Source organism: Acomys minous (genome assembly GCF_964271855.1).
Source record: "Acomys minous genome assembly, chromosome: 15".
Classification (NCBI taxonomy): Eukaryota; Metazoa; Chordata; class Mammalia; order Rodentia; family Muridae; genus Acomys; species Acomys minous.
Window position 1 is genome coordinate 46,701,481 of NC_140497.1, and position 65,407 is coordinate 46,766,887.

Sequence of the window (65,407 nt, forward strand, 5' to 3'; positions counted from 1 at the left end):
AAAAAGCCATCACACCTGGGCATGGCAAATGGGAGAGGTGTGGCTAAGGTTCACGGACTTTGGGGAGAGAAACCAGAAGGGAGGAAGAGAGACTGGAGGAGGAAGAGCAGGCAGGAAGGAGGCCATAGGTTAAACGAAGGAGAAGCCCATGGCTGGCGTGGATGGAGACGTGGCCAAGATGATGATAATTAGCAAGAATTTGGGATTACGGATGGGAGGTAGCTTGATAGAAATTATTAGAAGCAGATGGCATGGGATTGGGGCTAGATATGGGAGGTAGTTTAGCGGATTAATATCTGCCCTGCCCCAGGTTAACTATGGCTATTTTAAAATATGACAGGTGCCTGTGCCTTGATTGAGTGTTAGTGGGTTAGAAAAATGCCTCCGTAATAATATTTTAGGGCTAATAATAAACCTTATTAGACCCTACTGCTAAATTAACCACAATACTGATGTGCTTCTGTTTCAGTTTTTTTTTTTTTAAGGAAAAGGTTTTAAAAAAAAAAAAAAAGACATGGCTGTCCTCAATGAGTTTCCCAGCTATTAGAGAAAGATGGCCCTGTAACAGGATTTTAGACACCATGGTAGACCTGCACAGAGTAGTGAGGCAGAGCTGTGCATACCTGTGATCCCAGAGCAGGAGAATAAAAGCTTCAGGCTTTTATTATCTACTCAAAATCCTCAGCTACTTAGCAAATTTCCAGTCCAGAGTAGACGACATGAGACAATATCTCAAGTAGAAAAGGAAAAAGAGGAACACAAGATAAAAAAAACTTAGAAATGGTGAACTAAGGCCAGAAAAGACATTCACACAAAGGCTAAATGACATAAGTGACCTTTGAGATCAACTACTCTAAATGCACCCTTTCTTCCAATTAGTCACTTTTCTGGGCTGCTTCACTGTGCATATTTCTTTTCACCTCATACAGTCGTCTATGGCTTCCTCTTACTCATTTCCAGCCTCCCTACTCATGTGCAAACAATTCCCTCATTATACTACAGGATTTAAAGGCATTCCCTACCAGTTCCTGTCTCAGGCATGCACTCCATGCTGTTGAAAGCGTATGGCTTCTGTAAGGGTTGTTACACTGTATAGGTTTCCCAACACCACAGCACACAGTCCAGCTGAGCCCAAACTGAAAGCCCCTCCATACAGGGCCACTGTTCAAGATGAACTTTGCTGACCACATAACAGCTGTGTATGACAGGAGCGCCACCATCCGATCCAGGCTCCCTGCACTTACTTGACATGCTTTTCTGAACAAAATGTGGACAGAGAACATGAGAAAAAGAGGACACTTGGAAAGAAAAAAGACCATCCCACACCCTTCCAGTCACACCTAGAAACCAACACAGTACACTGGTGAAGCTATTTCTGGCATTGCCTGCATAGCCAACAACTCTCACATCACACCCGTGATAGCCCATACAAGGAAGACAGTTTCTGATGGTTCAATTATTTGTACTGTGATTTGGATTCAATCTGTTGACATAGAGTCATGCTTCATTCTCTGTCACAGTGTCTATTTCTGAGCCTACACAAACTGACTGGGGAGACATGAACAAAATACAAAAAAAAATTTTTTTAATGACTTTTCAGTAACAAAATTCATGATGGCTATTTTGTCTACAGTATTAAAAGCATCTTTTAAAAAATAATAACATGGGGCTGGAGAGATGGCTCAGTGGCTAAGGGTACTGCCTGCTCTTCCAGAGGTCCTGAGTTCAATTCCCAGCAACCACATAGAGGCTCACAGCCATCTATAATGTGATCTAATTAATGTGTACTGTATACATAATAAATAAATAAATCTTTTTTAAAAAATAAAAAAATAACATATTCCAGTGTTTTGTGTCTTGTCCTATTTTAGCTTAGCAAGCTCTCCCAGAGCAAAATCAAAAACCTCACTCAAATAATGCCGGGCAACAAGACTAGGTCAGATCTTTTATAAATTGATAACACCTTAAATTGTCCTTCCACATGCTTTACAAAACTCTCCTAACTAGCACATTGTGCTTTCTTCTGCTAAAGCAAGTTAAACAGAATAACATACAAATATCTTCTGAGTCATTTTGTTTCATCATTGCGGACACGTCTCTTCTTGGCTCATTCCAGTTGACTATAATCATGGTTTCCTGTAATTTTTCTTGTCACTGTTGACCATATCTACAAAGAAAGCCCCATTTTAGGTTGAAATCCATGCTGGAACAAGCACTACTCTGGAGTTCTTTAAACCAGCCCTTGCTCCCTTAGCCCATGTTACACCAGTGACTTCCCTATGGTTCAGCCTCACCCAGACCATTTCTCTCTCTCTCTCTCTCTCTCTCTCTCTCTCTGAAAGTGTACTGGGCTAACTATGATGCTCAGGGATTCACAGTTATGTCATCATTGTTAGGAGAAAGACAAGGGTGGCAGTTGACCTACTTAAGCTATTTCTAAAATACAAGAGACTTTGAGAATTGTGAGTTCGGTACACTCTCAGTAGAGCCCCTCTTACTCTGCTTTAAGGAAAAAAAAAATCATCTGGTTCAGGTTTCCCTTTCTGTCCTAAGACTAGATTTGACATACGCAGTGCTGTGTAGTTTGTTTCCTTTTTAACATCCTGTGCAACATTAACCCTAGAACCATTAATATTTTATGAGGTCACTTATATTACTAGACTTCTTAATCTTTCTGCTTACTACCAGCAGTTTCTCTACCTAATAGAATTAGGCTGGTTTTGCATTGAGTTACCTTATCCAAAAATTCCTCCTTGGTAGATTCACAATGAGCCCCTGGCAAACAAGTGTTGCTTGCAACCTTGATCAGAAAAGCTTCTTTTCACTGTTAATAAGAATGCACTCAGACTCTTGGCTGCTCAAAGTACTGAGAATAAGTAACTACTGAGTGTTCCTCTCTAAGCAGGACATCTATGCCACCTCCCTCAAGGCTCAGAAAAATATGAAAAATGCTGCCTTCAGAGCAACCAAAAATCCATCGCAACTGGTGCTGGAGACCTATACACTGGGCTTACACAAGACTGAGCATGTCAGCATTTCATTATAAACAAGTGAAGAGCTCCTTATGCCCCTACCCCTCTATGGGATGTATTGGCTATTGATGGATGCTGGGAGAAGGGGAACCACTGGCCTTAGTGGTGAGGCACTGGTAAGTCCCCATGCTCCAGAAGATAGTTCCACAGATATGTGCATATAGATGGCCTTCACTGCACTCAGTGGATCACAAGACAATAGAAAACAAAATGGTGGGGAAATAGAGGGGGATCTGTAAGAAGAAGCCAGAGAGTTGAGTTGACAAGAAATAAGGGGAATAAATGAGGGTAGGGTAAGTATATACTCGTGTGTGTGTGTGTGCACGCGCACGCATGCACAGGTGTGGGTATTATATATGCATTAATATATGAAATTGTCATGGAATAAATTTAATTTTTTAAAGAAGGAAGAGGAATATGTAATGCATGTTTATACTAGGAAAATATTCATCATATGTGCAAAATTATCCACAAGTCATAAATATTCATGCAAATACATGGAAGTGTGCAAGAATAACCTGTTATTTCTTGCATATTCATTTCAAGAACAAGACACTAAATATTTGTAAACTATAAAAATAAGACAAAGCTTAGCTTTAAAAAAAAATTGGAAGCAGAAATAAGATAATCCACCACGTGTGGAAATAGACCTGTGGATTTGAAAAGCAGCCTCTGCCGTTTCAACTCCTGTTAACACATGGTTTCAAAATCAGAAAGAAGCCAAGACTCAAAATTATCATGGGAAAGAAGGACTGAAGGACTGAAAGACTGTGTGTGTGTGTGTGTGTGTGTGTGTGTGTGTGTGTGTGTGTGTGTGAAGAAAGGTTAAACATGGTTAGGACCACTTCTTAGAGGATAGCTTTAACAAGAGGCCTCTTGACAATTAGGGGGTAAAAAGTAAGCTCAATTCCAATGGAACCATCCTCAGAACAACTCCTGCATCTAAGGATCAGGAACATTACAGAAAGATTCTGAAAGCCAGAGGACCAGGGGTTTGCCGTGAGACTGTGTCTCCTGGTAATGCCAGAAGCTCCACCCATAGTCGCGCCAATATGACTGCCTAAACATGTGCTGAACAAGGATGACATCAATGGACGCGCCAAAGTGGACAGGGACAAGGACAGGAGGTATCTCCCCTACCCTACACACACACACACACACACACACACACACACACACACACACACACACACACAAACTACAGGCAACTGAGAAAAGCTAAGAACAGAAAAGATGGTCTTCCCCAGGGAAGAGCAAATCCAATCGGTTATCTGATACTAATACTGTCTTAGTCAGTGTCACATTGCTGTGAGGAGACACCGTGCCCATGGCAACTCTTATAAAGGAAAGCAATTAACTGGGGCTGGCTTACAGTTTCAGAGGCTTAGTCCGTTGTCAACATGGTGGGAGGCATGGTGGCATGCAGGCAGACACGGTGCTGAAGAAGTAGACTGAGAGTTCTGCATCCTGACCCTTAGGCAGCAGGAAGAGAGAGGGGCACTGGACCTGTCCCAAAACCCACCCTCAGGGACACACGTCCTCCCACAAGGACATACCTACTGCAACAAGGCCACACCTCCTAATTCCTGTCAAGTAGCACCACCCCCCAGGAATCAGGCTTTCAAATATGCAAGTCTATGGGGACATTCCTATTCACACCACTACAAATACCAAATCATCAAATAACACTATACTACTGAGAAGATTATAGTTAGGACTATATAAGTATGTGTGTATATATACATATGTATATTATGAAATGATTGATTAATAGATAAATAGACTGACAGATAGAGAGAGAGAGAGAGAGAGAGAGAGAGAGATACATAGATGTGTGCAATGGCAGTTAATGACAAAAAGAGGTCAAGAATTTAAAGAAGCATGGAGAGGGAGGTTTGGGAGGGAGGAATGGGAAGGAATAAATGCTGTAATTATATAATACTGTAAAAAAATAAAATAATATAGAAATTGACGTTGCCGGTGTGACTGAGCAGCACCCAGGCCAGGCACTGAGAAGAGACTCAAAGACTCTTGACAGAGTCTCTTCTGTGTCCCTGGGAAGCCAGAAAGAAAGGAAGAGTGATATGAAAAGAGACACAAAGCTCCCCATCTAAGATGTCAAAGACACAGAGAAAGCAACTGCCATGGAATAAGAGGGAAAGAAATTCAACTGCAATGCACTCTAAGGAAAATTGAAACGAGAAAGCAACCAGAGAACTATAAAATGACCCTATTTAAAATCTAAAATAATAATAATAATAATAATAATAATAATAATAATAATAATAATAATAAATTATTTACTTTTTAAAGATTTGTTGTATTACTCAGGACGCAGAGACAGGTGGATCACTGTGAGTTCAAGGCCAGTCTGGTTTACAAAGCAAGTCCAGGACAGCTAAGTCTACTGTTGTCTTGAAAAACAAACAAAACAAAAAAGATTTGTTTTATTTTATGCATATAAGCATTTCACTCACATGTGTGTATGTGTACCACATGCATGCCTGGTGCCCACAAAAGGTCAGTGGATCCCTGGATAATAGTAATGAGTAGTGGGAGGCTTACTATGTGGATGCTGGGAACTGAACCCAGGTCTGCAAGAGCAACAAGTGTCCTCAGGCTCTGAGCCATCTCTCCAGCCCCAAGTGTCTATCTACTTTTTAAAGTCGAATGATACAGTGAACATGTGAAAGAATCATGAATATGGAAAAGACCCATCAAATCTCCAGAAATAAAAATAAATGCTCTCTCCAAAATTTTTAGCACAGGGAAATGTGAGCAACTAGAAATGATTGAATAAGAAGTTAATGATAATTTAAAAATAGGGCTGCAGAATCTACCATGCACAGACTATATAGTAAGATAAGTAAAATATGAGATTTCCTTAAAGAGAAACGAGTGATAAGTTGAGAAGCTTCAGAATACATAAAATACAAAAAGTCATGCTATGCACAGTGAGCATCCTTCAAATGCAGTACGGACCATAAACTCTCCATCCCTGTTTCCCTGTCTGTAGTGTCTGTTTGTAACATGAGTCAGTGGTCCATATGGTGTCAACCAGCTCAGGCTTGCCTCGATGCTGAAATCTACCCAAAAGCTAACTTCACTACTTGAGACTTTGACCAACAAGGCCACTACCAGTGCAGCCACTGGCCTCCCAAACTCCATTATCAGTGCAGACCATTCATCGTGAGCCCAAACAAACCTCTTTGTCTTACCCAACTTTGGATAGTTTGCTCAGGGTGGTGAAAAAACACTCACAGAGGTGATGAATAGGCCCATTTTGACCTTTGTTTTTAAAATCCACTGGTAATATCATAGCACCACTTCAAACTATTTTTTCTCATGATTAAGGGTGATGCTTCGAACTGAAGCCAGGGCTGCATGCATGCTAGGACAATACTCTGTCACTGAGCTGTCCCTCCAGTGTACTTGTGCTAGGAAAGGGCTCTGTCACTGTGCTATACTGCCAGCACCACCTATGCTAGGTAAGCAGCCTATCACTGGGCTGTACTTTCATGTAAACCTCATTGGTGGCCATTTACAAGCACTGAGCAGGGAGGGGGAAATGTCACTGATGCTAAAAACTATGAGGAAACGGTTCTCTATCATGATTCTCTATAGCAAATCTTCATTTCTTCTTTCAGTCTGAGGCAGATCTCAGTCGATAAATGTTTCTCTGTTGAGGTAGAATTTGGGTTCCATCTGTGTTAACCGAACTTTGGTTGATTCGTCTCCTCCCGCAGGGGCCAAAGCATGTTAATTGTTAGAGACCAGCTCCGGCACACAGTAAACCAAGGCAGCTAGCTGATGGCTGCTGTTTCTCTCTATATCTAATCATTAATCTTAATTAAACTCTGAAGTCTTCAGGCTGGTGGCCTTGCTATTTACTTTTTAACAAATCTTAAAGTTCCAGGCTGGTGGTCATATAAACTTTTACTCTTAAATTTCCAGGCTGGTAGCCTTGTTATTTATACTTTAACTCTTAAGGAAAAGAGAGGTAACAGGAAATTGAAGCCTGGATCTTCAAGGTCTGAAGCCTTCTCAATTAAACTATTCAGGCCTCTGGCTTCTCTGCTGCTACAACAGATCTCTAGCAGAAGGGTTTTAGAAGGAAAGACGTGAGTTCCTTTGTCTTGATGGCTTATCAGTGAACAGTGGCTTGCTGGAAGATAGAGGCCTAATTAAGAAGGCCAATAAAACACTCTAGACTGCTTGTCACTTACTCTTAGAAGCATGCAAAAACCACACACATCTGGCAGACAAAGCAAGCAGATTTTTATGAACCTGACACACACATGTAAACATACAATCAATAGACAACACAAGGGAGCTCCCAAGGACACCATGCATCCACATATATGTAAATATACAGATAGAAATATATATGTATACACATACACACAATATAGACAGACAGTTAAACATATAAACAGACAGACACTTTTTTGATGAAGCAGATGGCTTCAACAAATGTTTAATTCTGTCTTGGGTTTTTATACTATCTAATACAAAAGTTTTCTATATAAGGGAAAAATTACCTCGTTCAAAATAGATATAATCATTACATTAAAAGGGAGTTTATAGAGGGACTATTGATTCTAAGCTCTTTCATTAAAACTGTATCTAACTAGATACTTTTTGTTTATTATAAGTTTAAAGCGGTGGTTTTATCTGTATGCTCATTACGAGTTCAAAGCAGAAGTTTTGACTTTTTCTTATTTCAGATGAGCATTATGTGCTCCAAGCAAGTTTTTTATATCAAGGTTTTTCTAAGAAACAAGTGTCTGTGTTGTCTCGTATACCTAACCACTCATTCTTTGTTTGTATTCATATATGGTCTTTCTTATTGTGGTGTACACCTGGGCTTTATCCTTGGACTAGACCTAGAATGAATGGATTTTCCTTGATTGCTAATTTGTTTTATCTTGTTTTTCCTCTTGGTGTAAATGAAGTGTTTTCACATATGTAGTTTCACAGAGCTCCTAGCAGTTATTTCTATACTCCAGGAGGGATTTTACATTACTTGAATAAAGTCCAGAAATTCTTGAAGATCATCATCGGGGATTATGAAATCACCAACTCATTTAAACAGCACTGTGTCATGAAGGTACATCTTCAATATAAATCTACAGGAAATCTGCCCAACAGAGTGAAACAATAGGGAGTGAAAGTCTCTGCCATACCAGACACATGAGACAAGCATAGAAAGGCAGTATAGCAACAAGAAGCAGTCTTGAGGCAAAATCCTTAGGGCTTTGTCTAAACCAGGGATAGACCCATTCCTCAGCCACGCAAGAATGAGTGGGCTGCCACCAGGAAGCTCACTTGCTTGCTTCTGCCAATCCAGCATGCATTTGCTCCCAGCAGTTAATATAGCCCAGACTATACCTGCACCCTCTCCTTCCCTCCCCCCACCCCCCGCCCCGCCGCAGTGTACTGAACCTCAAAGGGGTGCTATTGGGATCTCTGTTTACCTCCATGGATGTGAGGTGAGTGATTTCCCTCAGCTCCACACTCCTGGCATGGTATCTGCGCTATCTAAAGCCAATGGGTGAGTTTATCATGGGCTAAAACCTAAACTGAGCCACAATAAACCATTCCGTAAGATGCTTATCTCAAATATTTGTTAGGGTAACCAAAAGCAGATCAACATACAGGTGAATCAGAATGGGTCAGAGGTGTTCCAGCTAGGTGCAATCCTGAGATTTTGTGTCTTCATTAGAAGGATCCCAGGAACAATGTCAGCTAGAGTTGATTGGTTGCGGTCAAGGCTTGCTTAAGGTCATTCAACAGTTTTGTTCCTGAAGCTACCTGGTTCTTCTCTTTTATCAGACTTATCTATTACTGGTTCTCCATATATCTCCCAATGGGGCCCCTTTTTGTTCCTGTCATGGATATATCTGAATTAAAGTAAATAATAATAATAATAATAATAATAATAATAATAATAATAATAATAATAATAATAATAATACAATAAGGTTTCCCTTAAATTGAATTTCCTACTTTTCGTTTTATATTACAGAACCAGAAGAGGGAAAGAGGGATCTAGACATGGGCTTTCAGTTTTTCATTTGCTGTGGAGAGCCACTCTTTGCTTTCTTTTCCACTCTCTCCTAGGCCACAGGCTGATCTCTAGGCCTCAACAGCCTCTCCTGCTCTGGCTTCCACACGGACACACTCAGTGGTGACCCTGGGGGGAAAGCCAAGAAAAAGGAGAGTGTGTTTCAGTGTCTCATTTTGCGTTTCCTCACAGCTTCGACCCTAGGTCACAACCCCTGCCAAGCGGTTCTATCGCCACACCCCTTTCTCATTTCAGTAGGTCTCCTGGGGTGCAGTCTGGAGGACTGAGCTACCTTAGGAATTCCCACATACTCAGGTCTTTACGAATACTGCTGCTAATTGCCTGTTTCATCTGCTTTCCACCCCAGAGTCACATCTAAGAGAGCAAAGAGCTTCTAGAGGCAAAAATGAACTTCTGTAGCAGTTGCTACACGATTTCACTAACCTGTGACTGGGTCCAAAAAAGGACACAAGCAGAGATAGACTTTTCAAGAAGTGGTAAGCCCCAGGCAGCTGTGGCTACTTCCTTCTTTGAACCAGTTTCATAGTTTCTGCAGGATAAAGGCCCAAGGTAAGTCTTGGAAACTGCTGAGCATTCATGTCAGGGTAGTGGTGGGATTCTCTCTGTGTTAGAAAGAAGTAAAGGAGGGATGGTGAGGTCCACACTTGACTAGACTAGACTTGAGCATGTGAGAAAGCCCAGGGAGGGCTGCTGTCACGTGCAATGCCACCTCATATGACAGGCACACGTGGTAGGCAGCAATGGATGCCATGTTCTGAAAAAAATGGGTTTGGGCACGTTCCATTCTCCTATTGTTAAATGCTACAAGCAGGTGGAACAGGCAGCAGGTGATGTCATAAACAACAGAAGTAGTTTATGGCCCATTCCAGGTTTTATTGCTTTTCTCTTTTTTTCTTCGTTTTCTTGTTTTAATCTGATGCTCATATCTTTCCTGACACCTCAGGCCATGCACCTGAGCCATTTTCCCTGCTACATAGTCAGAAGGATGTGCCAACTTGTCATTAAGAGTAGCTGCCAAGTCCTCAGGGGTGGGGCAGAGGGGGGGGAGGTTATCAGTGCATAGAGGTGTTCAGAGCATTTTGACAAGAGTCCACAATACACAGTAATTCGCATTTAGTCAGTTTTATTCTAAGTATGTGTCACCCTCTACTCAGATATTTTCAGACATGGATTCCTAGCCTACTGCAGGATGTTTCCAGAGGTTGTGAACAAACGTCTGTTTACTTTAGATGGGTAACCAGTGACAGAGAAAAGAAACTATTCTACCAGTTCGAGGACCTAATGGGTTTATTGGGATTACTTGCAGGAAAATAGGTGAACGTTACTCTCAGAAGGATGAATGGCTCAAAGACAGCTGCATCACCAATTTGCTCATCTGGGCATAAGTGGTGAGTCCCAAAATCTGCATCCATGGAACTCCCAGCCCATGTACAACCCTGTAAGAAAACCTCCTGTTTTCCAGCATTGTTTACTTCCTGAATAACCGTTATGAGTCTTATTACTTTCTGGGCTTCTTGGTCCTAGCATGTATCCTTATTATCTTCCCTCCTTCCTTCAGGAAGGAATATTTTAAATGCCCAGGAAATATGGGATACATATCAAGTAATAAAGAAACAGTGTCCTCAGAGACTAAAGCAGGATGAGGAGCAACATGTAGAATTCCTATGGCAACAAGGCAAAAACATAGTGGGGTATGTTCACTGTAATAACCAACTCTATGTTACTGATAGAGATCACTTCCACTTTGCCCTTTTTAGTACTAGGCCAAGAAGAATGTAGCCTTGTACCAAGGAAGGCACTGGCCAGTTTTCACATCAGAGTAGACTTGGCCGAATCTAACTCTAGAGTGGACAGAGCATGAACCTCTTCAGGTGCTCGTGTCCATCCAATAGACTGAGACACCTAGCCTCTCGGTTATTACATCTATGGCCTGTGTCAATATATGTCACTTCTCTGAGCCCAACCCTCTCCATTTATAACTGTACCTACGTCATGAAATCAAACACATTGAAAGCACTGTGCACTCTGCCTGTCACTACTAAGCACTCCATTAATACCAGCCTGCATTGTCATCACATTATAACGTGTAGCAAGAGCCATAAGCACAAAAGATCAGGCGTACAGGAGTGGATTTCACATGATAGATGCTCCAGAAAACAGTAAGCACCTTGGAAGAATTCTCCATCACTTTAAACTCCTCCCAGAATAAGTGAGGATCATAATATGAACTTTATAAATTCTACTACAAAATTCTCTAGCGAGCCAAAACAGTTCACCTGCTGCAGTAGAGCTGAATATTCCTGTTGAGTATTTTGGACAAGGCAATCATGGCTGCCATAAAAAAAAATAACAGGAAAAGCTGGGACCCAGAGAAATAGTTCTTGGTAAGAATTTCCCCTTAGGTGGAAACGATAAAAAGTGAGCACTGTGTCATCTGCAAAAGTCTGGCTGTCTAGGGTAATGGGGACTGTAATCTGCATGGAGGACTTTCCTTACTGTCAGGCAGATGATTCAGGGGATCACAGTCTGATGGCATACTTTAAAAAAAAAAAGTCCTGGAGCAAATGATCGTTTCCTGAGAGCGACGTAACAATGGCTTACGTCCAGTATGCTCTTCCACTGTGTAACCTCACATTCCCCCATCAAGAGAGGTTTGCTTTTCTACCTCATTGAATCCCAGCATTCCCTGTGATTTCTTTCATTAGCTGAATGCAGAAAAAGGAATTCCGCACCAATGTCAGATGTAACCAACTGGCTTGATGGTGTTAAAATGGCAAAGCCCCAAAGAGAAGCAAGGAGATAGAGATCCCACTCACGGTTCCAGTGGGGTTTCCAGGACACCAGTGAGGCATAGTGGTCCTGAGTAGCTACCAGGTCAAAAGTCCACTCACTCCCTCACCTCCACCTGGCAGCAGCCCAGGCATTTCTTGAGATCAGTCAAGCCATAAAGCCAGGGAAGAACAAACTGTTTTAAACTCTGAGATGGGTCCTTAAACAGTAATAGATAGCTGGAGGAAGTCCATTTGATTCAACACCAATTTGCTTCCCTCCACTCCATCCATCCTCCACCCTCCACTCCGTCTTCCATTCTAACTAAAGCTAGATGCTTTTTTGATTGCTTTCTTCTAAGCATGGTGGAAAGCAACAATTTATTTAAAATAAACTATGGGCTAGAGAGATAGCTCTTTGGTTAAGAGCACAGGCTGTTCTTCCAGAGGACTCAGGTTCGATTCCCAGCACTCACATGGCAACTCACAGCTGTCTGTAACTCCAGTGCCAGGGTATCTGGCACCTTTATATAGATATACATGCAGGCAAAACATCAAAGCACATTAAAATAAAATAAAATAAACTACATGAATGTCTTTTAGCCACAACTGTTATCATTATTAACCAACACATCAGAAATCCAATTTTAAAACTTTAAGTTGAAGGCCAGTGAGTTAAGTCAGCAGGTAGAGGTGCTTGCTCACAGGCCTATGACCTGAGTTTGGTCATTACTCCCACAGGGTCACAGGAGTGACCTGTGCCCTCTGCCCTCCACATTTACTCTATGGCATGTCTGTGCTAGCTCACACTCACACACACACACACACACACACACACACACACACACACACACACACATTCTTTTATTGGAAATGTTGATGTGATTAAAATTTTCCAACAGTGATGAATTGGACTAACAGTAGCAGCTGAACAAGCAAATAATTCCTACCCATATCAAACAAGGAAAGAGACAGCCTAATATAGCAAATCAGGTCTTCCTTGTGTTATTGCCAGCCTTAAAAAATATGCAAAGGCAATTTTTAAAAAAAGAGGCCATAAATTTGAGAGAGAGCTAGGGGGATTACACGGGAGGAGTTAGATGAAGGAAAAAGAATGAGAAACACTAAAAATGTTTATAAACTGTAATAATAACATAAAAATGAGGAATTACAAGTAACCAAAAAGATCCTGGTCTGGTTGATCTTACTTATCAACTTGATTATTAAGCATCCCCAAGTGTCTCAGAGTGTGTCTATGATGACATTTCCAGAAAGGTTTACATGAGCATTGGTGGTCCACCCTGGCTATAGGTGGCACCATCCAAAGTACTGAGGTAGCTGACTGAATAAAAAGGAGAAAGCAAACTGACTTTGCGTGCAATGTGACCTGCCATCTCCTGTCCTTGCTGCCATGACTCCTCCCCATGATGGACCCAAGTGTGGTCAACCTTGTGGCACTGTGACATGATATTGTCATCTGTAAAATGTGCGCTCAAGAACAGCATTAGAAGATGTAGTCCTTATGATCTTTGTGTTAGTGCCAACATCTCACATAAGGTGCAAAAAAAAAAAAATTGTTCACCAATGATTGGGTTTCCCCCATATGAATGTAATGAGAGATCTATGGACCAAGAGAAGTGAGACCACTGGTAAGAAGAGTTGATACTGCACCTGAGAATCATAGAGAATTGATTAAACGGTAGAGAAAATATGGAGTCCCATGGTCTAGATAAGCCTGGAAGTTGGAGACTTTAATTGAAGTTTTAGTTTCTTTGTAAACTCAGTTATGTTACGCAAATATGTTTTTTATTTAATCTGAAGTGTGGGGTTTTAGCTTGGGCTTTAGTATGTCTACATCTGATAATTGCCTCCCTCAGGGCATGTTCTTTGCCTGCTGGGGCAGCATGGGGAAGGGCGTGGTCTAGGACTCTGAAGGAGATAAGTAGGAGAGCACAGAAAGAGAGGGTGTGGCAGGTTGTGATTTGGAGAAATCAGGGACGGATCTTGTGGCTGCTTGGCGATAAACAGAGAGAACGGTTTCAATGTGGCAGCTAGGAGGAAATTGCTGCACTTGCTGTTGACATTGGCACTGCCCCAGTAGAACACAATTGACAATAAACAGCTGGGAGAAGTAAAGGGGTCTACACCCTCTCTTTCCATTAACGTCCTTTCTCTCTTACTCAGGGTTAAGGGAGTTGGTGGAAGGGTAGTAGAAGCTTCAACACCCCCTAATAAAATAAAATATTAAAAAACAAGCATCAACAGGAAGACCTCAAGTGGCTCTGAGCTGCAAGTAAGGAAGCTAGAGAGATTTTAAAAAATTATGAGGAATACTAAATGCTTATTTTGAAGTGTTGGAGATAGAGGAATTCCAAGTGACACTAAAGTTCAAAATATACCTAGAATGAAAGCTAAAAAGAAAGGTGAAAGATTAGAAAAGTGTGCTGGGCAGAGCCAGTCATTGACAATCTCAAGAGTACTGGCTGTTGAAAAAAAGTGTACTAGAAATAATATGAGAGTAGTTTGGGGAATGACTCCAGCACCACATGCCAGTGGTAAGGTGGAGCAGTATTTGAAAGATGACAAGTTTTCATCTGAGAGAACTATAAGGAAGATAATCTCTGCTGTAGGCAGCCAGATTTCAGTTAAGCCAAGGTCTAGTAAGGAGCTTAATGGTCCAAATGCATTCATGATGGCTTGAGATGTCTTCAGAAGCTTGAGTGAGAGAAAAGATGGCTATTTCATCAAAAGAGAATGTGGGGGATCATAAAGATGGCTCAGCAGTTAAGAGGACTGGCTGCTCTTCTGGAAGACCAGGGTTTGGTTCTCAGCTCCCACATGGCAGTTCACAACCGTCTGCAACTCCACTTCCAAGAGATCCAATGCCCTCTTCTGGCCTCTGAGGGTATTGTACATGGTTGATGCATAGAAACACATGCAGGAAAAACACCCATGCACATAAAAGAACTTGATTTTAATTTAAATACTGCATACTCAAAATGTAAGTCTGAGTAGTAGAGAACACAAATAGCCAGAAGATTTTAACCTTGTTTAAGGAAGAATACAAAGTAAGGATGTATGTGTCGTTATTGATTTATGATGGTTAGTACTTCGATGGGCCCTGCACCTCAGTCTGTATCGATCACTTAGAACAGAACCACTTAGAAGCCAAAGAAAAATTCAAGTTCCTCACCTCTGCTACTTTCCTACAGATTAGACATTGGCAAGAGATGTGAGTGAAAAAATTTGGGGGCAATGATGTTTAGCAATATTTTCTAAGCCTATTTGAAACTGCCTGAATGCTTATGCACCCTCCAAATTTACGTGTTGAGATTTAATACTGAGTTATCATGCAATATTGAGAGGTGAGGGACTATTGATCAGGAAAGCAGAGTTTTCATGAATGGAGCCAGAGCCCTTATTTGTAGTTGTGTTGAAAAGAGGCAGGACCTTTAAGATGCAACTGAATCCAAGCCTCTATATCCATGAAGGCATTAACGTAGTTCCCAGGAGAGTGAATTAGCTATTGTTTGCTTGGGTTACCACAAACTACATACCTGGCTCTTCCCTCTACTCTCTTTCACGTTCACCCACTGCTCTGCACACATCTTAGCGTTTGGTACCATCTATTACGTTTTCCATCCTGAGGCCCTCAATAAAAAGGCAGGCAGGGGCTGCTGCCTCGCTCTTAGGTGCCCTACCTCTCCCAGAACTGTAATCAAGAATAAAACTCTTTTACTCTGTAAAGTGATCTCGGATATTCTGTTAAAAAAACAGAAAAACAGACTATGACAATATGCCTTCACTTTGGGACTCTTTTCTCTTTTTTTCAAGGAAACGTTTCATGCACCTAACTTTCTGTGGAGTCACGTGGGAGGTGAGAACTGCCCAGGACTTCCTGTCCCCCAACACAAAGCATTCTAACTTCCACCTAAAGCTAACTGCCCCACCTGGATTTTTTTCGAGCTATGCAAAGAGATCTCATTTCCTTATGTCCCACTCATCTTCAACTCACTCCAATTCTCCTTCTGTACCAAACCCTTCACCAAACATCTAGGTCAAGTTTAGCAATGACTTTACACCTCTGAATTCAGACTTCTCAGTTGTATCTTGGTTGAATACTATATAAATTTAACATTTGGGCTGCTCTTCCCTTCTCTACATTCTTCTACATTCTTTCCCTTTTTAATATTTCTTCCACCTTACTTCCATTGCCTCTGTTTCATTTGCTAGTTTTTTCTACTCTGTATGAGCCTTATAATTTTGGAGCACTTAAATCTCTCTCTCTCTCTCTTTCTGTGTGTGTGTGTGTGTGTGTGTGTGTGTGTGTGTGTGTGTGTGTGTGTGTTTCTCTCTGCCTGTCTCTCTGTCTCTGTCTCTCTGTCTCCCTGTCTGTCTCTCTCTCTCTCTCTCTCTCTCTCTCTCTCTCTCTCTCTCTCTCTCTCTCTCTGTCTCTCTCTCTCTCTCTCTCTCTCTCTCTCTCTCTCTCTCTCTCTCTCTCTCTCTCTCTCTCTGTGGGCGTAGTGTGGGGGTATGTGTGCATGTGTTTCAGCTAATTCTATCACTTCTATTAAATTTAGGCATTCTAAAACATTTAATGAACAATTTGTATGGGTCAGACTCTTCTTGTTTCCAGAATTCAATGACAAAGACAAACTGCTTCATAATTCCAAAGGACATCTTTCTCCTAACATGTCCAAAGCAATGTCACTGTTCAAATATTAGCAAGACAAATGTGGTACCTAACCACATGGGCTTTGTTGTTTTTGCATAAGTATGAATAAAATAATTCCATGAGTAAATTTAAAAGAAATGTAGAGGCTTCAGTCAGGTTCGTTCCGAGGAAATGGCATTAAAGCTGAGTCAAGGCCCCATGACTTAGATGGATGTCAGCCATGGGAAAGAACACATTTTCCAAGGAGAAAACATGATGTGCATAGTAATGAGGTAAGGAGAAACTTGAGGTACTCATAGATCTGTGAGAAAAACAGAGGAAATGGAGGGAAGGAATGGGAAGTCAGCCAGAGCAGGGTTCAGGCCAGCACATGAGAAACTAGGGGCTACTGAACACTTTATTCTGGAGCTTATGATTTTACTCAGGATGCCCATGGAAAATAACTGATATGTTCTCAGTAGCAAAATTCCAACCAATCTGCATTTTCAAATATGTTATTTTCAAATAACATGTAAGGTTATTACAGTGGAAACAGGGAGGCTAAAAGAGAAAGGTGTAAGTGGCTTGGAGGCTAATAGAACTCGGTGAAACATCAATGTTTTCTTTTTCTTTGCACCTGTTACTGTTATTGGGGATTGAACCCAGGGTCTTGCAAATTACAGGCAAGCAATCTACTACTGAGCTGTGTCCCCAGACATTTTTATTTCATTTTGGATTGGGAGTCATCCAACCTTTCTACCTCCTAATAGGTCCCTGACCCTTGACGGGAGGAGTTTGTTAAAAACATCCTACTTGGGACTGGCTGCTCCTAGCCTCTCTTTCTCTGTACACTGTCCAGTTGTAGGTCTCTGTGTTAATCACCATCTACTGTAAAAAGAAATATCTCTGATGAGGGTTGTCTTAGTTAAAATTACTATTGCTGTGCTGAAACACCATGACCAAAATCAACTCAGGCAAGAAATGGTTTATTTCACTCACAGTTCCATATAATAGTTTGTCATCAGAAGCAGCAATGACAGGAACTCAAGCCGGGCAGGAACAGATGCAGAGGCTATGGAAGAGATCTGCTTACTGGCTTGTTACCCATGGCTTGCTCAACCTGCTTTCCTATAGAGCCCAAAACCACCAGCTCATGGATGGCCACCACCCACAGTGGACTGGACTCTCCTCAATCAGTCACTAATTAAGAAAATGCCTTACAGACTTGCCTACAACCTGGTCTTATGGGAACATTTTCTTAATTGAGGTTTCCTTCTCTCAGTTCGCTTAAGGTTGTGTCATCTTGACATAAACTCTCCATCACAAGGGTCGAGCAAGGTACTGATCTATGAGTCCAATAGTGCAGCATTTTGTTGGAGTCATTTTATTGGTATGTTTCTTTAGCAGAATAATAGCAGTAGGTTTTCCCCTAGACTATGACCTATCTATCTAGCGTAGGGTTATTCACTGTTTTAGTGGTATCATGTATGGGTTACATCTCATGGAATGAGCCTTAAATCCAATCCAAAAGTGTTTGGTTATGTCTGTATCATTTGTGTCACTATTGCACCAGTATGTCTTTCAGGTAGTTCGCTGGTGTTGGTTGCGGTGTTTATAACCGGGTGGCATTAGAGATTAATTTTCTTCTGCTGAAGCCTGCAGAGCACCTTCTAGCATTATCAATGCTAGTAAGTGGGGGTAAAAGCTTCTAGTTGGCCACAAGCTTGAATCTCATGATGACATGAAGGAGTCTTGTCTTCAGTATTGGACCTTACCAGCACAGTGGGAAGAGTAACCAAGAGCCTTGACAATAGTCTGTGATGTCTGGGCGTCCATAAGGAACTCCTTGGTCAGTGACTCAACAAGATGTAACCCATTTCTGACAGTATATGTTTGCTTGGTTGCACAAAATGTCTAGTTTGGGCATTGTCTCCCCCGTTATATACTGGCTCAATTTCACACACACACAGACACACACACAGACACACATACACACACACACACACACACACACACACACACACACACACGGAAACTTCTAAAGCATTAAGTTTTCATGTAGTTATACTAAATCAAACTTGTTCAAGTCTTCCATTTTTTATTACATTTATGGATTTATTTTGCAGACGTGGGATTGGAGATGTGCTCGGTACACATGTAGATGTCAGAAGCCAACTTGTGGGAAGTGGTTCTCTTCCCCCACCTTGTGCACCCCAGAATGGACCTCAGCTTGTCAGGCTTGGCAGCAAGTGATGGCTGCCCATTCAGCCATTTTGTCATCCTCTAAGAGCTTTGGTTTGTATTTACGTTTCAGTTGAGAGTATCCATTTTCACAGAAATAAAATGTGGAAATTCAACCACTACTTGTAACTCTGCTCTTATGAGGATAAAATATTAAGTTTCACCCAACATTGTCATATGAACAATTAAACTTTCACTCACAATCTGATATTCTTTCTGCTCACGATGTGTCTGACCATCACTAACACCTCATCATATCATTCAAGCCAAGCCTTCAAGATAAGCATTTACACGTGCTTTTAAAAAATCACACATTACAAATTACATATTGCACGAGCTTCTACACATGGGCTCTGGCCATGCCTTATTGAGCTGCAGTGTGAACTTCAGGAAATGGATTCCACTAAGCACTCAAAGGCGAGAGTATGGGCAAAGAAAGTGATGTCACCCCTTCTCAGACTATATGAGGCCACAAGGCACCATTTCCTTTGTTCTCATTCAATACAGATTTTTCAGTGACAAATGCTTGATGGTAGCTGGGTAGAGAAGTTCATTCCTAGAGATATCCATGGCCAGTTTTCTTCTCTCCTTTCTGTCACTGGACTGTCACTTCTCAAAGCTATCAAGGAGGCTGAGGAAGGTGTGTAGCACTTCCAGCCTCAAGGGATGTATGGAAAGTGCAGACAGGATCTTCCATGAAGAACTACAAGTAGACAAGGTTCCGATCATTGAATGACTAGGGCTGGGTTGTCACTTGACTTGTGGAGACAAACTGCAGGCTGCCTCTCAGCCCTTAAGTCTCGAAATGCACACATGATGTTAAAGCTTTCTATCTGCCATCCTAGGGGTTATAAACAGCAGTAGGACAGGCCAAGCTGTTGTCTTTTTTTTTTCCCTCTTCTGGGTCATTGTTTTATTTGTCTCAGAGTTTGTACCATTTAAAAAGGACAGTATTGATGGTGAGATTCCTCAGTAGATGCTTTGTGCTGTCTTTTGCTTGGTCTCCTTGCTGATTAACCTGACACCTCACTGCTTTAAGGACCCTTTTCCGTGGTTTGGGGCCGAAGTTAGGCAATATAAACATTGTTATTCTCCAATTTATGAAAACCATTACCTTAGGCCTTGAAATCCTAACATGGGGATCATATGCTACTTTAATTGGTTGGGTACACAATGTGTTGCTGGTTATGGAGATGGTCACTGTAAATGCCATGGTCACTTTCTCCATGGCTGCTGCTGCTCCAGGATTTATAGCTACATTGGAAGAAATAGAGGACCTGGGAGTGATGCTTGTATTTTGTTTTGTTTTGTTTTGCTTTGTTTTTCTGGGCTGGAGCATCAGCATCGTGCAGACCTTGTTCTGAAATCTATCCCTTGGTTGCAAGGCTAACAGGTGGACATAAGAGGAAGTCAGCTGAGAAGAATTTGCTGTTGTTGTTGTTTTGTTTTGATAAACACGTGGGTTTCAATAAGTCTTGGGGTGATACATGACTGATTTTCATGTAGCTTTGAGAAGGAAACTGGGTTCCAGTAGAATGGAAGCAGAACTTCGGAGAGTGATTAACACATACGTCCACATTCTTGTAGCATTATATCCAGTGGGTGCTGACTGGATCACAGTATTGACATAATGGTGTATAAGACATATGGAGGGGTTCATACACAAAGTAGGGGCCCAAAGAAAATTGGGGAAGTGGTTAGACAAGCTAGGAATCACATCTGTGGTCCAGTTTCTAAATGTTGAGAAATTCCAGGCTTAATTAGAGTCCTGTGTGGGACAGTCTGAAATGCTGGATCAATTGGGATTGGAAGCTTTCTTTGAAAGTGTCCTGGGAGCTGACTTGTTCTGATGAGGAACAGCAGCAATTGAAGCACTTGTTGCTGGAACATGAAGGATACAGGATGTCAGTGTCCAGCATGCTGAGAGGAATGCATCCTGTCAGGTCTGATCCAATGTCAGTGTCTGGTTCTTTTGTTCTGAAAGCATATAATTTCTCACAAGCATTATACAGGTCTAAAATTATAAGTGTATAAAGTGGGCATGATACACAGAACAATTAAGGTTGCTCTTTGTATGAGCAGGAAAAAAGACATCTGTAAATCTTCATTCATGCCATATGAAGAATAACATCTAATAGTAATTAATAGGGATTCTGTAGCCAACAAGAAGCATTGTCTACGTATAGACAATCATGTCTCAGCCAGTCTCAGAGCTATCCCCAGATAGTGGGATTAGCAATATGTTACCTGCTTATTCTGCAGTTTAAATTCTTCACATCTGATTGTATCTGCCTCCCTCATTCCCTCCTGATCCCTCCTCCTTCCCTCATTCCCACTCCCTCCCTCCCCTAGTCCTCAGAAGAGCCTTGCTCCCCTAACATCTGACGTCAGCCTATCAAGCCTCACCCGTACTACCTGTAACCTCTTCCTCTATAGCCGGGCAATGCAGTCCTGCCATGGGGAAGTGATCTAAGTTCAATGGCCAGAGTACAGGACCAAAGTAGTCCCTACTCTCCATACATGAGATCCACAAAGAGACTGTGCTACTACATCTGAGCAGAAGGTCCACATCATACAAGGTCTTTGGTTGATGTTTCAGTCTTTGTGTTGTAGGGTAGTTACCCTGTATTATGTGGCTAATGTCTGCTTATGAGTGAGTATATACCATACATGTCTTTCTGGGTCTGGGTTACCTCAGTCAGGATGATCTTTTCTAGTTCCATCCATTTGTCTGCAAATTTCAAGATTTCCTAGTTTTTAATAGCTAGATAGTATTCCATTGTATAAAAAAGATGCACCATGGTTTCTTTATCCATTTGTTGACTGAGAGACATCTAGGTTGTTTCCAGATTCTGGCTACTATGAATAAAGCTGCTATTAACATAGTTGAGCAAACATCCTTGTTGTGTGGTGGAGCATCTTCTGGGTATATTCCCAGGAGTGGTATGGCTGAGTCCTGAGGTAGAGTTATTCCCAATTTCTGCAGAAAGCACCAGATTGATTTGCAAAGTGGTTGTACATGTTTGCACTCCCACCAGAAATAGAGGAGTGTTCCTTTTCCTCCACATCCTCTCCAGCATGTGCTGTCACCTGAGTTTTTTTTTTTTTATCTTAGCCATTTGGATAGGTGTAAGATGGAATCTCAGAGTTGTTTTGAGTTGTATTTCCCTGCTAACTAAGGCTGTTGAGCATTTCTTTAAGTGTTTCTCAGTCATTTAGTATTCCTCCATTGAGAATTCTCTTTCATTCTGTACCCTATTTTTTAATTTAATTATTTGGTTTGGTGATGTTTAATTTCTTGAGTTCTTTATATATTTTGATATTATCCCTTTGTCAGATGTAGGGCTGATGAAGATCTTTTCCCAGTATGTAGGCTGTGGTTTTGTTCTGTTGACAGTATCCTTCACCTTACAGAAGCTTTTCAGTTTCATAAGGTCCCATTTATTAATGGTTGATCTTAGGGCCTGAGCTGTTGGTGTTCTGTTCGGGAAGTTGTCTCCTGCACCAATGAGCTCAAGGCTTTTCTCCATATTTTCTTCTAACAGATTTAGTCTGTCTGGTTTTATGTTGAGGTCTTTAATCCATTTGGGCTTCAATTTTGTGCAGAGTGATATATATGAATCTATTTTCATTTTTCTACATGTACCCATCCAGTTAGACCAGCATTATTTGTAGAAGATGTTATCTTTTCTCCATTGTATGGATTTGGCTTCTTTGTCAAAATAAATTGTCCAGAGGTATGTGGGTTTATTTCTGTGCCTTTGATTCTATTCCATTGATCAACCAGCCTATTTCTATGCCAGTACCATGCTGTTTTTATTACCGTTGCTCTATAGTACAGCTTGGGATCTGGGATGGAGAGTACTCCAGATATTTTATTGTACAGGAATGTTTTAGCCATTCTAGGTTTTTTGTTTTTCCATATGAAGCTGAGAACTGATCTTTCAAGGTCGGTAAAGAATCGTGTGGGTATTTTGATGGGAATAGCATTGAATCTGTAGATTGCTTTTGGTAAGATGGCCATTTTTACGATGTTGATTCTCCCAACCCACAAGCATGAGAATCTTTCCATCTTCTGAAATATTCTTCAAATTCTTTCTTCAGAGATTTGAAGTTTCTTTCATACAAATATTTCGCTTTCTTGGTTAGAGTTACACCAAGATACTTTATGTTATCTGTAGCTATTATAAAGGGTGTAGTTTCTCTAACTACTTTCTCAGACTGTTTGTCATTTATACACAGGAGGGCTACTGATTTTTTTTTAGTTGATTTTGTATCCAGCCACTTTGCTGAAGGTGTTTATCAGCTGTAGAAGTTCCTTGATAGAATTTTTGGGGTCACTTATGTATACTATCATATCATCTGCGAGTAGTGATAGCTTAATTTCTTCTTTTCTGATTTGTACTTCCTTGATCTTCTTTACTTGTCTTATTGATGTAACTAGGACTTCAAGTACTATATTGAAGAGATGCAGAGAGAGTAGACAGCCTTGTCTTGTCCCTGATTTCAGGGGAATTGACTTAAGTTTCTTTCCATTTAGTTTGATGCTGGCTATAGGCTTGCTGTATGTTGCCTTTATTATGCTGAGGTATGTACCTTGTATCCCTGTTCTCTCCAGGAGTTTTAACATGAATGCGTCTTGGGTTTTGTCAAATGCTTGTCAGCAGCTAGGGAGATGATCATGTGGTTTTTGTTCTTTCAGTTTGTTTATATGATGAATTACATTGATAGTTTTCCATATATTGAACCACCCCTGCATGCCAGGAATAAAGTGTACTTGGTCATGGTGAATGATAGTTTTGATGTGTTCTTGGATTTGGTTTGTAAGTATTTTTTGAGTATTTTCGAATCAGTGTTCATAAGAGAAAGTGGTCTGAAATTCTCTTTCTTTTTTGAGTCTTCCTGTGGTTTAAGTACTAAGGTGACTGTGGTCTCAAAGTTTGGTAATGTTCCCTCTATTTGTATTTTACAGAATAATTTGAAAAGAAGTGGTATTAGCTCTTCTTTGAAGGTCTGGTAGAATTCTGTACTGAATCTATCTGGTCCTGGGATGCTTGTTCTTGTTGCTGTTGTTGTTGTTGTTGTTGTTGTTGTTGTTGTAGTTGTTGTTGTTGTTGTTGTTTAGAGACTTTTGATAACTGCCTCTATTTCCTTAAGTGTGATAGGAATATTCAATTTGTTTACCTGATCTTGATTCAATTTTGGCAGTTGGTAGTTATCAAGAAAATTGTCCATTTTGTTTAGGTTTTCAAATTTTGTGGCATATAGGCTTTTGAAGTAAGACCTGATGGTTCTTTGGATATCCTCAGTGTCTGTCCTTAGGTCTCCCTTTGCATTTCTGATTTTGTTGATTTAGATATTCTCCCTCTGCCTTTTAGTTAGTTTGGCTAAAGGTTTGTCAATCTTGTTGATTTTCTCGAAGAAATAGCTCTTGATTCCAATGATTCTTTGAATTGTTTTGTTTCCAATTTATTGATTTTAGCCCTGAGTTTGATGATTTCCAGCCATCTTATCCTCTTGGGTGTGTCTGCTTCTTTTTGTTTTAGAACTTTCAGATGTGCTGTTAAGTTGTTAGTATGGGATCTCTCCAGTTTCTTTATACAGGCACTTAGTGCTATGAACTTTCCTCTTAACACTGCTTTCATTGTGTCCCATAAGTTTGGATATGCTGTGCCTTCTGTTTCATTGGATTCTAGGATGTTCTTTATTTCTCTTTTTATTTCATCGCTTACCTAAATGTCACTGAGTAGGGAGTTATTCGGTTTCTATGAGTTTGTAGGCTTTCCTTTGTTTCTTTGGTTGTTGAGTTCCAGCTTTATTCCATGGTGGTCTGATAAGATGCAAGGGATTATTTCAATTTTCTTGTATCTGTTGAGGTTTGATTTGTGACCAAGTATGTGCTCAATTTTGGAGAAGGTTCTGTGAGGTGCTGAAAAGAAGGTGTATTCTTTTGTGTTTGGGTGAAATGTTCTGTAGATATCAGTTAGGTCCATTTGTTTCATGATGTCTATTAGTTTCCTTGTTTCTCTATTTAGTTTTTGTCTTGATGATCTATTGGGGAAAGAGGGGTGTTGAAGTCTCACACTATTAATGTGTGGGGTTCACCGTGTGATTTAAGGTTTAGTAACATCTCTTTTATGAATGTGGGTGTTCCCGCATTTGGGGCATAGGTGCTCAAAATTGAGACATCGTTTTGGCATATTTTTCCTTTGATGAGGATGTAGTGTCCTTCCCCATCTCTTTTGATTAGATTTGGTTGAAAGTCTATTTTATCAGATACTAGAATGGCTACTCCAGCTTGCTTCTTGGGTCCATTTGCTCAGAATACAGTTTTCCAACCCTTTACTCTGAGTTAATGTCTATCTTTATTGCTGAGGTGTGATTCTTGTATTCAGCAGAATGATGGATCCTGTTTTTGCATCCATTCTGTCAGCCCGTGTCTTTTTACTTAGGAGTTGAGGCCATTGATGGTAAAAAACATTAGTGACCAGTGGTTGTTAGTTCCTTTTGTCTTGATGATGGTGGTGGTAGTGTGTGTGTGTGTATGTGTGTGTGTGTGTGTGTGTGTGTGTGTGTGTGTGTGTGTGTGCGTTTCTGTGTTTTGGATTTGTGGATGTGGAGTTATTTATTTCCTGTGTTTTTGCTGCGTGTAGTTAGCCTTCCTGAGTTAGAGTTTTCCTTTTAATACCTTCTATAGGGCTGCATTTGTGGTTACTGAATAAACTTGGTTTTGTCATGGAACATCTTGTTTTCTCCATCTATGGTGACTGAAAGTTTTGTAGCTATATTAGTCTTGGTTGTCCTCTGTGGTCTCTTAATGTTTGCATGACTTCTGTCCAGGCCCTTTTAGCTTTCCTAGTCTCTGTTAAGAAGTCTGGTATAAAGAAGAAGAAGAAGAAGAAGAAGAAGAAGAAGAAGAAGAAGAAGAAGAAGAAAAAGAAGAAGAACAAGAACAAGAAGAACAAGAACAAGAAGAACAAGAACAAGAAGAACAAGAACAAGAAGAACAAGAACAAGAAAAACAAAAAAAAAGAAGAAGAAATCTGGTGTGATTCTGATGGGTTTGGCTTTATATGTAACTTGACCTTTTTCTTTTGCAGCTTTTAATATTCTTTCTTTGTTCTACACGTTTAATGTTTTGATTATTATGTGACAGGAGGATTTTCTTTTCTGGTCAAGTCTATTTGGAGTTCTGTAGACTTCTATGTTTATGGACATTTCTTTCTTTAGGTTGGGGAAGTTTTCTTCTATGATTTTGTTGAAAACATTTTCTGGACCTTAGAGCTTGGAATCTTCTCCTATTCCTTTTATTCTTAGATTTGGTCTTTTTACAGTGTCCCAGATTTATTGGGTGTTTTTTTAATCAAGAAATTTTTAGTTTTAACATCTTCTTTGATCGATGTATCAATAATTTCTGTTGTATCTTCCACACTTGAAATTCTATCTTCCATTTCTTGTATTCAGTTGGTGTGGCTTGTATTCATCATTCCTGTTCTCTTCCCTATGTTTTCCAACTCTACAATTGCTTCAGCTTGTATTTTCTTTGTTGCTTCTAATTCTCTCTTTAGGTCTTGAATAGTTTTATTCATTTCTTTCTCTTGTTTGATTGAATTTTCCTGTAATTCTTTATAGGATTTATTCAATTCCTTCATCTATTTGAATGTATTTTCCTGTGTTTCTTTGAGTGATTTATTTCCCTCTTTCAACGTTTCTATCATTTTCATTACCTCAGCCTTAAAATCTTTTCCTCACACTTTGTGGGTGTTCATATCTCCAGGGCTTGTTGTGTTAGGATCACTGGTTTCCGGTGTTGTTATATAGCTCTGAGTTTTGTTGCTAGTCTTCTTGTGCTGTCCTGTAGGTATCTGCTTGCCTCTGGTGTTAACAGGCCTAGAAATTCCTCCAATGTGGTGGCTGTCTATGTCCTACTTTGGCCAGGAAGGTTGGGATTAAGTAGAGAGCTAAAAGTCTAAGGTTTTTTTTTCAGGGCTGCTCAGAGGTCTCCTTGGGATATTGGATAGTGGGTGTTGGAGCCTGCACCCAGCTCAGCTCAGCTGGGTTCCCTGACTGTATCCCAGTTGGGTCAGTCAGGAGAGAGGTGGACTGATAGATTTCCAAGCCCAAAGTTGGTCAGATGCCCTACAGTCTTTTTTGAGATGGCAGGGCTCTATCTACCTGCTGTGTTCCAGATAGGCTAGGTCAGTAAGCAGCTGGGTGGCTGTGAGAGATTCAAGCTTGCAGTTGCTTGGGTGCCCCATAGACCTTTTTGAAAAAGCAGGAAATGTGAGTCTTGGTCTGTGACAGAGTCAGCTCTGTCTATCTGATCTGTATCCCAGATGGGTCAGGCTGGTAAGCAGCTGAAGGAGCTGAGGAGGACCAGATCCCAAAGCAGCTAGTGTATTCTACAGGCCTTCTTGATATGACATGGCTCTGCTGCTCTGTGCCCTGTTTAAGCTGGGCTGATAAGCCACTGGTCTTCAGAGAGAGATTAGAGCTCAAAGTTGTTCAAGAAACAGCAGCTAATGTGGGGTGTGATCCACATAGGTCTCTGCTGTGACCTAGATGGATCAGGCCAATAGGCTGTAGATGGGCAGGGTGAGATCAGAGCCAGAAGCTGTTAGTAGGATAGCAGTTAATGAAGATTGTGGCCCAAGCAGGTCTCTGCTCAGCCTTTTTGCTTTGTGTCTTAGCTGTATCTGGGCAGTATCCTTTAGGCAGAAGGGCAGAAATCAACCCAGACCTGAAGTTGCTCACAGGATAGCAGCTAATGTGGATTGTGGCCCACACCAGTCTCTTCTCAGCCTGTTTCCTTTGTATCTTAGCTGTTTCTGAGTTGTCTGCTTCAGATGGGTGAACAGGGACTGACCAAGGCCCAAAGTTGCTCATAGGTGACTAATGTGGATTGTGGCTGGCACCTGGATTCAGCTCTGCCCTCCATAGGGCTGTGATTATCTGCTCTGTGACCCCAGCTAGGCTAGGCTGGCATGCAGCTGGGGGAGCTGAGAGAGATCAGAGCTCAAAGGTACTTGGGTGTCCCACACTCTTTCTCAGCAGACAGCTAATGTAGATTGTGTCCCATGGCAGGACTCAGCTCTGTCTATCTGCAGTTCCCTGTCCCAGATATGGCAAGCAGTAGAGAGTCAGTGAGAGTCCTAAGCTGCATGAATATCCCACAATCCTTCCATCCCAGATGTGGCAAGCAAGATGAGGGGTGAGAGCCTGAAGCTGCATGGATAATCCACAATCCTTGCCAAGATGGCGGCTAATGTGGGCTGTCCCACAGGATTTTTCTGTGGGTTATTTGGGTGGCCAGGGGTCAGACCTACCCATGCCCCACACAAATATGGATCCCTTTCACCTGGGAATCAGCAGCACTGGTGTTTTGTAGCTCTCAGTTTGGTCTTTAGGTCTCTATGCCGTCTTGGTTTTTCTACTAATGCAGTGTATGATCCATGCTGCCATCTTTCATCCCCCTTCCTTTATCTTTCTTTATTAGGTTTGGAGATAGAGGTCGAAAAAGAAAGAAGGGGGAATATAGAACTACATAGGGATTCTAGGGCAAAAAGTAGATTATTGAATCTACTCCTCAAATTAAGGCCTTAATTGTTACTCACAAATAAGGTTCTGTTTAATTCATTGGTATAGAATTTTGTATATTGATGCAAAATAAGTTTAACCTTGATACCTTGGTATAGAATTAAATTTTAAGCTTATTCTTCACACACATTATACATATTTCTACTCTAATATGATGTATTATACTCAATACAACTCAATTATAATACACGGTTTACTTTCAATATGTTGACTGTGCTATAACAGGCTGTTGAGGGTAATTAAGTAATACAAGCTAATTGTTAGTGGATCAAATCATGGTCATGTCAATTACTAGTCTATTTTCATCACAAGAATATACATCCTAGGTTTAACAGATAGATATGATTTATAGATAGATAAGGTAAAATAGTTAGATAAGGTCTTCAAAAGCCTCAAAGACCTACAGAATACGGCATTTGAAGATGTTTCTATTATTTTAAAGCTTCCTTGACAATAAGATGGCTTACTTCCTGGTAACACCCAGCCTACCTGATGATGAGCATCAGAGAACCTCCTTATGGAGATGGCTTCAATTATAGCAAACCAGCCACTGGGCAAAATGTCCTTGTTTCTGCCATAGACAGAATTCTGCCTAAGCTCTGCAAAGACAGAGTAAGCAAGCCCTCAATAGTTCCTGATTCAAATATGTCTATCCAATATACTGGGCCAGAAGGCTGAAGATAATGTTCCAACATTATAGAGAGTTTTGGGTGACTGTTCAGGCAGCAAACTGTCTCTGTCATTTTTTTTTTTCATTTTGGATGCTTCTATCGTGCACTTTCTGTTTACTCAGGTAATTGATTTTTATTCCTTCTCAAGTCTCTTATGGGGTCAAAGACCAGATAGTTTAGTTTACAGTTTAGTTGTTTAGGGATTAAGATGTTCTGAAATAGATATTTTAAGTTGATGAAGATGAGATATGATATTGATTTATATTCAGAATTTTAGACTCACCAAGATAGGAAACATGTTTTCTCCAAGGCTGCCAAATGTAAATATCTAAAACACTATGAATGTAACATTTATTTAATTCCTGACTGCTTCGTGGTTCTTCATGCTGTAGGTAGTTTATTGTATATATGTGTAATAATATAAATCTATATGTAAAAAAGAAAAATAATAATAAATAGAATAAACTAGAAAAATCTTTCTTTGTCCTCTAAGTTTTAAGAGAAATTTGCAGAAAATGACATTTAGGCTTTGTGTGACTTTGTTTGATTTTATACTGCAATCATGACAGAGAGATCACAAAATAAATATATGTTTCCAATCCAGCTGGGAACATCTGTATATTAAAAATCATGACCCCTTCCTTCTCCTTTCTTGAGCTTGTGAGTCCACCTCTGCCAGAGATGATGAAATTGCTCCTCTCTCCTGCTCCTGGAGCGCAATGAACTGTCTCCACCATCCTTTAAAATTCATGACACTTCTCTGCAAAGAGAAAGCATTCAATAAATGTTTGGATAAAGATCTGGTCCCCTCAGTTCTATCTTCCAGCAATCTTAAACTAAGTATTTAAAGAATCAACCAAAAGACTTAAGCTTTGTTCATTCATCTTGCCCCCTCCAGAGAATTGCTCCTGCTGCTCTTGACAAAGCCAAAATCTTGCCTCTCTTACAGTCCATTTTTACCTTCAACTTGTGGCGGCTTCAGATTGACCACTGAGCTCTTCTCCACTTAACCCTTGAGAGTCTGTGGTGGTCTGAGTGTGAACTCTCACATGTTTGAGTAGCAGCCAGTGAGGCTATCTGAGAAGGGTCCTAAAACCTTTCGATGAGGAGCCTTGCTGGAGGAAGTGGCTCACTAGAGGCCACTGGCGCTTTACAGCCTGGTCCCAGTTTTCTCTGTAGGCTTTCTGCTTCCAACTGTAGGGGTCTTGTGACCAGACACTCTCCTGCCTCTGAGATTCTCTACCAATATGACATCTCTCTTTAAACTATGAGCCAAAATAATGCTATTGTGCCTCAAGTTTGTTTTCTCACGGGTATGTGGTTACAGCAACAAGGAAAAAAAAAAACAACTAACACACAGCCCTTTTTCATGGGCTGTGGCTATATTCTGCCTTGCATTTCTATAACCACAGCCCCCAACACTCCACGCATTAACTGCTCTGATGGGCCACTTTGCTTCCCTGCCTGGCCAAAGCATCATTCGGCTTATAACCACTAAGCATCTCAATTATTTTGCCCATCTAATTCTAGGATGCTGTATCTGGGGTAGGAATGGTCTCTGTGGGCTTATGTATTTGAATACTTGGTCCACGGTGGACAGAACTGTTTAGGAAGAATTTGGAGGTGGGGCCTCGTTGAAGGAGGTGCATCACTAGGGAGCATGCTTTGGGGTTTCAAAACCCCACTTCACTCCCAGTTAGTTCTCCCTGCTTCTTTCCTCTTCTTCAAAATGTAAACTCTCAGGCACAGCTTCAGTTCTAAGCCTACACGGCCTGCCTGCTGCCATGTTCCCTCTCATGATGGGCAAGGACTCAAACCCTCTGGAAATGTGAGCCCCAAATAAAATACTTTCCTTTATAAGTTGCCTTGGTCATGGTGTCTTATTATGACATGGTAAAAATTAACTAAAACACAGGAGACGCTGGGTGAGAAATGCAGCAAGCTACTTAAAGATTGAGATGATTTATCTCGTGAGTTGATTCTCTTGGATTCTACCGCTGTGTTCTTTCTTCAGACTGTACGCTACACTAAAATGGTGAACTCTAATGCTGAGAAGTCAGGCTGTTGTGGTGTGTGTTTCTTTTCATCTCAGATGAGCACACTCTCCAGAGCCTCTCTCACCAGTCCCCAACATTCTTGGGTAGAAGAATTTCATGGTAAAAAAAAAAAATCTGACACTTCTGTTCCCAGAGACAAACTTTAATCCTGTGCTTTCAGCTGTTCTTTAATAATTTTGGGAAAAAAATAATTTTGGAACTCACTCACGAAATGGCCCAGGCACCTCAACTGAGATGTTCACTGTACCCTTCTCTTTTAAAGGATTGAGGACCTAACGCAGTGTTCTTTGTGTGACCGTCGGCCAGGCAGTTTCATGAGACCATCCTTCGTCATCTCTTTGTCTCTGACATACGCAGCACACTTCCAACAGAGCTCCTGCACAGTGAAAGCTCGAAGCTCGGGAACTCAGCTGGAGAAGGGACTGAGAAGAGATGAGACTGCAGAGTAAGTGTTCAAATTTTAAGGATAAGCTCTCTCCAGTCGTTCTCCTGGGCTTCTATTTTGGAGAAAGAGTGACTGGAATTTATCTGGATCAAGGACTTCCAAAGAGAGAAGAGAGGGAGAGGAGAGAGAGAGGGAGAGGGAGAGGGAGAGGGAGAGGGAGAGGGAGAGGGAGAGGGAGAGGGAGAGGGAGAGGGAGAGGGAGAGGGAGAGGGAGAGGGAGAGAGAGAGAGAGAGAGAGAGAGAGAGAGAGAGAGAGAGAGAGAGAGAGAGAGAGAGAGAGAGAGAGAGAGAGAATTTAGCTCTTCCTGCTGCAATGGAACAAAGGTACCACCAGAGGGTACTGCAGGACCAGAATCCTGAGATCGGGTCCCGTTTCCCCTGCTCTTTTCAGAGATCTAGGAGGGCCTTGGCTAGTGGAGATGTTTTTGTTGCTAGAGTCTGAGTAACAAAGTCCTGAGTCAATGCCGCCTTTATGTGGATTCAGGCACCGATCCTAGATGCGATTGTGCATCGCAGCAGGGCCTCTCCGTTTTCTTCTCACCACGCCGGTCCCTGACCGCTGGATGACTCGAGGTGCTCTGGTCAGCTGCCATAGGCCTGAGCGCGCGGGGCGGGAGAGGGCGTGGCCTGCTACAGTCCACTCGGGTCAGCCATCGTGCCTCCGATCCCCCTCCGCGGATGGACTTTGTCCTTTCTGCGGCCTGGCCCGGGCTTCTTTATATCTCAGACACCAAAGGCAGTCGGCAGCCCAGCAGTTTGGGTGGCACTCTGCAGGGACAGCTAACAGCAGGGAGGCAGTTCTAAGTGACTTGGCTTCCTTAGTTCTGCACCACGAGACCAGTAGAGTCATGAATTACTCAAGGTTCCTCACCGCAAGCAGCAAGGCCAGAAGGCGTAACCCCATCAGAGGCACAGGTGAAAAGCACAGCTCCCCTGTTCTGCAAGAATGGAGTTTTCTTCGTGGAAGCTCTGCGCGGTGTGGTCACCCCTAGATTGTGCCTTTTCATTCACCTGTGAAGACAATCCGTGAGAATTAGTGGCGGGGGCGGGGGCGGGGGGGGTCTGGGGATTAGGTAACTTTTGTTCATTAAGAACTTGGGCTGGAGGCGAAGCAAGGCAGTGAGGACTTTTGCTGGGGTGAGCCAAAGGGACAAGTTCAGCTGTCTGCCATGGGGCACATGATTGCAAGCCAGCTGTAGAGACTCTACTACAGGGAAGACAGGTATGGGTGGGTTCAGAGTGGGAAGTAGGAGCCAAAGGCGGAACTGGGAAGCACACAGGAAGGTACTGGGCTACAGGAAGAAAGGTGTTCTGCTACTGTGGCCCTTTGCTTGATTCCAGAATATTCTCTCTCTCTCTCCCTCTCTCTCTCTCTCTCTCTCTCTCCCTCTCCCTCCCTCCCTCCCTTCCTCCTTCCCTCCTCCTGCCACCCCCGTTCTTCCATACCTCCACAAGTGAGGAAGCCTGAAAAAAGTTATTTCATATTTGTTTTAGACTAGCATTCAGTCTTAGCACAGTAGACCACTATGTCAGATTAACAGGAGGGAGCACTGTAATAAATGGCAGAATGTTCTGGAGACTGGCAAGTCCGAAGTCAGGGGCGGGGGCGAGGTGGGGGGAGGTCATTCTAAATAGGCGATGCTTCTCGAAGCAGCTCAGCCTCTACTCCTGAGAGCAGAGTTATCACGATCTAATCCCTTCTTTAATATATCCTATTGAGTCTCTTCTTGGTAGCCTGCTATCCTTCCTCTGAGTGCCACCAGGCCTCCTCATCAAGGGGACGTGGTCAGAAATGGGGCACTAGAGTTCGTGTGAAAGTCCAATCTCTCAACAGTGGAGAATGTCCATCGGCTAGTCCGGGTAGGGGTTCAAGGTTTTTACTGCCTATTTTTTCCTTGGCTGTTGCCACAGTTTGCGGAGGGCCCCAGGGCCCAGACTCGTCTGTAGTTTTCCAGGACCCACTGGATCCTTCCATTTCCTCTTTCTCCCAGGCTTCTCACACCTAAAGTTTCAATAGGATGTCCTCCCCTCTTACCCACTATTCTGGTAGGTAGTTTTTCATGGGGACGTACACCTTGGACTAGTGTCTCGATATAAGTGAGTATATACCATTTAGCTCTTTTTGCTTCTGTGTGAACTCACTCATTATGACAATTTCTAGTTCAATCCATTTGTCCACAAATTTTGGAAATTCCTTGTTTTTAATAGCTGAGTAGTATTCCATAGTGTAAATGTACCACAGTTTCTTTATCCATTCTTCTATAGAGGGACACGTAGGTTGTTTCCAAGTTCTGGCTATTATGAATAAGGCAGCTATGAACATGGTTGAGCATCACACAAACTCTGGTGCCCCATATTTGAGCATGTCCCTTGGACGGAGATGCCTGGTGGCACTCAGAGGAAAGATAAGAGGTCACCAAGGAGAGACTTGATACCGTATGAGCATATTCAGGGGGAGGAGGTCCCCCTCAGACACAGACTTAGGGGAGGGGAGGGGAGTAGGGGGGAAGTGGGAGGAAGGGAGGAATGGGAGGATACATGGGATGGGCTAACAACTGAGATGTAATATGTATAAATTAATAAAAATGTATTTTAAAAAAAGAATATAAAAAATTAAAAAAAAAAAAAAAAAGAAAGTCCAATCTCACTCTCCACTCAACGGTGGAGAATGTCTTGTCCATTGGCTAGGTCTGGGTAGGGGTTCGAAGTTTACTGCCTATATTTTCCTTGGCTGGTGCCATAGTTTGAGCAGGACCCCAGGAGCATATATGGGGGGAGGAGGTCCCCCTCAGTCACAGACATAGGGGAGGGGAGTAGGGGGGAAGCGGGAGGGAGGGAGGAATGGGAAGATACAAGGGATGGGATAATAATTGAGATGTAATATGAATAAATTAATAAAATAAAATAAAGTAGTTCACTATATATATATATACACACACACACACACACACACACACACACACACATATATATATATATATATATATATATATATATCATATTGAGTACTAAATTCTAATATAAGAACTGGTCAGAGACAGATTCAGACCACATCACAGTGGACACACTTCTTTTTCTCTTCTTTTTCGTGTATATACAGTAGATACATTAAGCAGGGCACCAAAAACTCTCATCTCCCTGGCTGCTGGATCTCCCAACCCAAACATGTTCCCCTTTAAGTCAGTGGCTTTCACCGTGGAAAACGGAAACACCATCCAATTTGAAGACGAGATGATTAAAAGAGCCTTCCAGTATTCTTCAAGCAATGGGTAAGTCGTCAATAGATGATAAAATTATATTGGTTCATTTTCATATACCACTGGATAAAGTGACTTAGTCATTTTGTCAATGGGGTGTACAATGACAGGGGACATTTTTTCAAATACTAAAAACAAAATCAGTACTAAATGTTCCGCGCTCCTCCCCAGGGACTAACACTAAACCTTCAATGACTGAGAAAGCCAGAGGAAAAATCTAGAAGAAAGTACCATTTGAGCTGAGTATGATACTGAAAAGAATGCTAGGTGAGGCAGTGTGGTGGGGAAAGAGAGAAAATGGATAAAACAGTCCTTTGACAATAATGATATTTCCTTTTTAAAAATGAATTAAATGTGGATTTTATTTTTTATAGAAAATAGATTATTTCCCCATACAATCTATCTTGATTATGTTTCCCCTGCCTCTACTACCCCCAGTTTCTCCTCACCTCACCTCACCTCCAGATCTACTCCCTTTCTGTATCTAATTAGAAACAAAAAAAACAACTTTCAGGAGATAACAACCAAAGAGGACAAATAAATATAAGATGAAGCAAAGTCTGTCATATTGAAGTTGGAGAAGGTAACGCAACAGGAAGAAAAGAGTCACAAGAGCAGGCAAAAGAGTCAGAGACCCACTTTTTCTCACCGTCTTCACTGAGGACGTGATGCAGACCTATGTAGGGACGGCACTTAATACTTCAGTCTCTGTGAGCTCATATGTACCTTACTTCGTTGACACAGTGGACCATGGTCTCCTGGTGTCCTCCATCCTTACAGTCTTTCTTCCTTAAAATTCCCTGAGCTCTGAGGAAAGGAATCTGATGGAGACCTTCAATACACACTCTCTCCCCCACATAATCTGCCTGTGGGTCTCTTGCATATGTTCCTGTCTGCTGCCTGTGAGGAAGCCCCTCTAATGATGAGCGGATATGATGCTGATCTATGAGCCTAACAAAATATCATTAGGGAACATCCTCTTGTTTTCTTGTTTTGTTTTTGTTTTTACCAGTTGTGTTGGGTTTTGTGCTAGGTCTCTGAGCTAACAAGTCTCTGGTTCTTGGTTACCCAAGCAGTGTCGGATACGGGCTTCCTTCCCATGCAGTGGGCCATAAGTCAAATTAGACATTGACTGGTTGGCTATTGCCACGAGTTCTGTGCCGTTGTTGCCCGGTAGGGCAAAGACTTCGTGGCTGGGTTGGTGTCCATGTTTCTCTTCCAATGGTCTGCAGAGTACCTTCCTGCACCAAAGAGACTAGAATGAAGGGATGAAGGCTCCATGTAGGCACCAGATCAACTTTTCCATGTTCAATGAACTATGTGGGTGTTGTCCTCAGCAATAGGAACCTGGTCTAAGTTTGCAGAGAGCAAGCCTTTCTCTTAGCAACAGCCTTGGCTGTTTGGGGATATCTATGGGCCCCCGTTGGCCAACAACTCAACAGAACGCTACCTAGTCCTGCCACTGAAAGCCTCACCTGGTAACAAGAGATGGCCAGTTGAGACTTTTTTTCCCCCATTATTATGAGTCGACATTAGGATTGCCTTCATACATTTCAGGAAGTTTCCACTGCACTCGGTTTCCATATCACTCTTCAAATGCCCCCAATTCCAGACGTCTTTCCCAGAGCTCTACCCTCCACTCCATCCTTCCCATCTGATCCATCCCAATCTTGTCCCTACCCACTCCCAGTCTTTCTATAAAAACTATTCTATTCTATCTGCCCGCCTCCCCCCCCCCCCAATATCCATGTGTGTGTGTGCTGCTCCCAACCACCACCACCATTCCTCTTTACCTAACCTCTTCAGGTCTTGTTTTTTGTTTACTTAGCTAATATCCACATGTAAATAAATACAAACCTACATGCCATATTTGTCTTTATGGCTCTGGGTTACCTCACTCAGTATGATTTTTTTTTTTTTTAGTTTCATCATTTGCTGGCAAATTTTATAATGCCGTCATTTTAAACAGTTGAGTAATTTTCCATTGTGTAAATATGCCACATTTCCTTTATCCACTTTTCAGTTGAGGAGTATCTAGATTGTTTCAGCTTCTATTACGAACAAAGCCACAATAAACATGGTTGAGCAAGTGTCCTTATGGTAGGATGGAACATCTTTGGGGTAGATGCACAAGAGTGGCAAAGCTAGGTTTTGAGGCAAATCAATTCCCAATTTTCCAAGCAACTGCCATATTGTGTAAGTTTAAGTTAGCTGTTCTGGCTCAGATGCCTCTCCAAGCTGACTGACTCAAACTGGCTTCTCACAGCTTCTGAGAGAGAATTGCGCGGCTTCGCCTCCAATTAATTCTAGTAGTCTGTTCTAATCTTCTGGCTCATTCTCATTCTCTGGCTTGTTCTGTCTTCACCCGTGTCTAGCTTGCTCTCTCTTTAACTTCTCTCTGTAAAAGTCTCCCAGTAAAACTGCCTCCTCTCTCTCTCTCTTTCTGCACTGCTCTTAAGTTGCCTCTCTTTCCTTTATGTTCTCATGCAGGTTTGGCATATCCTATTCTGTTAAATCTTTCTCCCATTCTCACCACTGTCTGCCCCTACATCAGACATCTGTTTCAAAACTTCATCTTCATTGTTTGGGATAAAAGGTGTGTTCTAAGGGCATGCCTGTATTCCAGCTAGAGGCATTAAAGGTGTGTGGCATGTCTGCACTCCAGCCAGCTCACATAGACTTAGGTGTTTGCATGTTATCCCTTGCCACAGCAGCCTTGTTTCTGGGTTAAAATTTTTCTACAAAGGTGGGAGGAAGGGGCTGCAGCTAGCAATCATCTGCTGATGTTTTAAGAATAAGACTGAGGGGTTGGGTCTAGGGGAATAAAGAGAGCTGTGGAAGTCTTCTGGCAGGTGTCATGGTGTTTCCTTTTAAACAGGAACAAATACATTGCTTCCATAAGTTCTGACAGCCAAAAGGCAAGCTGAACCATATACCCTAAGACTTCCTTTAGATAGTCTTCCTCCAATGATAAAGGCTAATTCATTAAATCTTTATATAATACTGTATTAAATGTGTTTGTGGGATGTATAGTGGGATATGCACCATCTCAAAGCCAACCTGGCCTATATATGTGGTCAAAACAAACAAACAAACACCTTCCGTTTGAAGAATTTATTGAAATCATGCTATTAATATGCACATGAATTGAGTAAATGTCTAGTTAGCTTATAGTAATCTCCCTAATGTAGCAAATACTCTGCTATGTAAAAAATGTCCAAGGCGCAAACAAAACCTTTAGGCCTTGAAGTAAGTAGGATGTAGATTCAAGCCTAGGCTCATGGATTAAGTGACTGGTTTTATGTGAATTTCTGGCTGGTTGAATTTATGGGAATCTCTTAATGTCTAACTCTATTGCCTCATTTTTAAAGTGAGAACACTGATAGCGCTGAAAGGCATTTAAGGGATTTTTCAATTGAATGTCTAATGAGTTTGATATTAAGCCACTATTTCTTCCCTGACTACTCTTTCTATGATTATTATGACCATAAATTTTAAAATGTGTTATATGCCTTAGAATTCCAGAACTTCTGTCCTGGCTAAAAAATTTGCAAATAAAATTGCATGACCCCCCAACTGTCCACTACCCACCCAGTCAAGGACAGATGGATATCTGCATCACGTCAGGCTGCCAAGATGGTCTCTGTAAGGTAAGAACGGGATGGAAAGGAAGGCTGTGTGTGGAATCAAGCACACGCCTAAATGCAGTCTTTCTCCCACACACTACAGGGGGGCCATGTTCTGTGGGCTACTGGTAGGCTTTTTTGTCTTCACCTAGGATAATAATCCAAGTCAAAAGATAGGATGGGAGGGCTGAGGGCCAGGCAAGGGGGCGAGATTGACTGTACAGACAAGCCATGTACAAATGCTTTGGGTTAATTGATTGGTATTAGAAATCAAAATAACCTTTTCTTTTTGTGTATCAAAAAAAGGAAAATAATTAGGTGCTGTGTGGGTTTTTTTTCCCCTAGAGAGAAACATTTGTGAGTCTATGGATTGATACTTAGAAATTCAAAGAATTGACTTTCTTTGAAAAGGATGCAGTGACCTTTCCTTGTGAAAAGAGACAGAAAACACTTACTTCATTTATCTGTTACAGTTCCAGCCATACCAAAGAAGGAAGTTACTATAAGTGACTTAATTACGGAGACCATGACAATAATCTGGTTTACTCGCTCCATGTGCTCCATGGTAGCTCTTATAGTTGCATCTTCTTTTTTTTTTAAGTAAATTAACCTCATTTCTACCTGGCTAAGTCAAGAATAGATTTTTTTTCTCATTTCTCTTATGTCTATTTTATTTTTGAATTTGTTCTTTGAAATTTTTATGAATGAAGACAGTGACATGTGATCATATCCACCCCATGTTTCTTTCCTCCAATTCTCCTGAACTGACATTTTCCTCCCAAGTTCACATTTGCTGCTTCTTCTTCTCCTCCTCCTCCCCCTCTTCCTCCTCTTCTTCCTCCTCCTTCTTTTTTAAATAACTAGCTAAAACCAATTAATGTACACCTATAATAAGGCACCTATATGTGCACACATGTGAAACCATCCACTAAATTGCAGGCAACTGACCAGTAGACAAATACACCAGAAGAAAAATCCTCTCCCTCTCCTCCCCAATCCCAGCAGCTGTCAACTGCCACTAGCTCCTCAGTTAGGGGTGACCCCTTGAGAATTCACCTACATCCTTTAATCAATGTCCCAGGTGGTACAGTTCCCCTTCAAGTTGGGACATTTGGTATTTGTAGGTCCCCCACTACCCATAAAAATTTTACAAGATAAGCTCTCCCTTTCATTTGTTGTTAAGACACATGTCAGTCCCAGTTCCCTGGGAACAGGATGTCTTGTGAAGGCAAAGTCCATTAGGAACTTTTAGGAGGTGTCTGATTTCTATAAGATGTTAAAAGCTCAGAAAGAACAAGATAAATGAAGAAGCATCAGGCCAAGTTGGAAAACAACAGCTAAATCTTCCAGCTCAATTGAAAATAGGCCTTTTTTTATTGTGATATATAAACTTTTTTTTCTTTTTGGTTTTTTGAGACATAGTTTTTCTGTGTTGTCCTGGCTGTCCTGGACTCACTTTGAAGACTAGGCTGGCCTCAGACTCACAGCGATCCACCTGACTCTGCCTCCCAAGTGCTGGGATAAAAGGCGTGTACCACCACACTCTTCAATATATAAACTGTTAAGCTGAAAAAAAAGAAAAAGTATGAAGTAGGAATTGTCGCATAGCATGAGTTAAAGGGGCAGTTATTCAGTGACTTTTATACAAGTGAGTCATAATAGACCCTACATTTGGGCTACAAAAGCATCTCCTTGTAACAAATAACATAAGGAGTATTCACAGAGTCCACACCACCAAACCTTACACACTAAACTGCTAAATATCACTTAGCAGCACTGACCACTTTGTGCTTTTTTACACTCCAGCTCTCTCAGCATGTGACTCTCCTCCGTCGGGCTTGCGTGGCCTCCTTTACACTATCCTCCTTGGCTTAGCTCTGATTTCCTTGAGAAGGTCTTCATTCTGCCTCTGGATGCCTTTGCTCACACTCATGAGATGCCAAGCACACGCCCACCACTCTCACGCTCCTCCTGAAGGGAGGCATCCATTTGTCTATTTAACGCTATGGTAGGATGTTTAAAGGCAGAAAAACAAAGCAAATAAATAAACCACTCATCTACTCGCTCAGATATGGGCATCATTGTGGCCCTGTGTTTAAGGGATTGGCACTAAAAATCTTCAGCTCTTCTTCCTCATTCCTTTATAGTCCATGATCCTGACCACTTGGGTGTCATTTCTTAAACATCTATCGCGCATTCTCTCTAACACAGACTGCCTGTGTGTATCCCTAGGACCGGATCAGGAACTTCCCAAACAGTCCTCCAAACTTTCCACCTGATTGTCCCTCGTCTCTTAATTATCTTATGGTGAAGTCAGAATAATCTTCCTAAATTGCATGTCTGATAATGTGTCTCTTCTTCTCTCCCTTCTTAAAGTCCTTCATCACCTTCCATGGCCCGAATACTTACCTTGGATAGTCCATCCACACTTACCCCCTCCCCTCCTCCTCCTCCTCCTCCTCCTCCTCCTTTTCACATTCCATCTCAAGTTCTAATTGTCACTTACCCCTATATAGGCCAGGACATCACTCCTCAAGGAAACCGTCCCTGAGTTCTGTGAATATCCAAGTCCTGCAATGAGATGTCCATTTTGGACACCTGGCCCTAATGCCATTTGCTACTGGTTTTGCCTCTCTATTTAGATAGTTATCTGATTAGTGTCTACCTCTTGCTGAGGACCAGCAACTTCATGAGAGTGTGATGCTTGTCATTTCACCAAGGACTTTTACCTCCAGTAATCTTCCCGGGCCTGACTGATCATTGACATCTAATACATTTTTTTCAAGAAGCAATAAAGGAACAGGAAAAAGTTTAGGAGCCAAACCAGTTATGTGCTTTATTTTTCCATTTTACAATAGAGGGTAACAAACTGGCAGATGGAAAAAGTCACAGTCATAGGGGAGGGGAGTAAGGGGAAAATGTGAGGGAGGGAGGAATGAGAGGATACAAGGATGGGATAACAATTGAGATGTAATATGAATAAATTAATAAAATATATTTTTTAAAAAAGAAAAATCCAGCCCATTAGCTAGGTTTGTAAATAAAGTGTCGCTGGCACTCAGATACTCTCACTACACACTGCCTGTGGCTGCTCTCTCACGGTAGAGGGCAGAGAAGAGCCACAGCTATGTCATACACTATGTCTTACAAAGCAGGTTTTGCTTGGCCCTTGCAGAAACATTTCCAACTCCTCCTCTGCATCCTGTCAGCATTAAAGAAAAGCTGCTCTAAGCCTGAGAGCCACTCTACCCAAGCTAACCCGTGCTTCTTTTGTTAGACGTTTGAAATGCTCATCAGTCCTGGAGACACTGTTCTCTTAAATGAACCGCTGTATCCAGGAACCCTCTGTGCTGTGAGTACATATTTCCACAAAACAGTGAGTCTCCCATAGCCCTTTAGAATGTCAGTCACCTCAAAGATCTGTTTGAGAAAAAGAGTTCTTCCTTGGCAATAAAGCTTAGTAGTCTCTTGTGTTGAAAACTTGTTGTGGTTTGTTACCGTGTGAAAAGCAATTTGGTCCCCAACCTGTCTCTAATTTAGTAAAGTCACTTTCATTATAGAGTAGAAATATATATAATGTGTGTTAAAAAATAATCTTAAATTTGAATTCTATATCAATGTATCAAAGTTAAACTTATTTTGCGTCAATAAACAATATTCCATACCAGTGAATTTTAAAAAAGAAAAGAAAAAGAAAAAGAAGAAATAAGATAATAAAATGCCAGGCATCAGATATTAGATTATATGAGGTTTATTAAGTGAGCATGGGGAAAGAATGAAAGGCAGTGGGGTACCTCAGAGAGAGACAGAGACAGAGACAGGAGGAGAGAAAGGAGGTAGGTAAGAGAGTAAAAGAGAAAGAGGCAAGGTAAGTCTGTCCTTTTATATAGCCCTGGGCAGAGCCATGCACCCATGGCAGGTAGGCAATGACATCACAGACAGACTGAAGCAGAATCCTAACATTCCTCCCTTTTCCTATCATTAAAAAAATGAGGAACGTTGGATTCTTTTCATTTAACGTAAGTTGAAATATATAAATGTAGGTTCATTGGAAGCATCTTTTGACTGCCATGTAAGGGAGAGAGAGAGAGAGAGAGAGAGAGAGAGAGAGAGAGAGAGAGAGAGAGAGAGAGAAATAGCAACAGAGTGTCCAGGTTATATAGTGAAGGGGAAGGAGAAGCTATGATATGAAAGTTCATGGTAGAGGGCAGGGTATGTCAGCCATGTCCTGCAGCAGATAGGAACCAAAGACGGCTAGGAGAACCCGGAGCTGTTTGTCTTGGGTCATGAGCACACCATTTCAGCCTTTTTGTAAATGGATAAGGGGTGAAGTAATCAATGTCTTTGACTTTCCTGCTGACAGTATGGGGAGGCAACAGGGTGTTAAAAGGCTGAAATGTTGACCAGATTCCAGAAGAACAGGCTGTTGCATTTGCTGTCCAGAATCTGAGGACATCTGTGGCTGGGAGGGGCAATCCAGGTCCATCTGACACGATCTGTGAGGTTGGACTGGAGCACTTGAGGATAGCTGCTTTGGCGATGTCCTGGATGCAACAAGCCTAGCAGGATAATGGAAGATATATGTGGGCAGAAGACAAAGTTGATAGGTTAGAGAGACAATTCCCTTTAGGTGTACATTTGAAACTCTCAGGAGAGCAGAGAGAAAAAGGTTGAATATAATGAAAAAGACTCTGCTTGAAAAATTTGGGGAAACAAAGAAAAGGTTTGGCTATAAATTAAAACTGTTGGCAATAATTAAAACTGTTTAGTTTTAGATCTGTCCAAGTTTGCTTGCAGAGGTGTGTGAGCTTAGCAGCCCTCAATGTGGACATAGGGATTTGAAATTCTCCAGAATGGCGAAGCCAGTAATCCATTAGGGTGTCCCCAGAAATGGATAGTGACTCAAAAGACAGGTACAGACTGTTCCTGCGACTTGTCTGTGCTGGACAGCGACCAAAAGAGCGCAGCTCCGTGGCAGAGCTGGCCCGGGGACACAGCCACCTAGTACTATAAGATATTTCAGAGGCCAAGTGGCAGTGGAGGCCACTATGTCAGAGATCTCACCCAGTGGGAATAGTCCTAGTTGTAGGTCAGCGAGAAGGACCAGACACAGCCATGCAGACCAGGGTTGGGTACCTCTGCTCCCAGTGAACCGGAGAGGTGTCGACGGTCTCTTGGACAAAGGGAAGTGTTTACGTGACTAGCAAGGCAGAATTCAGTTGATCTTAGGTGCAGAAAGGTGGCAATCAGGTAGTTATGGAGCCCCAAAACCAGGGACTACCAAACTTAAACTACCAAGCATAACATCAATGAGGCAAAGAGGTACAAGCCTTCTCATGGGAACAGACAGGAGCTAATGCTGACCAATAACGAAGCCTACCTCAGAGGAATAATAGGATTACAATACACAGCTCGACCCTCCGGAGCTCGGAGCCGTGTGCACGATTCCATATTTAAGGGCACGGACAGTACAGTTTTAAAAAGAAAATGATGCTTACATCTTGTAATCATGCTGCATTCTGGGGCTTTCTTTTGTCCTCCACAGATGAAACCGCTGGGTGGCAACATGATTAATGTCCCCAGTGACGAGCACGGCATTATCCCAGAGGGTCTCAAAAAAATACTTTCCCGATGGAAGCCAGAAGATTCTAAGGACCCCACGAAAAAGACCCCAAAATTTCTTTATACCATCCCAAACGGCAGCAACCCTACAGGCACCTCATTGACAGGAGACCGCAAAAAGGAAATCTACGAGGTACTTATAAGAGAGTGACAAGCATGTATGTGTTCCAACTTCTCATTTACCTTTTCTGGAGAGTCTTAAATTCAAGTTGCCTTTCTTATTACGCCTTAATTTCAGGGAAGATCCCTTTTAGTAAAAAGGGACTCGTTCATCTGTGCCAGGGTTCCTCCTATACAGGTAGCACAATAAAATGCCAGGTCTTTTGTTTCGGAACCTCATTTTTCCCCAGTTGGTATTTTAATACATGAAAAAAAAAAACCTGGCATTCTTGGCCACCTGTTACAAGGACGCATCTGGCTTTCACGGCTAGATGTTTGTGTTTGCACTGGATTTTAGACTTGCTATGTCTGCTGCTTATTGTCATTCCGTGCTACAGGAGGAATTTTTTTTAAAAAAACAGTAAGTGACTCTTCTTTCTAAAATCTCTTTAGGTACCTGTGCTGCCTTCTATTTTTCACCATTTTTAACATCAAACCTATCCAGAAACTGTCATAAATCAGAAGAAAAGCGATAACTCTGCCTCCTGTAAAGTCTTGGTGCCGTACCTAAATGAGTGCCTAACTCTTTCCTGGAAATTGCCTTAAACGTGACTGTTGAGCCCATTTAACTCCATGGCTCCCAATCATACGTATTGGAATCACAGCCAGATTTTTCAACCAGTTGCTTTTTACTTAGAAAACATAAAGGATCAAGATATTGCTTTCATATTTATGTACTATTTTTTTTTTACTTCTCCCAGGCTATCTCCAGAGTTTTGTGTACTATCTACAATAGATGGCATCATCCACTTCCACAGTTATAAATTCCAGCTCCATCTTGCTCAGCTCCATCTCTTCCCCGAACCTCAACTTGTGAATCATTTTGGTATCTCCATAGATGTCCAATAGCAGTCCAAAATTAGCCTGGCCCAACTAGAACTCCCAGCTTTTCCCCAGCCCTAAGTTTCTCATGTACAACCAAGCCCTCCATGCTCTATAGCCACATAAATAATGTTAGTGAGCTATTATCTTCGTTTCTTTCTTTCTATTCTCTTTTGTCCTCTCTTATATCCAACCCATCCAGTGGTACCCACCATCAAGCTCTTCTAAGTCCATTATTTTTCTCCACCACCACTCCTAGGCCCACATCCTAAGCCACTGTGTGTCCACACTGCATGATAACATGATGTCATCACTCACCCTGTTGCATTTGGCTCAGAGTGTCTAACTCGCCACTGTTTGCATGTCAACCGGTCCTAGCTGCTGTATAGTAAATGAAAGGTTGGCCATGTGGCTTTCCAAATTCTAAAGGTTAAATTTTGTTACATGTTTGTGAAACTCTGTAATGCCATCACTCTCTTCTCAGACTCTGACTCTCTTTCTCTCTCTCTCTCTCTCTCTCTCTCTCTCTCTCTCTCTCTCTCTCTCTTTCTCTCTCACTCACTCTCTCTCACCTCAATGCCATATTGTTTTCTTCTGTCTCTAAACCATTCCAAATTTCCATTCACCCCAAGGTCTCTGCTTTCATCCATCCCTCAGTCTAGAATCCTTTTCCTTAATATTTGCATAAATAATTTATTCTGATCATGTTGAGTTCTAATGTGACCTTGTCAGTAAGCTCTTCCCAGAGGTTTAACCTGAGTAACTTATCTGTCCTAGGGTTGCTATTGCTGATAAAAACACCAAGGCCATAGCAACTTGGGGAGGATTTTGGCCTGCCTCAATATCACAGTTTATCATCAAAAGAAGTCATGGCAAGAACCCAGAGGCCGTGGAGGGATGCTGTTTACTTGCTTGCTCTCCATGCCTTTCTCAACTTGCCTTCTACTAGAAACCCAGGACCAGCAGATCCTGGATGGAGGGCTGGGCCCTCCTCAATCACTCACTAATTAGTAATTAGTAATTAGTAATTACTAATTAGCTGGATCTTATGGAGGCATTTTTCTCAATTGAGATTCCCTCTTTTTCATATAATTCTAGCTTGTGTCACATTGACATAAGACTTGCCAGCACAGTATCCTATCGCTCTGCCCCAGATGTGACCTCTATTTAATTCCTATTCATTACCCAACTGGCTTGTGTACATTCTGTCATTCATGAGAAAAAGAGCCTTTAGTAATTCAGTCATCTCCAACCTCAATGTCTGTGATAACAAGAACTCAACAGTTCATAAATGAATGAATAAGAACACAGAACAGAGGTTACAGATAACTTTCATTTTAGACAGCTCTTAAGAAGTGAATATATTGCTTTAATCTTTTAGCTTGCAAGAAAATATGATTTCCTCATAATAGAAGATGATCCGTACTATTTTCTCCAGTTTGACAAGGTACGTGATATTGTGTGCTTACATCACTGTCAAAAGAGCACTTGTGTGTTATTAGTTGCATTGGAGGTTGGAACCTGGCTGGAGTCAAATCTACATGCTCTCACAGTGAACTTTAATATGTATTAGTGAGTTTTCTATTGGTTTTCAGTATTCCCTGTTTTCCAGTTTCCTTTTTTTTTTTTTATTAATGCTCTTTGTAGAAATTAGTTACCTTTGGGATAGTAGCTCCTTCTCTGAAATATGTGTTTAGACAAGCACAGCCAGTCAGGCTGGTGGTGCTCACCTCCAAACCATACTGCACATAACCACAGCCATCAAATGAGGGACATCGTGTGGGTTTCACCTTGTGTCTCAACTTGAGTGTGGGAAGTGTAACTGTCTAGAATGATGGCCAAAGGGAGGCTGAGATGGCACTCAAGCTGAAGGGTAAGTTGGACTGTGATCAGCCCATTTTCTCAATAGACAGAGAAGGCACTGCAACCACATAATAGCATCTTTGTCACATGCTCTGAACTTTATCTGGAGGATCTTGGGTTTTTAAAGCCATCCTCACTGTGTATGCTACATTCCATGCTAGTAGTTTTCCAGCAAGCAATAGTAGTGGTACCCGATGCCAGTGCCTAACCAGTACATGCTCTCGGGACTACAGACATCCATCCTATAATTGGATTTGGTTCCTCCCTTTACATATATTGAGAAGACACAAAACTTCTCGCTTTGCTGCATACTTTCACAGAGCATGATGTGACCCTCTGCCCTGTGTGACCATGAACCTTTACTCACTTGACTACTTCAAGGGAAATCTTAGTGTAAGTATGCAGCGTTAGCTAGATTTCTCCCCTGCATTTGCATCAATTTTTATCTTTCTAGTCAGTTCCAAGGGCCACCCCTGTATCTGAACAACCCCCACATGGTGCTGGTCATCTTGGGAGAACTTTTTGATTTATCTGCACTCATTTCTTCTGAGCTCTTCCTTTGAATCTAACAGCCTTAAATTTCAAACCCAGTGGGGACAGGGGGACAGAGAAGGTCTGTTTGAAGTTTCTCCAAATTCATAGTAATGACGTCTTGAGCAAATCAGGAAACCTTTGTGAGTATATTTAGCAAAGAAAGCCCAAGGTCAGGCAGACACCAGTAAACACACACACACACAGACACACAGATACACACACACAGACACACACAGACACACAGATACACACACACACACACACACACCACAGAGACCTAGACAGAGGTAAGACGTAACTGCGGGTTGTGCCCACTCTGTGCCTGTCTGCCTTCTCCACACTGTGTAAAGTAACCTTATGATGATCAGAATTTGAAAATCAGCAGCGGCTGTCTTCCTTTTTCAGCCCTGGGCACCATCCTTTCTCTCCATGGATGTCGACGGGCGGGTGATCAGAGCTGACACGTTTTCAAAAGTCCTCTCCTCAGGGTAAGGCTCGTGCCTCTAACCTGATGCTAGCCTCAAATCCTTTCGTTTGAGAGACTCTTCTCATTTAAAAGGCTTGTGTTCCACCTCCCTGAAAATACACTTGATCACTAACAGGCATGTTCAAAGACGCTTGGCTATTAGTCTAAACTGTGGGAAGATGGTCAACATTCTGGAAACTTATACTAATACCGTGTTTAGAAATTCTTAATATTTACATTGTTTTCATCATATCTACTTAAATTTAAATGCATTTGAAATAAGAAATAAGTACTTTGATTAGAATATGTAAGTCACCAAGCTCTCTTTGTCTCCCATTGTCACTCCTCTCCTAGTTAAATCAGCAAAGCAATTCATATTAATTGTTTACATAGGGGTGGAATGAAACCTTTCGTCTTCCTGTGTAGGTTGAGAGTAGGTTTTATGACCGGCCCCAAGTCCTTGATAGAGAGGATTGTTCTGCACACACAGGCTTCGACTCTACATGCCTGCACTCTCTCACAGGTAAGCACGATCTAGGATTTTTTTTTTAATCAGAATCAGATGTAAGCAAATAAGATTACCTTAAGTTGACAGGGAAGAAGAATCAAATGCTAAATCTCCGCCTCCTAGACTGTAGACCAGCATCTGAAGAGGTTTAATTTACGCAGCAAATGAGAAATTGTTTAAGCTGGTGTTGCTATGTTGCCTGCCCAGAGTGTCTATGAATCGGGGTATATGCATCTGTGTCTCTGGGTGCACGATAAATGTCAGTCAATTATTAGATTTTTTTTTAATTTGTAGAGCTAAACAAAACAGAACTGAATGTGATGAAATAATTCAAACTTTGGCTTCATTGTGTTGGAACTTATAGTGATATTAAGAAATCAGACTTTTTAGTGTCTTCCTCAGCTGCCCCTGAAGCATTTTAATTAAGTAGGGATGTTGAACAAATTTCCTCACAAACTTTGAAAATGTACTGTACTTGGGAAATTATTGTAATCTTGAGAATTAGGTCTTATGTGCATGCCTGGATGTGTTCATGTGTATCTGTATGTGTGGATTTGGGTGAGTGTACACCTGTGTGTAAGAATCAAAGGCCGTCTTCATATGTCTTCCTTAATTGTTCTCCATGTTATTTTGGGGGGCAAGGTCTCTCACGGAACCTGGAGCTCCCCAACTTGGCCTGTGGACCCTCTTGTGTCCATCTCTCCAGTGTTGGCATTACAGGTTCTTGATGCTGTGCCTGGCTTTTAACTCGGGTAATCTGAACTCAGGGCCTATTGTTTGTGCTGCAAGGACTTTACTGTCTGACCCGTATTCTTGGCCCTCAAAATGAAACGTCTCTGTTTCAAGGACACTCATTTTGCATTGTACATCCTATAAAATATAAATGTCCTAATATTTAACCAAATAAGGTACTTCCCCATATATTTGCATCCTACCAACAGAAATTTATTCTAACATCCAGAGCTCCGCCATTTTAAATAGAAAATCTCTCCCTATTTAAAAGAATACATCTGCCATATATGTTTGGAAGACCAGGAGCACAACTCAGTGGTTCAATGCCTGCTTAGCAGCCAACTGGTCTTGGGTTTGATCCTTCATACCACCAAGAAGAAAATAAAAAGAGAATTTTATGTATGTTGTCAAATTTACAGAGGCATTATGGTTCAGTAGTCAATAGCATGGATTTGGAGTTGGAAAATCTGACTTGAAACCCAAACTCTATGATCAAGTTGTTTGACATAAAGAAAATTAACCTTTGTGCTTCCATTTCCTTATCAGTAAAACAGAACTAATATCCCTTAATCATAATGAAGGTTCAAGTAGACAGATCTATTAATATGTTATAGTAGAGCCTGGCATGTAAGAAAGCTCTGTATTTGAGGGGGCTTTTTGCTTTGTTTTCTGGTTGTTTTTGTTTTGTTTTGTTTTGTGTGTGTGTGTGTGTGTGTGTGTGTGTGTGTGTGTAAGACTGAGGCCTCCAGAAATCTCTCTAGTCTATTCCCAGTGTCCCCATTGAGAGACAGAGTCCATTGTCGATGCAAAGGCATAGAAATTTATTGAGCTGACACAACGAGGTCTGCCAAACCCTTTCGAGTTGGAGACCCTGAGAAGCAGAGGCACGGCTTTTTATACCCTTTACAGAAGCAGAACTTAGCAGAGAAACTTGATTGGTTAATAGACCAGCACTGGGACTTTCCTAGTTGGGGAGGGGTAAGTACATTCCTGGGGTAGTGAAAATTTTTAAACATAAGCTGGCTGTCCTTGGGTCAGATTCCTTCATGTGCACATGTGCATTGTGTGTGTATGTGTGCATGTGTTCATTGTGTGTGCATGTGTTCATTGTGTGTGTGCATGTGTGCACATGTGCATTGTGTGTGTGTTGTGTATGTGCATGTGTGCACATGCGCATTGTGTGTGTGCGCACATGCAAGTACATGGTCATTGGTGTATGCATAAGGCCAGGGGTCAGGGGTCCGCATCAGATGTCCTTTTTTTTTTTTTTTCAAACAAGATTTCTCACTGAACCTGCATCCTGCTTGCTAGCAAGTATCAGGAATCCCCTGCCCCTCAGCCCTAGCACTGAAGTTATAAGTGCACAGCATTATGGTCACTTTGGGCAAAGACACCTGGGTCTGAACTCGGATCCTCATGCTTGTGCAGTGAGCACTTCAGCAACTGAGCCTGCCTACTGTCATGATCCTGGGTTTTAATTAAAGTGTATTGAAGTCACTGATACAACCTAGACTCCTTATTGCATTTCCCATGTGCTTCCATGTGAGCAGAGAGACTGGCTTCTGTGTTTAGAAAGCACAAACTCTGTCTTCAGAATGAACCATGACCTTCCTGCCATTCTGTCTCTTTCAGCTCATGATATACCAGCTTCTACACCAATGGGGAGAAGAGGGCTTCCTAGCTCATGTTGACAGGTACTGAGCCAGATGTTAAAAATCTGTGTGAGCAAAATAAGAGCCCAGAATACAAAGCATAAACCATCTAGAATACTAACTTATTATTCTTGCTCCTTTTTTTTAAAAGAGATTTGTTTATTTTTAATCTGTGTATATGGGTGTTTGCTGTATATATGTCTGTGTACCACATGCCTGGTGCTTGTAGAGGCCAGAAGGGGACATTAGATCCCCTGGAACCAATGTTACAGACTGTTGTGAATTAGCTATGAGATGATTATGAGCTGTTGTGTGTACACTGAAAACTCAACCCCGGTCCTCTGCAAGAATAGCAACTGTCCCCAACCACTGAGCCATCTTTTTATTCCCTTTATTCTTCCTTCCTAAACACCCCCAAATCACACAAATGCAATAGTTGTTTTGTTTTAGTTCCTTTCCACATAGAAAGTCTTCTCAGCTGCCTCAAGGTCTAGCCTGAACTCGTGTCCACCCACACGACAGTGAGCTAGAGTTCACTGTTTCAGCTGAAAAACTACCCACACACATGAACATTTTCTTTGATAGCCAACTAAGGACACAGGACATGGTAGAAACTGGTTTAGGTATGAGTGAGCGAGACAGACTATGACTGTCAGTATAACAAGACAAGTCATGAGTTATCTTTGTTATGTAAATGTGCTGTTTCCTGAGCCACTTAGAAACAAGCAGAAACAGGAGTCCCCTCTTTCCCAGACCAATGACTCAGCATTTCAATACAGTTTCCTTTCATCTCCAGGGCTCTCCTCCCAGAAAAATGACAAATCCTGTAGATTTCTAGGACCCTCTGGATCCTTCTATTTCCCCATTCTCCCATAGGATGTGAACTCTGGTGCCCCATATTTGACCACTCCCTTATGGTGGGGAGGCTGGTGGCACTCAGAGAAAGAATAAGCAGGCTACCAATATGAGACTTGATAACCTGTGACGATATAGTGGGGGAGGAGGTGCCCCTCGGTCACAGACATAGGGGAGGGGAGTAAGGTGACAGCGGGAGGGAGGGAGGAATGGGAAGATATAAGGGATGGGATAACAATTTAGATGTAATCTAATTAAATAAATTAATTTAAAAAAATAAAACCCATATCTAGCCAATGGACAGAACACTCTCCACAGTAGAGTGGAGAGTGGGATATTACTTTCTCACATACTCTGGTGCCTCATATTTGACCATGTCCCCTGGAGGAGGAGGCCTGGTGGCACTCAGAGGAAGGATAGCAGGCTACCAAGAAGAGACTTTATACCCTATGAACATATACAGGGGAAGGAAGTCCCCCTCAGGCACAGTCATAGGGGAGGGGAGTAAGGGGAAAATTGGAGGGAGGGAGGAATGGGAGGATACAAGGGATGGGATAACCATTGAGATGTAACAAGAATAAATTAATAAAAAAAAGAGAAAAAAACCAAAAAACAAAAAAATGACAATTCCGGAAATCAACTAAACACAAAGGTCTGTCACGCTCCTCTTGCTACATTTAAATTCCATATTTTATAAAGGAATGAATTTTGATCTATTAATTTTTATACTTATATTTCTCTATTTAAAAAGGGGGGGGAAAGTATTTTTAAAAAGCTTTTCAGCATACACATCAAAGCAATACAGTGCTCTCTTATGAAGTAGTTAATGTTTCAACCGAAGCAGAAAAGAAATTCTTACAGGCTGGAGTCCAGAGCTTTTCTTGTGTCTGTGGTTCGTTTTCTGAACTCATCGTCTTTGTCTTCCTCTAGAACTACTGATTTCTACAAGACCCAGAGGGATTTGGTATTGGCCGCCGCAGACAAGTGGCTGAGTGGTGAGTGGGGAACATCTGGTGCTGAAACAAGCAAGAGCATCTCTAGAGCAGATGACAGGCGTACATGTGGTCAGTCCTGGTGTAGGGCAATGGTAGAGTAAGCGGTTTCTTCCAAGGAAAGGCTGCCCTATGGATAGTCACACATGTTTCACATTATCAACCCTTGGGTTCTACCACTTCTGCCATCTGTCGCAAGGTGTTTTTTGTTTTGTTTTGTTTTTTTAAAGACAGGGTCTCCTGTAGCCCAGGTTGGCCTTGAACTTCTGATCTTCCTGCCTCCACTTCGCAAGTGCTGAACTTGCAGATGTATACTACCACACCCACTTTATGAGGTACTGGCCATAGATCCTGGGTCTTAGGAATTCAAGGCAAGCACTCTACCCACTGAGCTATAATGTCAACCCCAGATTTTGTCGTTCTAAGATTAGAAGAAAAAAAAACTCCATCAAAGCATTAATCAATAATACTACCTGCAGCTGAATAAAACCCATTTTCAAAAACTTTCAGAAATTGTTAGTTGTTTCAAATCTTTGCTCCCCAAAGACTCTGTGTATAACTTAAAATAAATTAAAAAACAAATAGTATGGTATAATAAAAAATTCGTAAATTCATTAAAATCCTTTGCCTTCTATTCATTAGCCACATATATTTGTTTGATATTTTCTATTGTTACATTGAATTTAGGATGCTTTTTATTCTAAAAAGTCAGATAAATTACCTAGTTTTAGTGATAGCATTAAAAAAGCACTTGAGCAGGGCATCGTGGCACACACCTGTAATCCCAGCACTTAGGGAGGCAGCAGGTGGATCTCTGTAAACTTGAGGTCGGCCTGGTCTACAAAGTGAGTCCAGCCAAGGCTACACAAAGAAACCCTGTCTTGAAGAGCCAAAAATAAAAATGCATTTGAGGTGAAGAGTGATAAGTCAAAAAATATCAATCCCTGTGTCTGTCATATACTTTTCTCTGTAAAGTCTTCATTAAAATCAGAATTATTATCTGTATGGCAAGAGTGAATTTCTACCACTTTGTATAGGAGTGGTGACAATAAATATTATTTAAGTAATTAAAATCAAAGTACTCATCCTTTCTTCTTAGTTTTTTTTCTATCATAATAGTCACATATAAAGCTTGAAGAATCTCTGGAATTCTCTGATTTAAGTACTTTTATCCTAGTTAGTTAAATTTCTGTCTGAATTAACCCATCTGGACATGCAAACTATTATATAAATAATAGGATTTATGATATCCAAGGAGACTCCAGAAAGTACTGAAGAATCAACATAAAAACTGGAATAACCTTAGGTGTGTCGAACTGTGTGAAGGAGGGACACACTGAATTTCTTGCTCTCTGAATGCTGACTGCACTCGCTGCACACAGGAGCTACTGTCTCTCTTACAGTCAGCCTCTTAGCCCAACACTCAGTTGTTTTGTTTTGTTTTGTTTTGTTTTGTTTTTTATAAACCCAGAACATGAATTTGGGGCACCAAAACAAATTGTCTAGAAGTGCTTGTTTATAACCATTGCTTAGAGGATGTGATCTTCTTTCCTTTGTAGGTTTGGCAGAGTGGCATGCGCCCAAAGCTGGCATGTTCCTGTGGATTAAAATTAAGGGCATCTCTGATACAAAAGAACTGATTGAAAAAAAGGCGATTGAAAAACAGGTAAAAGCGGGAGGTGGGTGGAAGACAGGGCCAAAAGAAAAGCTATACTGTTTCTTTGAACTCATTTTCTTTGAGTAAAATGGGGAAAAAAGATATTTTTATGGCTCAGCCATTTTGGAATATATTAGGTATATTATCTCATCCTTATAAATATAATGCATTTTAAAGTTACAATTCAGATGGGCTAAACTGATGGAAATACAACCATTTGCATCGGTGACTGGATTGGTATCCAATTTCTTTTCTTTTTTAACTATTTTTTAATTTTATTAATTTATTCATATTACACTTCAATGGTTATCACATCCCTTGTATCCTCCCATTCCTCCCTCCCTTCCATTTTCCCCTTACTCCCCTCCTCTATGACTGTACCTAAGGGGGACTTCCTCCCCCTGTATATGTTCATAGGGTATCAAGTCTCTTCTTGGTAGCCTGCTATCCTTCCTCTGAGTGCCACCAGGTCTCCCCATCCATGGGACACCAGAGTTCGTGTGAAAGTCTTCACTTACCAGGAAACTGGGACAGAGGGGAGGACATCGTATTGGGACTCTAGATGAGAGAAGCATGGGAGAATGGCAAAGTAGAAGGATCCAGAGGGTCCTAGAAACCTACAAGAAGAACATTATGATAGGCAGAATTGGGCCCAGGGGTCCTCCTTAAACTATGGCACCAGCCAAGAACAATACATGCAGGAAACTTCAAACCGCTACCCAGATCTTGCCAACGGACAGGACATTCTCCACAGTTGAGTGGAGAGTGGGGTCTGACTTTCACACGAACTCTGGTGTCCAATTTCAAACATTCTTGTTGGGTTTGATCTCATAGTCATTCCTTAACACACATCTAGCTCTGGGTCTCTTACACTTCCCTGTGATTCAGTGATCGGTACAGTGAGAACCCATCCCTGGGCCCGCAAGAGAGCCGAGCGGGTAAGGGCTTGCTGGGCTACACAAGCCAACTGACCTGAGCTGGATCTCAGAACTCACATAAAGGTGCGGGAGCCGAACGGTTACACACACACACACACACACACACACACACACACACACACACACACACGTCCTTGCACCACCACATGCACAATGAAGCCTGAGCACACACAAACATCCACTCATGCACGAAGGATCAGAATCCCGCCTCATCAACTTTCTATGAGGATTAAATGGCTCATGAGTGGAAGTTAATACCTGGCACTTTGATACGAGCACAGTAAATGCTTGGGAGTCGCTTGCCGTTAGTACTTGATGTGGAAGGAGTCCCACCCCACCCCCACCCCACCCCCGGGAATGCAAATAAGTTATGCATATTGTAAGAAATTTGGCAGATGCATTGAAAAAAATAACACAGATGAAACACCCCATCTTTTTATCGCCCAGATTTTATGAGCACTGGTGTTGTGTTTTCTAGAAGAATTTGAATATATTCTAGCTTCTTGACTGGTTATTTTACAAGGCTTGAATTACAAAGAAAACTTGTGGCTTTTTTCTTTCATTAAAATTAAGTTATGTAAGTCTCTTTCTCTCTGTGTCTCTCTCCTCCTACCCCCCCACCCCACCCCACCCCCGCCACCCCCTCTTATATTGGAATCATACATTTTCTTAGCCTTCACTTGCAGGCACTGAGTAAACTCAAAACTCTAGATGAAATTTCCTGTGTAGCTTTTCACTTGGCTGATTAAATTGTTTCTTCTCCCTATCCGTACCCTTACCGTGCTTATGAGGTTGTCTCTGGAAGCCCTGAGATCTGTCTCCAGAATCACTTTTGTCTAGGCAGTAACTCTAGAAGAACAGATTGGGTTGTCATGGGCAAGTGGGCAAGATACCATGCAGGTACAACAGGGTCAATTTCCTCACCATCAGGTCCAGAGAGAGACTGGCCAGGCAAGGTCACAATCTGTCCTCTCATTCGCTGCACACAGTAAACGCTTAGTGCCTAGAGTTTAGTTCAAGTGAATTTATTTTAATATGATTGGCCAACTTGATCTCTTCTCCAGTTTAATTTTTTTCTGTCAATGACATCATTCTTAATAATTTTTGGTAAGTGGCTGTTTGAATCCATCCATGAGCTGACTGCTAAGGATGGAGGCTGACATAGTGTCTAGTTTTCTTCCAAACTTGTTTGGATCCTGGTGTGGGCTTCTTAGCCTATTCTAAATGGTCCTCAACTACATCACCAATGCCTTAGCCCAGATTTTGACAGCATCCTCCCTCTCCTACAGATCCTTACTTCTAGTCCATCTCAAAACATTTCTGCCTTATCAAGAGAAATGATGGCTTTCACATTTTTAAGCTGAGATAATGAATCCCATCTTCAACTTGAAATCTGTAGAGTGCACCGTATCTTTTCACTCTAAACTCATCTTGTTTTAGCAAGTAGTACCCAGATTTACAGATTGTAACAACAACCAGTTACTTAATGTTTTTGAGGATCAACAGCCATTACTATATAAAATATAATAACTCTAAATGTCTTTAATTTTTTAAGTTATTTTTCTTTTTAACATGTTCATTTATATTATTATACATAGATACAGTAAACTACATACAGAAAGAAGAACAGCAAAACAATCAGGAATTATATCAAGTTACTTTCATAGTGTTTTGGCTATTGGTAGTTGGCAACCTTGAAGAAAACATCTTTCCTATCTTGGTGAGCCTAAAATTCTGAATGTAAATCCATATCAATCTACACCTAAAAACATCTTAACCCCTAAACAACTAAGCTTAATTATAAAACTAAATTATCTCATCTTCAACCCAGAGACTTGAGAAAGAATAAAATTAATTACCTGAGTAAACAGGAAGTGGAGGTTAGCAGCTTCCAAAATGAGCAAACAACAGAGACAGTTTGCTACCTGAACAGTCACCCAAAACTCTCTATAATGCTGGAGCATCATCTTCAGCCTTCTGGCCCAGTATATCTGACAGACATATTTGTGAGGTAGGAACTATTGAAGACTTGCTTACCCTGTCTTGGCAGAGTTTGGGTGTCAACTCGGCTTGCATACAAGCTTGCCCTTTTTTAGGCAGAATTCTGTCTGTGACAGAAACAAGGACGTTTTGCCCAGTGGCTGGTTTGCCACATTTGGAGCCATCTCCATAAAAAGGTTCTATGATGTTCACCATCTTCTTTGAGGTAGGATGTGTGTAATGGATATAAGTTTCTTCCATTTTGTAGCAGTCTTAGAATACACATTAAGACTGGAGGCCAAATATAAGAGGACCCCAGGTTGTGGCTTTAATTTTTAGGTGAGTGGGAAATAAATTCTACTTTGTCTTTTAATGTGTATTCTAAGACTGCTACAAAATGGAAGAGGCTTATATCCATTAGTTAAGATTTATTGATGGGACCAATATAACTACAAAAAAGCTAGGAGTGCCAGGCGGGCAGAGAGCATGCTTAAAGTGGGTGAAGTCCTGGTTTCAACCCCCAGCATGAAAGTGAGGATGGAAAGATGGAGGGAAAGAGGAAGTGGCAGAGAAGGAGGATAAAATGGAGATAGAGAGGCAGGAAAGGGAATAAAGTATACGCGTTTGTCTAGGATGAAGAAGAAATGAATGTCTGGTCCTTCAGCTGTCCCTCCCTCCGTGGTCATAAGAAGAGCAGTTTGCTATTCTCAACACCCTATTTTGACACACATACTAACATTTTTATACTTCTACTTTATGTATTAAATGTTTGTGCTCTTTCAGTTTCCTTAAATGTACCATTTACTTACTACCCCAGGGCCTTTACATTTAATGTTTCTCCCTAAAATACCGGTCCTTACTCTTTGTTAGGCCAATATCTAGTTGTCTTTCGGGTCCCAGTTAGAAACCTCAATGTCTGCATTCATATTGCTTCTGTGGGCAGCTAGCACTTATTTGTATTTTTGCTATTTCTTTCTAACCTGTCCTTTATACATTTAAACTTAAATCTTGGTGTTTTCGTCTCAGTTTTTAATGCATTGTTTATTTGTGGAGAAAAAATAGCATTGGTCATATTGGTGGTAAATATTGTTCCTAATTCTATGCATGCAGGTTTGTCTATCGTGTACCATATGTATTTTTATGTGCTATTTCTGCTTTCTCTTGTAATTTCTTATTTCATTAATGGCTCTTAAGCTTAAAAATATTTCTTCCCACAGTGATATTGCATGTTCCTAAATTTTCTTTCGGTTCTTCTACAATGGCCTAATCACTTGTTTTCCACAACCTCTCGCAGATCTTACTCGTTCCTGGAAATGGTTTCTTTATCGACAGCTCAGCCCCTACCTCCTTCTTCAGGGCATCCTTTTCCATGGTTACTGCTGAGCAGATGGATATGGTGAGTACCCTCTGCGGAGCCACACAGCCTCCTAGCTCTGACTTCACAGGTGCGTGACCACCTTGTAAGCTACAAATTGAGGTGGCCCCAGTCATGAAGTTAATAAACATCTCCTTTTCACATTGTTGCTTGGCATCGGTAGGCAAGTCAGACTAAATTAGAGTTAAAGGTTGTTGTCTTTGTGAGGAAATGGTTGGAACTTACTGAACAGTACAGGCAGGGAGGCGAGGGGGTTGTTCCAACAGGTTCTGGGGCAATACCTTTTCCCTCCTTCATGGAATAGCATAAACAAATAGCAAAATCATAAGCCACTGGTTTGTTTCTCTGAAGAAAAAAAGGCATAGCTATGATTTAAAATATCCTAAGACCCATGAGCAGAGGAGTCCAAAAGGATGCTACTAACCAAGCTCATCTGTGGACAAAATAGGAAATGATGCATGAAAGGTCTAATATTAAAACATGGAGCTGTGTATGCCTGTGTGTACTTACCCACATCCCAGTGCCTAGATCAAGCTGTTGCCAACCTTACTTTTCACTGCCTCCTTCCTACATCAGGTGGATATTCTATGCGAATCCCCAGAGTTACAACAGGGCTTTCCAAAGCACCACCTTGATTTCACCACTGCTTCTCTCTTTTCTGTTTTAGGCCTTCCAGAGATTGGCCGAACTCATAAAAGAGTCTTTATAAAGAAATTAAACTCAGCATTGTCCTCATAATTTTTAGATAAATTACTTCTGTACTTTGTTGAAGAAACAATTGTTGCTGTTTGATGGACAGAATGGATCCAGTTCATGAGACCCCCACAGTAATTGAGCTGAACAAAGCCCCTTTAATTCTGTCATATTGCCACAATAACTCTCTGGTCTACTCTTGCCTTCTGACTAGTTTTCAACTCACAAAAGATTTATTGTAAAGAACTCTATAGCTGTTTCCTAATGTCCAATAAATGTTTCGTCTAAACTAAGATATTATGTTGAATTATTTTCAAAATGCAAGAAAATTAGATAAAATGGCACACAATGTGCAGTTTTTTTTCTACTTTGAGATAATTTCATGAACATTTATTGGAAAAGCTGTTACCACTTGACAATCATGAATTGCTTTGCAGTCTTGCATGTGATACAGAAATATCTTCACCATTGAACTTCTGGAATGAAACACACAAAGAGAAATCATACATGTTAATTCCAAGTAAGGAGGAGGAAACTGTGGTCTAAGAAAACGTCACTTGTACTCTCATAGTGCTGCACAGTCTACAAAAGCACAATTCACAAACACTTTATAGACTGGGGTTTTTTTTTTTTACTTGTTTAATTGCATATAATTTATTTTTTATATTTCATTAATTTACTCATATTACATCTCAATGGTTATCCCGTCCCTTGTAGCCTCCCATTCCTCCCTCCCTCCCATTTTCCCCTTACTCTGCTCCCCTGTGACTGTGACTGAAGGGGACCTCCTCCCCCTGTATATGTTCATAGCGTATCAAGTCTCTTCTTGGTAGCCTGTTATCCTTCCTCTGAGTGCCACCAGGCCTCCCCATCCAGGGTATGTGGTCAAATATGGGGCACCAGAGTTTGTGTGAAAGTCAGACCCCACTCTCCACTCAGCTGTGGAGAAAGTCCTGTCCATTGGGTAGATCTGGGTAGGGGTACACTTTATAGACTGTTTACTGATCTAGTTGGTGGCAGGACCTAAGAAAATGGAGCCAATCAATAAGGTGGACTAAAGTCTCATACAATAGTCCAGGACTATTGGTTACAGTATTTTATTTTATCAGAAAAATCTAGAGAATAGCTTGGAAAGAGACCCATATAATTAGTAGTTCCGGTATCATGTATAACATAAGCCCATATTTGGCCCTTAATAGGAACACAAATGTAACAGTGCCCTATGTAAATGGGAAATGATTCAGAACCCAAGGAAAAATTAAACCCAGTCCACTCTTCAGATGAATGAATGAGTCTATCATGGTCCCTAAGTCCATCCATCATAAGCACGGACTCATTAGTAAAGGCAACAGGAGTTGAGTCCAGCTAATCCACAAGCTAAAGTAAAGGAGGATGAGGAACATAAGATGAATCAATACATATGTTCAGAGACACTCACCACAGATGCGCAGACTGAAGCAGCTAGCACTTCCAGAAAGAGATTCTTACGTAACATGGGGTTCTCTGTGCTTCATAAAATAACCTCTCCTTCAGTTCATAGGGTTTTAACTTAGCCCCAGGTGGGGAGACTTGACTTTTGTTTTTCTTCTTCTTCTTCTTCTTCTTCTTCTTCTTCTTCTTCTTCTTCTTCTTCTTCTTCTTCTTCTTCTTCTCCCTATTATTATTATTATTATTATTATTATTATTATTATTATTATTATTATTTACATTACATCACAATTGTAATTCCCTCACTCTTATCTTCCTGTTCCCACCCTCCCTCCCTCTTTCATCCTCTTCCCTTCCCCTAGACCTCTGACAGGTGGGGTCCTCCCCCGACTTCCCCACTGTCTGACCACAGCCTATCAGGTCTCATCTGTGTAGCCTGAATCCCCTTCCTCTGTGTTCTCACAGGGCCAACTTGACTTCTGATGATATGATGGATAAGTCCTTTTGCCCATTAGTGAGCTATCTTTCTGATGATTTCCGCTATCTTCTTACCCTCCACCATTGTCTTTAATGGTCCAGGGCTGGAGGAGCCAAAGAAGAATCCATGATGTTTTGGTGGATCCATCTGCAATGACAGATGCACACTGCTTCTCAGTTTTCATCTGGGGAAGTAAAAAAATAGGGCAGGTTATTTATTTCCTACTGTAATAAAACCAGGGAGGTTAGAGTGAATGTGAGTATGGGTAATAAACAAAGGATGCTGTATTTAAATGTTTGTGAATTAACTGTAATAGATTAATCAAAACAGCCAGTTCCACCTGTTGGGCTGAAGAAAAAGAGATATTAAAAGTTGATGGCTGGACCATGAATTCTTTCTACACCCTTGGACATGAGCCATTCTCTTGTTCTATGATACCTGTAGGAGACAGTTTAGTGGGTAAAATAAATAAGTTTAAAGGCAGTGATGGATACATGCAATACACAAATGCTCCTTTTAGTCTTCATTTAAATAGCTGTAGCTCTTTTCTTGACACTCGAAATAGTATGTGAGGGCTGTCCAATGCTGCCTCTCCTTCTAGAGTTTTGAATAGATTGCTATATTGCAAATACCAAGTGCAGATCAAGAAGCCAGGGAGGAACTGGGAAGTGAATTCCTTTTCCTTTAGGCTGTTAAGTTAGCTTTTTCATAGGCTTCCTTAAGTCCATACCCAAAAGTGGAGAGAATTCAAGATTAGTTCGATTATCAAACCCCTCACCTCATGCGTCAGCATCATTTTCAGGCAATGGAGGAAACATATCAAGAAGACACTCCAATAAAGGGAGCTGAAAGTGTTGGCTCAGTTTATTAACAATTAAACTTTATTATACAACCCAACTAGCATATACAAGAAGGAAAAAAAGGTTAAAGGGACAGAAGATTAAAACCTCCTGGAATCCGTTCGGCAGGACGGGTCCTTAGGTGTCTCAGTCCCACGAGCTGGTCCGGTCCTTTCCTCTCTCCCGAGCCTTCTTCCTCTCTCCTTCTACCTCTTCCCAGTCATATGTAAAGGGCGGTCCCTTCTCCCTTCAAGGGTCAATTAGGAAAACAATAGCCACGGTGGGGTTCCTAGGTAGGCTTCCTGAATTCCAAGCCCAGGAAGGCTCCAAACAGTCTCTCACAAGGTATTCATGGTGTGCCCTAAGGGTAAAGCCCGCCAAGACTGCTTCCACCTGCGACAAAGCTTAATCTATCCCACACCTCACCCTTCTCTCTAAAAAATTAAGAACTATAGACACATATATACATATATACATATATACATACTCATCAGGAATCAAGAACATAACAAAGTCCTTTTTATACTTGTTAACCTAAGGGAAAGTATACCACTATCCTACCAAAGAGAGTCCTTTTCTTTCATGAGAAATTGTAATTATTAATCTACTAAAGCTTCTAGTAACACTGTGGCTATCTAGTCTTCAATCCCATCAGAGACCCAAGAAGGAAAATCTATCTAATAAAGGAAGTGCTGGCAGGCAACTTCCAAGTTGCAGAGTACAGAGAGAGCAGACTGCCTGGATAGTCACCGAATTCTCTCCTTCATTGGGGCAATCAGTCTTCAGCCTTTCGGCCGAAAACATCCAACGAACTGCTTTTTTGAAGCAGGAAATCCGACGGTCTGGTCCATCTATTCTCTTTAAAGCTGGACAGTCATCTTTCCAGCATCATTGTTGATCGTTGCAGACAGTCAGCCTGTCATCAGCCGTAGAGATAAGAGCAGTAGCAGAGCAGTTTTTCCGTCTAGTGACCATTCTGTCACCAGCGTCTCTTGAAGCCCCCATCTTCAATGATGCAAATGGAGAGGCGGCCAGGAGCGGATGTCTCTCTCTGTCAGGAAAGCCCTCATCATTAAATGCCATATTCTGTGGATCTCTGAAGAGTTTGAAGAGCAAATCTATCTATTCTTACAGTTATCAATCTATTCCTTTGAAGACATAGACAAGCTATTAAACAAACCTGCTCTATAACAAAGTGAGTATCTAATAGGATTTCTACGTAACTAAATACCAACTTTTATCCCCGATGATTCCAAACAGTTTTTATAAGACATTAGTGGTACAAATAATACATCAAATAAACATTGAACAAAAAGAACGTAAATTTCTAACATACAATATACAATATTTTGTCAACATATAACATACAATACATAAGGCAAAAATGAATGGAATATACAATTTAAGTTCATATCAATGTGAAGCAAAAGTTGAAGTCTTAAATTTCCATCAATCAAAAGTCTTAAATTTCCATCAATCTACAATACCAATGTAGAATTTTTTAAGTTAGTAGATTCAATAATCTACCTTTTATTCTACAATCCTGTATCCTCCCTTCCTTCCCCCCTTTTTCTTAATATTAAAAGGGATAGAAAGTAAGAGAGAAAGAAAGATAGAAGAAAGAAATCCCCAAATGAACTTTTATTAATTGTAAATAACCCCGTTAGGCAAAGATGAGCATTGGTAACCCACCAAAAACACACATCCCACCTACTGGGAATGGGGGCGTCGTGTTCTCAAAATTACTTGATGCTGTTTAAGAGAAAAATATTTTCCGGGTACCCAAGAAAAATAATATATTGGCCACTCGCTGGAAAAGCTAGCTGTTTTTTGTCCAGGCCTTTTGGGATCGATCCTTTCGGCTAGCCGATTTATTGTTAATATGCATGCAATTTCTGGAAGAAGTAGTAGTGCCAGAGGCAGAAGTTCGATCTTCATAATTGTCCTGTTTTTTGCTCTGAAAGTAAGCAGACTTTATAAATCATTAGTACAGGTATTTTAGTACATATATAATTTTCAAGGGAACATCATTTGAGGCATCTTGCTCGAGGTGCCAGAGGCATGCTTTTGGGGTTAAATCACCCATGCTGCCTGCTGTCTTCAGCATTGTCCTGCTTTTTGTAAATACAGGGCTCTACCTGCATATACACCAATAGGACAGAAGAGGGCATTAGTTCTCCAAGCTGTAAGGAACAATGTCAAGCTGTTAAGAACCAGGTAGCTCTTAAGATTCACTTGTTATATGGTCAGATCTAATCTTTATAAGTTTAGTTGGTAGCCATATATTTTCACTCCCTGTGGAAACATACGCATACCCACGACCCCATCTCAAAACTACTGCAGGTTTCCATTTCATACTTTCCAAGTCCTTGAAGAATATTGGTTGCCCCAATTCTTCAGTTTTTTCTATTATCCAATGTCTTTCCGCAGCTGACGTCCCTTCATCATTCACATTAAGAAAATTTAGAGTCAACAAAGCATTATTTAATCGATCCCTGGGTGTCTTTACCCTTCCCTTTTGTTTAATAAGCATTTCTTTTAAGGTACGATTAGCTCTTTCCACAACTGCTTGTCCTGTGGGATTGTGAGGTATACCAGTAACATGTTTTATATTATAATACATAAAGAAGTTTTTCATCTTAAGGGACACATATGCAGGAGCATTATCAGTCTTAATTTGTGCAGGTATTCCCATAAATGCCATTATTTCTAGTAAATGAGTAATCACACAGTCAGCCCTTTCAGAACTTAAGGCAGTTGCCCATTGAAAACCTGAATAGGTATCAATGGTATGATGCACATATCTCATTTTTCCAAATTCTGCAAAATGAAACACATCCATCTGCCAAATTTCATTCCTTTTGTTACCTCTAGGGTTAATTCCAGCAGGTAATGGTAGTTGACTATATAAGGAACATGTAGGACATTTATTAATTATTTCTCTAGCTTGTTGCCAAGTGATAGAAAATCTTTTCTTCAACCCCTTACCATTGACATGATGTTTTTCGTGAAATTTGGAGGCTTCGAATACATTACCTATCAATAATTTGTCGATCTCTTCATTTCCTTCTGCCAATGGACCTGGTAAACCTGTATGGGATTGAATATGAGTAATATACAAGGGATAATTTCTGCTTCTGATGACCTGTTGCAGCTCTATAAATAAAGTAGTCAATTCTGTGTTATCAGGAGTAAATTCAGCAGTTTCTATATGCAAAACAACCTTTTCAGCATATTGAGAGTCAGTAATTATATTAAGAGGTTCAGGAAAATCTAACAAAACCATAAGGATAGCATATAATTCTGATTTTTGAACTGATGTAAATGGGCTTTTAATCACCTTGGTCATTTTCTCAGACTTATAACCAGCCATACCTG

General features: G+C 41.2%; 1 protein-coding gene across 2 annotated transcripts; it reads left to right on the plus strand.

Moving 5' to 3' along the window:
- Positions 1–32,233: 32,233 nt before the first annotated feature.
- Positions 32,234–59,577, plus strand: AADAT (aminoadipate aminotransferase). 2 transcript variants are annotated; one of them, XM_084758151.1, is made up of 13 exons: positions 32,234–32,468; positions 34,654–34,822; positions 38,328–38,460; positions 41,714–41,788; positions 43,982–44,191; positions 46,421–46,486; positions 47,842–47,924; positions 48,329–48,425; positions 50,775–50,836; positions 52,580–52,644; positions 54,201–54,307; positions 58,511–58,612; positions 59,259–59,577. In XM_084758151.1, exons 1-13 carry the CDS (start codon positions 32,402–32,404, stop codon positions 59,298–59,300), a joined length of 1,278 nt encoding a protein of 425 aa, XP_084614277.1. In that variant the 5' UTR covers positions 32,234–32,401; the 3' UTR covers positions 59,301–59,577. The 2 variants fall into 2 exon arrangements, with proteins under 2 accessions (XP_084614277.1, XP_084614278.1); XM_084758152.1 differs by having other exon boundaries at positions 32,450–32,579.
- The last annotated feature ends 5,830 nt before the right edge of the window (positions 59,578–65,407 follow it).

Coding starts and splice junctions, on each gene's coding strand:
- AADAT (XM_084758151.1), top strand. CDS start 32,402: ATGAATTACTCAAGGTTCCTCACCGCAAGCAGCAAGGCCAGAAGGCGT. Junction 44,192..46,420: donor GCAAAAAGGAAATCTACGAG/GTACTTATAAGA, acceptor TTAATCTTTTAG/CTTGCAAGAAAATATGATTT. Junction 50,837..52,579: donor TTCCTAGCTCATGTTGACAG/GTACTGAGCCAG, acceptor GTCTTCCTCTAG/AACTACTGATTTCTACAAGA.